Source organism: Benincasa hispida, chromosome 11 (assembly GCF_027475165.1).
Source record: "Benincasa hispida cultivar pf3 chromosome 11, pf3_genome.v1.1, whole genome shotgun sequence".
In the NCBI taxonomy this organism is placed as follows: Eukaryota; Viridiplantae; Streptophyta; class Magnoliopsida; order Cucurbitales; family Cucurbitaceae; genus Benincasa; species Benincasa hispida.
Window position 1 is genome coordinate 53,528,388 of NC_143488.1, and position 72,089 is coordinate 53,600,476.

Below are 72,089 nucleotides of genomic sequence, written 5' to 3' on the forward strand. Positions count from 1 at the left end.
GTAAAAAAATTTGAGATTAAATTGCTACTCCACAAATGTTAGGGTAAAAAAGTTTTTCTATTTTTATTTTTAAATTTTTTTTTCAGTGACTTGTACCAGTCTTTTCACTCTTAGATATGAAAAATAGTCAAGTTTACAGAAATATTCCAAAATAAAAATATGGTGGTTAAATGATTTGAGGTTGATTAAAAGAGATGATAGGAAAGAAAGTTCTTATAGCTTATCAGCACTATAGAATTTTGAACATTTTTTTTTATAAATGTTTAGTGAATAAAAAGATTCTTTTTATTAAAAAAAATAATAAAAAAATAATAAAAAAAGAAGACCTCCGAAAATTATGCTCAACCTCAACTTTTGGTTGGTTTAAACTAATCCAACCATTTACCATTAAATAATGGCTATTTGATTTGATCTGATCTCAATTTTTTTTTTAGGGATTTTGTGTTTTTTTAAAAAAAATTTAAAAAACACTAACAATTTAGTCCATTAACTTTAGTTTATAACGATTTAGTTCGCAAACTTTCAATTTTGTAACAATTTAATCTCTTACATAAATAAATTTATCAAAATTAGGTGTAAATTTTTATTATTTTATGACGTAGACTTTATATTTTATAAAAAAAATAATAAGTTTTCTAATTAGTTGATCAATTTGCTTAGGTAAAAAATCTCATATCTTCACACTAATTTTAATAATAGAGACTACAAATCTTAAAGTATAAGGACTAAATTGTTATATGGTAAAGTTTAGGGATTAAATTGTTACGAAATTGAAAGTTTAAGGACTAAATCATTACAAATCAAAGTTTATAGACTAAATTATTATTTTTATGAAAGTTTAGGGACTAAAAAAAATTTCTCATGGATTTAGAAAAGTCTCAAGTTTTTTTTTTCTTTTAAACATACAAAAGGGGAAAAGGTCAAGTTTTTTAATGGAATATTTTGAATTTAAGATTGTGGTGGTTAAAAGGACTTGAGGTTGACTAAATGAGAAGATGGTGAAATTATGATTTATTATATTTTTCTTCTCATGATATGATTCCATGTATTTGATCATTTTAAGTAATTCATTTTTGTTAAGAAAAGACCCCCAAAAATTATGCTCTACCACACTTTAAAAAAATAATATAATATTTTGAGTCAAATATGTAGTATTAAAATTTTAGTTATTTGTTCAAGTAGATTCCTACAAAAGTATGCTAATTCTCAATTCAATTCTTTTTTCTAAAAAAAAAAATGATATTTCATGGAAAAAATGATATTTAGCTTTTGATAAGAAAAGTTTGTTGAGTGTTTTTTTTAACCAGAATTTCGACTTTAGCAGTTAAGAAGATCGAAGAGTTAGTTAAATAAAACTATCAACTTTATTGTTGAAGAAATAAAAATTTATGGGTCCCAGTTTAGACTTATATTTAATAATGTATAGGTTAAATATTTCATATCATTGATGAAAATGATTTATCGAAATTATTAGATGTAGAAAATGGCTTAGATGTATAGTAAGATATCGTATCAAAATAATTTTTTGTAAAATAAATTATAGAGGGAGAACTGTTCCTAAATAGTAGGATTGATGCATAGAAAGCTTTATATTTATTTTAAAATATAACCTTATTAAAATTCATTATCTTATCAAGTTTTCCATAATTACAAATAAATTTATATCCAATGATTATTGGTAACCAATACTTTGATCAAATTCTAATAAATATTTTTAAAATTATGCTTTGATTTTTTTTTTTAAGAAAAAATAAACTTTATATAAATATATATCTTAAATCGATGTGTTTTAAGCATGAAATTGGATTTATCAAAATAAAAATGAAATTGGAAGTGGTGGAATCTAAATAAGCTTTAGGCGGGCCGAGGTACTAGACATTAGGCCCATTTTTTGTTCCAATGTTACGGTCCAAATAGAGAATCTTGGAAATATTATGGCCTTTTTTTTTCACTTCAATTTAGTATCTATATTTTAAAAGATTTTAATTTAATCTCATAAATTTTCACATTTTTATTTAAGCCATTTCTTTGCTAGTGAGTTGATAGAATTTTAGAGAATGAATTAAACCGTTTGATAGAAGAAAATTTGAAATATCTAGGGGTGTTTCACTCGCCAATATGAGTTTAATTGAGTTGATAAAATTTACCGGCTCAATATTTGGTCCATCAACTTTAAATGTTGTTTGGGTTGAGTTGGTTATTTTTATCAACTCACTCCAACTATCTCTCCTCCATTATTTTCAATGGTTTCACCTATCAGCCACTACTAACGACTACCGCCGTCATACTTTGGCAACATACTTCAATGGCCAACTCTAATGACCACTATCGTACATCCAACTCCAATGACCAACTCTGGGCTACGACAACCACCTACAACTACTCCTATGAAGACTAGTCCATGATCAACTTCGGTGATAACCACTTCTGACCACTAACACTAACATTCACCTCAAGTGTCCAACTCCAATGAAGAACGCCTTCAATGATCAACTTTGACAATAACCTTCTCTAGTGACCAACTCTGAAAATTACCTCAGTGACCCAACTCCAACCACCAATTTCGTCGTTTATTTCCAACAACTAATTCGAATGACCAACTCAACCAATCATATACCAAAAGAAAAAAAAATAATAGTAATAATAAACTCGATTGGAGAAAGTGTTTTAAATACAAATTTGAAATTATTAGTTTATAGTATCTAATAGTCATCTTTTATAACAATTTGATATTGATAGATTGTCTTAGAATGATCAGATCATCCTTATAGACTTATTTTTTTGCAGACATCCAAAGGACCGTCTTCTTCTTAACAGTCCCATCATGGTCTAAAAAGCGGTATTATTTGTATCTGCTTGGTAGTGACTAGCTTGACTATCTTATTGACCAACATCTTTTTGTATGCATGAAATTAGCTAATTCTTGGTTGTCTATATATATTTTTTAACATGCAAATAGATCCCTTATAGCAACCTTTTTGTTGTGTATGTTCAACTCATAAATTCTACGACCACTAAAGTATGTTATAAGGTAGTATTTTGTCTATATTGAATGAAATTGTGAAATATATTAAGTTACAAAAAACTACACCATATATCCATAACTCAACTCTACACCTTAAAAACAGACAATTATTATCAGCTTAACTCAACTATGCACTCGAAACACAAAGAATTATTACCAATTCAACTCAACCCAACTCTACGCGCCAAATGTAACCCTAGTAATTTCTTTTCCCAACATGAGTATAATTCACTCAAAGTTGAAGGTTTAGATCTATATACACTGATATTTGCTATACGAAAAAATATAAGAAATATGGAGGTGAAAGTAGAAGTTTCTAGTAACTTATTAGAAATTTAAAGAATGAATTAAGCCGTTAAAGAGAGAGATGGTTGAAATTTTTGTCAACATTTTAGACCACATTTGGTAATCATTTTATTTTTTGTTTTTGTTTTTGAAAATTAAGTTTGTAGACACTATTTCTACTTCTAAATTTCTTTCTTTGTTATCTACTTTTCATTACTAAAAAACAAAATTAAAATTTGAGAATTAAAAAAAATAAATAAATAATTTTCAAAAACAAAAATAAAAAACTAAATGATTACCCGCCTTAATAATTTTGACAAAGAATTATAAATTTTCCTCACCTTGGTACCTCAATTTCTTCTTTAAGTTTCTACCAATTCACTTTGTATCATGTAATGTAAGCTTGTCATCGACCACGTGTTACATTAATGAATAAAAATGGTATAACTGAAAAATGTTGAAACAAAAGGAAATAATTTGAAACTTTCTTTTGTTTTTTTTTTTTTTTATATCAATTAGAGACTATATGTATTTTTTAAAAAATAATAACAATAATAACATTAAGCACTTAAGCATATAATTATCCATTTAAAAAAACACATTTTATGGATAAAAATATTCACATGAAATTTGGATACCTATATTTTCAGTACATTCAACTTTCAATAAATCTTAGATTTAGTTTTAAATATTACTTTATTGTTGATTTTTTTTAAAAAAAAATTGTTATTTATTAGTTTTTTTACTATAAATATTGAAAACATATTTATATACTATATTTCTTGGCATGAAAAATGGTTACGGTTATTTAACGAGTTTCAGTAAATATTAACTTTGAGTGACTAATAATTTAAGATTTATTAAAATTATATGAACTAAAATTGAATAGTATAGGACCAAAATGGCATTATAATCATCTTTTTACCTTTCCATGTTGATAAAGGGGCAGCACTACCAATGTCAAAAGTTTCAGTATTTCAACAACTTTATTATTATAATGTTCGATTTTTATTTTTCTTATAAAAGAAAACCATACATGAGATATACGACTTAATAAAAAGGCAACATCTAAATGTTCAAATATCATAGAGAACATTTTCTATTTATAATAAATAATATGATCATTTGAATGTAATGACTAAAAAATATATCTGAATATTGTTGGAGTAACCATTTATAGTATGTATGATAATCTCTCTGTGTCTTTTCTCCTAATAAGTTGAAATGCAATGCCCCAAATTTAATCACATTAGTGGAGTTATTAATGAGGATCAATATAGATTTGTTCAAAAGACAAAAGTAATAAAGTTGTGGCTAATATTGTGTATACCTCACAATTAGATTCATGATAGAGGTGGTGTATGTTCTAGAGAAGTGGAGTGTACAGATATTTCAATTTTATTCACTAGGATTAGTTAAAATCATATTTACTCAAATCGTGAATTTATCTGTTTTAATCGTAATTGTAACAACTAAAATAGACATCTTATTAAAGTTAGCATTTTTTTTTTAATTATTCATAGCTTCTAAGAGTGTGTTTGGGATAAAGATTATCTTAGAAATGGCAATGGGATCGGGACGCGATGCACTCCCCATCCCCATTCCCATGGGGATTTTTAATCTTCGTTCCTGCTCCATTCCCCGTTTTGGAGGATTGGGGTTGGAGTCAGGTAATCCTCGTTTGAGAATTCAGGCTCCTGTAAGAAAAAATTCTCGTTGTTTATTTTACTAGATACAAATTCGAGGTATTTCTCTTGTAGTCTAAAATTGTCGACCGTATTATGATGGTCTTACCTAATAAGTTCTCCAATAATTGAAGTTCTTCGAGCTTTATATGATATTTTGTGCACTTTTGATTGAAATTATTTTATAATTTAAAATTAATTAAATTTAGTATTTACATTGAAATTATAAATTTTATATAAGAAATTAATATTAACGTTACATATATTTGTTTAATAATTAAAAAAAAACATCACTTTTTATAATAAATTTAATTTATTATATTAAAAAAAATTAGAATTAGAAAAAAAACACTAAAATAGTAGCTATCCTATATATAATTAAAAACAATTGAGATGGGGGTGAGGTCGAGGACCGTCCCTTCCCCGACAAGGAACTCGATTTAAATTCTATTTTGACCCCATATCTAGTCAAACAGGGAATTCCCCATCCCAGACTATCCTAAGACTATAATAACTACATCTTGCTACATTCAATATTATTTTGTATTCCCCAATTAATTACAATTAACAATATTTTAAGACCTTAACAATTTGCTATAATATTTACTATTTACTGCAATTTTTACTATTTTACATTCATCATTTTTTTTTATTATTTACTAAAGTGTTTACTATTTATTTCTCAAACTAAAATAGTTTATACCTTAAATACATACTATTATAAATCAAACTAAAATAATCTACACACAAACTCCTAAACGTCTCCTAACTGGTTATATAAAGTGACAGTGTGTTCATCTTAAATTTATGTTTATTTGCTCTTGGTTGTTTGTTAAGTAGAAGAGAAATAGTTGCGATTTAGAAAGTAATATGGTATTATTTTTATTTCAAAAAATGGTTTCATCACTCACAAAATCACTCCTATCTCGTTTCTTGCTCACCAGAGTTGGTCGCATCGAAACTGCTCGCATGGACTCATCGTGCAAGAGAAGAAGACGTACAAAGGAGAAGAAGCCGAAGAAGAAGACAATGTGTAGAAGACTTTTCAAACCGAAGAAGAAGAGGAAAAAGAAAAAAGAATGACAATAATTCCACCCATAAGGTAATGGGCTACTCCTACAACACGTCCTTGGACAGTAACTTCACATGGTCATGACATCACCGAGACATTTTTTCAAGAACTGGATCATTTGCCATTTTAAACCTTTAAAATGGTCTTTTGTGCAATTAATCCAAAAAATGTAAGTCTTAAGTTTTGAAGGAAAAAAAAAGAAGAAGAAAGAAATAACTTTTCAAAACTTTTTATATATATAGAATCTGTCTAAAATCGCAATTCTTCTTTTAGAGAAGTGGAAAAAAATGGTGAAAAAGAAACATAATTTTTAAAAACAAAATCATTATAGATTTCTGAGACCTAAATTTGAACCTTCATAGAGTGATATAGCCTAAAAGGAGATAAAAGGAGAATTCTCTCCAAGAATCAAGATTGTTGATCTTTTATTAGAATGAATAATGTGTTTCATACCGGAGGAAAAAAATCCTATTTATAGATTTTTACTACAAGTGGGAGTAAAAAGGGAATTAACCTAGAATATTACCTACTTATCCAATTAATCCCTATTCTTTCTACATCATAGAGTTAGTCATATTTTTTAAATGTAATTAGTTAACTTTAATATTTTAAAATGTTGAATTATGCAGTTGACATTTAACATGTCAACTAAAATTAAAATTAGAGATATCTTATCTCGTTAAAAATAGTCATCTAGTTTGAATTCACCAACTTCCCCCAAAATTTATCTTTTATAAGCCTTCACTATTCTATTTCACACCTAAATAACCCTTTGTCACTTTCCTCTCAACTAAAATTTACTGCCATAAAATTAGAACATGGGAACCAAAGCCATTCCCCTAGAATAAAAATTGACTTGACATAAAATTTACTGCATCAGAAAGAAACAGACGATTGTGTACAAAGATTTGTACAATTCTTCATGCACACTGCAAAGTTGCCATTTATCTATCTATCTAAAGTTTATATCTTTTGTGTATATATAAAAATTTATATATATCGTTTATAGGTTCTAAGTGAAACTTGTTCCCCATGCAAAGCCCCTACTCACCATCTCACATGTTACGTGTCACCATTTTGCCAATCCCACCTCCGTATAAACACCATCCAATATGCCTTTCTTCCTTCATTCAAATTTTCTTTTCTTTTTTTCCCATTCACTCAAAGCAAAAATGGCTGATCGTCCACAACCACACCAACTCCAAGTCCACCCGCAACGCCGCTACGAAGACGTCGGAGCCAAGGGACGAGGAGGCCCTTCAGCCTCCACAATCCTTGCCGTTGTAACCCTCGTCCCCCTCGGCGGCTCGCTACTAGGACTTGCTGGTTTGACGCTGGCGGCCACACTATTTGGCTTGGCTGTGTCTACCCCGGTATTCATCATCTTCAGCCCCATTCTAGTGCCAGCAATCTTGACCATTGGTCTGGCTGTCCTTGCCTTTTTGACCTCGGGGGCATTTGGGCTGACGGCTCTCTCTTCGCTCACATGGGCTTTCAACTACCTACGTCGGGCGACCGGGTTCATGCCGGACCAGATCGACCAAGCGAAGAGGCGCATGCAGGATATGGCTGGTTATGTGGGGCAGAAGACGAAGGACCTGGGGCAGGAGATTCAAAGCAGGACCCAAGAACAAGGGAGGAGGACGTGAATGGAGGAAGATAAAGGGAAATGGCTGAGTTATGTTTGAGTCCTGTAGCCATGTCAATGTCGGAATTGTATGTGTTTCGAGTGTTTTCTTTTGAGTATTCCTAGGATAGTTCACTTTGAGCTACTTCTAGAATGCTAGCTTTGGTTTGCATTTCTACTATTTCAGTGTACTGCTGCTTGCTTCTCTCTCTCTCTCTCTCTCTCTCTCTCTCATTACTTATTAGACATGCATTAGCCGTTAAACCTATTTTCTGTCTCTTCTCTAACATGACACAAATTCCCATATCAAACTAGAAAGCAAAATTTATATTTTAACTTAAAAACAAGTCAAGTACATAAACTGTAGATGACCTACGTAAACTAAGGTTTGTAAGAGTTCAGTTGGTTGTTTGATAATCCAAAGAAGAGAGCGTGTACGAATGGCTTTCATTGAGATATATGTTCGGCTTGAGAATGAGAATTGAATTCCATACCCGACTCGCCTGTAGACTTGGAAGTGTTGGGGATCCAGAACGTAAGTACAGTGGATGCAGCAACAAACATGACTCGGCGAGGAGCCCATTTCAAGCAATAGGCAACGCCTATGTGACTGTTCCAGCTTGCAACCTACAATTACAATTTGATGAAAGCACGACATGAGGACGCTCCTTTCCACAATGAAAACTAGGAAGGCAGTAAACATTGAGATGAATAGGTACCTCAGCACGCTTGTTAATGTTCCACGCATGCAAGGTTCCATCTCCCGAGCCTTCAGCACAAATATGAACACTGTTTAGTAATGAATTTTGGGGGGCGGGGGAATTATAATGGGATTCCGACCCGAATATTACTGTATTTTATTTTTAAACGAAGCCATTGAACAACGACTAATAGGATTTGCTTGTTCAAAAGCCAAAAGTATGAACGAAGTGGGGGATCATTTAGAGGTACGGCAACCGAGTATAATGAAAACAAGAGTATTGGCAGTTGAGAAACGGGATTTTCGGAAGCAAGCCAAGTTTTTATTACCTGATACGACGTACTGACCATCTGGGGTAAAGGTAGCCTCTATGGTTGTGTTGGGCGATGGTTCCAAGCTGAACCCACATTGCTGTACGGGATACAGGGTCGGTACGCAGGGAAGAACATAGAGAACGTTTATTCTACCTCTGTAAATTAGCAAAATAGAAATTCCAAACATGCAGACTAACCTTCTCTCCTCCATATGCATCAAGAACATATATATTGTTATTTGTAGTGGTCAAGAGCATAGATTTGCCATCGTTACTAAATTTGATATCAAAGACCTCAGCCATATCTCCACCAACTAAGAAGGTATCGAAGGGTCCCTGCATATGAATGGTGATCAACTCGTGCTAAAAACGACATCAAGAAACGACGTAATGTTTCTCCAGTATGAACCTTGTCGTAGGAACGTGAATCAAACAACTTAATAGCACCTCCTTCCATTGCCACAGCAAACACAAGGCCTTGTTGGTCATAAGCGACGGTAGGCCTGCCACGTAAGCGAAGAATCCCCTGCAAACTATGAGAAAGTAAGCACAATCATATTCGTGCGAATGATGAAACTGCAATCAAAACGCCATTGAAAATTTCAATTTTGGGTCTTGCCCATTCAACCAGAGCGTCCATTTTCTTCTACTCGCGTGCGTTAGAATAATGCGTGGGTGTAAAATATGTAAAATATAAAATTCCTGGGACCCAATTATTTCAATGTTCTAGCAGAGCTTGATATAAACTACCCATTATACTTGCCAAATCAACACTTGCGAGATGAGGCAAATATTAGAATACTCCACTATGTTTCAACCTCGTTATGAAGCATAGACACAAATACATTACCATATCCATTACCATATCGAGGATAGTCATTTTTAGATATAAATTTTTATGTGCTTTTTAATAAATGTAAATTTAACATAAAGATGCTACAAAAAGCATAAAATGCCAATTTAATAACTTAATATTGAAGACTCAAAGTGAAATAATTGAAGTATAGAAATGAAATGAAATGATGAACTTCATAGTTGAAGTTTGAAGTTCGAAGAAATGGGAAAGAAAGGCGTGAGATTAGGTGTGAGATATTTTGAAATCTTTTATTTATTTTCTTTTGGGCTGGTTTTTTTATGGATTAAAATGGGCTTAAATAAAATGAGCTTAGGCTAGACATTTAAAACCCGGAATCAATTTGAAGGTTTAAAAAAAAGTTTGAAGTATCTAGAGGGAACACACATATCTAAAATTAAAAAAATGAAAAAATACTCAGATACTTCAGATCATGTATCAGACATGTATCCCCTTGGACGTATCAATACCAGATATGTAATGTATCTTATATCAATTCCCTACATAATTTGAAGTATCTATACTTCATATGACCTAACTCAAATCTACCATCCAGTTTCAATCTCATCCGATTGTTGGGTTTGAGACCTAGAAAGCAACGGTTTGTTTTCTTCTAGAGCTCTTTGCAATGCGGAAATGCTCGTGTCTCCTTTATAAGTAAAATATGGAAGGGGAAATATCTAAGAAGATTAAGTTCTTCTTATGGGGGTTTAGTCATCGTTGTATATAACAACGCCCATAGTGGAAAAGGATCTCTTTTTCTCCAAACTGGTGCCTCCTTTGGAAAAAACATAATGAAACGCTACAGCACCTGTTCATTTATTGTCCTTAAGCGGTATCTTTTTTGGAGGATTTTATTGACTGATTTTAAATGGTCCGCTGCATTACAGAGAGATCCACGTTCATTAGTTGAAGCTCTTTTGATCAGTCACCCGTCCAAGAAGGAAGGGAAGTCTTATGGCTTAAGCCGCTTAACCTTACTGGGGTCTTCTTATGGTCTGTATGGAATTATTTTTTCATAAGAGTCTGTATGGAATTATTTCAACGAAACCGACAGCTCATTTTCTTCTTTTCACGTGCATTTGTATACTTCCAGTGTATTATACTTTGAAGGTATTGAGGGGGCTGTTTGGGATATGTAAATATTTATGCTTCTATCTAGGACAGAAGAAATAATCTAGCATTATATGGAGTTCCACCTTCAAAGGAAAATTTTTCTAAAGAAAACTGAAAGTGTAAATACATGATAATCTGAAACCAACCTGGCAAGCATTTACACGAAGATCCCATATCCTGACACTGTGGTCGAGAGAACCTGACATGAAGCTGTCATTGATTGGGGACATGCAGAGAGAAACGACCCTGCAAATCGAAAGGAAAAAGTGGAACAAAGGCTGGTCATTTTTCCTATAGTTTATAAATGGAATTCTGAAAGCCGTTGAGAAGAGTTATTGAAATCTTCTCGGGGTAAGCAGAATAGAGAATTTCAAATTAGTCTATTGCATGCTGCCACAGATTGTGGATATGGACACGCAACTCAAGAAAATCACTTTAAACATCCCCCTGAATAAAATCACATCCAATCTAAGAAATTTAAGGTAAGGTATACGCTAAAGCCTCGAATTGGACAACTTTTTAGAGACTAGGCACATTTTTTTTCTAGTGTAAAACCAAGGAAAAAAATAAAAGAATACATGGAGACATAAAAATATTATAGTCCACAAAAGAGAGACAATCTACGTAAAAGAGAGTAAGAACTAAGAGTGTAATTACAAACAAGACTAGGCACATTAATTTCTTCAATTGAATAGAACATATGCTTTCTTCATATATCGATTAGCCATTAGATTGTACCTCTCTTTGTGTCCTTTGAAGTAGCGAAGACATCGGTTGTCATACATTGATAGGTATCGCAATGACTCTGAAGAGACAAACAGAATAAATGCAGTTAGTATTTTAAAGTCAGTAAGTACCATAGAAATTTCAAGCACCCAAGGAATTTACGTACCTCCAGTAGTATCTAAATTGTATCTTGAGGAGCATATAACAGAGCTTGGGTGGTGGGTAAAGCATATACGATCAGCACCATGCTTTTTATGAAATGTGGTCTTGAGTAACCTAAAAATTTTAGCCAGATGGATTAAACTAAATCCCGTTAATCAGATTATAAACGAGAATATGGAACAAATGGAGAATTCTCAAATTTCCAAAGGTTTAACAACAATGTCATCAAAAGAGTTGAGAGATGTCGATGATTCAATGTATAAACAATTGGAATGCTGAAGTGAAGTCATTAACTAATACATTAAATAACGTAAGCCTATAAAAATCTCACCTGGCATTCGCAATATCGTAGAGTCGGACTGAATCATCCTCGCTCGCCGTTACCAGCAAATCTTCCTTGCGATGAAAATCCAGAGAATTTATCTTCCCAACCTGCAAGCAAACAATACGAACTTATAGATGAAGAAAAACAGTACTAAATCGTAATTCTCCCTATCTGTACTTCTTTTCTCAGTAGGGACACTCTTCGCATGCACTCGGATAGACTAGAAACTACAATTCCAACGCCGCGAAAGTAAATTTTTGCAACCATTTGTTGAATTCCAATGCCAGAATCTTCAAATAACCAGAGATTAACGGAAGAAATAACAGGGACGTAAGATGATGATTGGAGGGTAAGCGAATCTCACGAAGTCAGAGAAGACAGCTCCGATTGACATGCTGCGCACCGTGCCATCGTCGAGCTCGGTGAGCGCCATCTCAACGCGGCGGAATGCTGTGGCTTCGCCGTTCTGAGTTCGAAGACTCTTTGGGGGCCCCCTTTCGACTCCGATTCGGGTTGGGGTTTTACGCCAAACCCTTTATATATATATAATATTTATTTATTTATTTATTAAAAAAATACTGAGATCTCAATTTATGTCAACTTAGTTCCTAAATTTTATTATTCGAGATTGAAGTTTTGTTTTAATTTAGTTTTTATATTTCAAGAGTTTAAATTTATTTTTTTACTAAATATTCCTTTCAGTATTTAGTTACTATTTATTACTTGATTTATTTAAAATACTTATAATTAATTAAATTTCATGATTTTTTTATAACTCAGATTGATTTTTATTATTTATTACTTAATTTAATATAATTAAATAATTGTAATTAATTAAGTTTCACTTTGACTATTAATATTAGTTTTAAAGTTTTATTTCGAAATTATTTTTAATTAATTTATCAGACTTAACGGAATAGGCTAAGGTTAGTTTCAATGACAAAAAATTGAGAATAAAAGTGTTAATATTGAAATATTTGTACGAAATTAAAATAAGACTGGGTATAAATTTATGATGATAAAGGTATTTAAATCAATGCAAGATACTTCATCGATTGCCACATAATATTTCAATATAAATAAAAATCCAAAGTGGAAAATTAAAATCAAGATTTTATTATTTTTCTTTTTGAAAAGAAAAATCAAGATTTTCTATTTTTAAAAAACATATGATAAATATTTTTAACTTTTAACCGTGCAAAATGGCTCTAGACTATATATTGTATAAAAGTTAGAATTAAGTATTAAAACTGTATAATATATAGGGGTCGTTTGAATTAACTTGAAAATAAAATGTTTTTTTTTAAAAATCATTTTTCAAAAATGTTTTTTATAAAGAAAAAACAATTAAAATATATTTGAAAAGTTGTAGTATTAAACACTCCAATTTGTCTTGAATTACTTGTTTTTTAATTTAAAGACAAATCTACTGTAAACATACCAAATATATTGAGTATATTAGTTTTCTGAATATATTATATAAATACGAACCAAGATAAAGGACATAGTTGTCGAAATTAGGGATTGGACGAGTCAATTAGGTCATGAGTCTTTCTTGTTTGTCCTTGTACGTGGCGGGACTACTCATTATGATATGAGGTACTTCTAACTTTATGAGTTGAAATTTGAAGTAATTTTTTTGTTTTTATACGAACGACTCTTTTTTGGGGCCAAATGAAAGAGGGTATCTTTTTTAAATTGAATGAAAAGTGGCATCTTGCTTGTGTCAGCATCCCGTGAATTTACTCGTTCGACTCTAAAACTCGTCCATACTCTGTAATTTATGAGTTTTCTTGATACTCGATCCTCTATACTTTGTGGTCGATGCTTGATGTTTTACGCTTTATACTTTATGCTATATGATCTATGCTATATATTAGTTACATGCCACTCGATCCTCGATACTTTATGCATTACACTATATATGCTCTATGTTGTATGCTTTGTGCTATATACTAGCTACATGCTCCATGCTCCATGCTCAATTCAGAAGTTCACCTGATGCTTGATGTTCTGATGTTATATACTCTGTGTTTGATGTTCAATTCAAAGAAATGCCAAAAAAAAAAAAGCAATGCAAAGAAAGGCAAAAAAAAAAAAAAAGAAGAAGAAGAAATGCACAAAAGAAGAAAAGAAGAAGAAGAAATGCACAAAGAAAAACGACAAAAATAAAAAGAGACATAAAAAAAGAAAAGGGAAGAAGAAACTTAGAAAAAAAAAAAGAAAAAAAAACTACAAAATGAAGAAAATAAAAGAATAATACATTTAGGGTTAAAGTGATAATTTTACACCATTACATAAGCAGAATGTCAAATTTCATTGGTTTTCAAAATTGTATCTATTTTTCATTTGTGTCATTTTATTTTGGATTATCTATGCCATTTTTTCGTAATTTGTTGTGACTTATTGGTAAATCTACCTTTTTAAGGTGGGCTTTTACGGATGTCTAAAAAAAGAAAATATTAAATAAAGTTAGCATTAGATTGGAAGATTTTCTAATTTAAAAAGCTGGTATAAATAACGAAATTGAAAGCTACATATCATGTATAAGATTGATTTCATATAACAATTTCCATCGTAATCAGATTTATAGCCATCCAAGTTCCCGCCAATAAAAATCCCCTTCGCTGGATTCTTTCTCTTTTGCTGGTCATGGACTCGTATGCTCCATTGCTAGAGAAACTCCGGCTTCCCCAACAGTCGCTTCAACGTTTCGCCGTCGCTTCAATCTTCTCCAAACTCCGAACTGCTCCGAAGCATCTCGACTCCGATTCCGACCCGGGAAGAGAAGCCATCTCCCAATGCCTCCTCCATTCCTCTCCCGCCGTCGTCGACCAATCAGTCCGAGAGCTTTGCCGCTTAGTCAAGGACTCTCACATCGATGTCTCTCGCGCCCTAACGGAACTCCAAGCCGCTCTCGAAGGATCCGAATCGCGGTTTGTTGACGTGTTCGTCAAGGGACTGGGCTTTCTCGTTCAATTTGGGTTCCGTAAACACAATGGGTCATGGCAGTTTGGCTCCGCGGAAACTCATCCGTTTGTTAAGGTAAGTGGAGTTGTTCTGTGAAGAGATTGCTTGACGTTCGTTGCGTGGAATCGATATTAATTCTGAAAAGTGTTAAGAATAGACAATCAAAGATAAGTAGGAAACGTAAAGTAAAAGAGATTAACACGAAGATTTACGGGATTCACTAACAGAGTTAGCTATATCTACGAATAGGAAGAGAACAATTTTATTAGAGAAAATTAGATAGATAGAATTGAGCATCTAGGGTTAGAGACTTTATATAGTGCATTCTCTAAACCCTAGGGTCATGAATGTAAAGAACGTAAAGGTGACAAATGCCTAAATAATTTAGGTTTTCCCCCGAACACCAGGGCGTATTGCCCCTAGACCTGTACTTGGATGTTCAAAGCACCACACACTAAATTTAAGGCATTCTAACAATGAGTTATAAGGACAATGTGGCATTATGTATATAATTAGGGGTAGCACATCATGCGTGTAATTAGTAGTTCTGTGATTTTCATTTGAATTGTCAATCATTGGACTTTATTGGTTTAGTTTGGATAGCCGGCTTACATCCTTTGTATAAAGAGGGATCATCTCTTGTACGTTTGAATCACAATAAAATACTCGTGTGGATTGTTGGAGTTCAGACCCATTTGATGTTTGGTTGCATCAGTGCTATTTTGAGTTTGGTGAAACCAATGCTTACTTTTATGGTTTATAAGATACTAATGCTTATTAAATTTGAAAGTCAATCCTCTGGTTCTGTACTTATTTATTGGGCAGTCCAATTCTTGCTGGTTAATGTGAAGTTTAAAGCAGTGGCAGTGTGGGGTGTGTGGCAGGTGTTGTCTTGTCGAGTGGATGTTCAAGCCCAGCTCTTGCACCAAATTCCACTATTTATAGTACAAAACAAGTCACTGGGAATGGAAGCCGTCTGCAAATTCTTAAGCCCATTTGTGAACTATTCAATATTAAGAACACAGTTCTCAGACTCATCATCTTCATTATTTGCACGGAATTTGATGTCATCAATTATGTCGGTTTGTTGCTCATATCCACACGAGGCAATGCCAGTTCTTGCTTTGTTAATTCGAAGCCTCGAGTATGTCCCACACAAAACTCTAGAAGTAAGTTGGCAGGAGGAAGATAATTTTCAATATTATCTTGATTACGTTTTGGATTATAATATTTAAACTTGATATTAATCATTTTAAGATTTTCACATAACAAGCATACTAATCAATATACAAATGATTGCGGTCGATTTATATCAATAAGGTTCATATTTCTTCATCATTTTGTAGGATTTCTGGAATTTCATACATTTGGTGGAATCGTTGGTGGACGCTTGTACTGTGGTGTTAAGAGTGTTAGTCACCAATGGATCGGTATGCAGTCGTTTCATTCTTCACCACAGTGAAATTTTAGATTATATTGTCAGTATGTTTTGTGTATCCTCTTGCTTGCACAGTAGTTTGGAGGTTTAGTTAAACTTTTTGATAGATTTGACCATGGCTTAGTTCAATTACAATAGTATAAATTTCAATCTCTGTTTTGAATTGTCCCTTTTTCCCCACTTAGCATCTCACAATGGAGGCTCAACAACGCAGCATAGAATTGTTGGATACAGTTCTCTCCCTGTATGCATGTCTTGACAGACATGTCTGTGGCTATGAGCGTATTCTTGAACAATCAAGATACTTGTTGTCCGTACAAAAGGACCTTGGGATGCAATATGTACCAAAGCTATCTTCAGTTTTCCCATCATTATTTACAATCCTCATAAAATCAGAGCTAGAACACGAGCAATTGTTGATACTGAAACTTCTTCTCTCCCTCCTACAGTGGAAAGCTGAACGTGGTATGTTTGCTGTTTAGTTGAATGTATCCTACATGTACCTATTATTTATATTCACATTTTCTTCCTTTGGCAGTTGGTTATAAGAAAATTTCTCTCAACATTGTCCACTTTACTGTCATAGTGTTGAATATATAATGATGCATATGGCTTTTCAGAATATGCTAACAGGGCAACAACACTTGTTCCAAGTGAAGAACTTCTATTTGTCTTTCCTGCCATCAGTCTCATGTCATCTCCTTCAAAATCCATTAAAGGAGCAGCAACTGAATTGCTTTCCATGTTAGAAAAGTTGTTGGTGACGCTATTGGTGACAACAAACTCAAAGGACAAAGTTGAGGAGAGGGGGTTCCAGTTTCCATCAATTAGCACACCTGGGTCCATTGTTGTTAGGCTTTTGGAAAAGCTATGGTTCCAGGTCAATCTTGTAATATGTCTTGAGTATTTTTCTTTGTCTAAACTGTAATTGTTGCCTAAAAGTACAGAGATGCTTGAAATGGCGATTGACAATTGATAAGATTCAAATCATTTTACCTCAGGGTCTTTCTTCACCATCCACTGGGTTCTTTTTGGATAGTGCTCTTTATGGCCAGAGTAATGGCAAAGATGATAATGATTTGCCCAAAAAGTGTTGGACATCAAAATTAAGAGAATACACATTATGGATTGTCGGTAGACGAAAATCCCTCTTGCCCCTCACTCAATTTGATGAATTATTTGTTAAAGGTAAAAAAAAATATTCGTTTTTGATGAGTTTCTCACCCTGTCCTAATAAGAGCTTTTATATTTTGGCAATTGGCATCCATGGATTGATGGGATAAGTGATTGATATTCTTTTATCATTTGCTTTTGTAGAAATGCCCTTCCTAGTAAGTGCAATCACTGCCATTATGGTGGCGCATCATTCATTGGCGACTGATGCTGTAGAGTTACTAGCCGCAATTGGAACTTTGGATCCGAAAATTGGATTTCACTTGTTACTTTTAGTCCTTTTTTACTGTAATATATTTTCAAGAAAAGAAGTTCAACGCCAGGATATGGTGGTGAGTTTTCTTTTTTCACTTGGGTCTGACTAGTTTTTCAGCATGTGCCCGAATGTGATATTGTTTGTTTCATTGCATGTTATCTTCAAATCATCTTTTTTTTACCATTTGAGAATATTTTAATGTTCATTTCAGTCAATGATAGTCACTATTAGCTGTAATAGTTACCTCCGGAACATAAACTCGTAACTGTAAAATATTGATATATTTTTGTAGATTATTGATTATATTGTATAGTTGTGAATTTTCTATTATCTTTTACCCTTCCATCATATAACTTAGTGAAAATTAGAAAAAGAAGTTTACAATATCAATAATGACAATATGAGGCGTCTTGTAGTGTTTAGCCCGGACACTGTCCTTTTTGTACTGTTGTCTAATCCTTCCTATGGGCTGCGTATATTGATTTTAGTTTTGTTCGGAAATGACGAGGGTGCTAAGGGGTGTCAGCCTAGTTGATGTGGGTGCACCTCCTGATCCATAGGTCCTTTTGTTTTATGCGTTTTGTATAACATTCTTGTACTTTAAGCATTAGTCTCATTTCATCTTCTTAATGAAGAGCCTCGTTTCCATTTCAAAAAAAAAAAAAAAAAAAAATATCAATACTGGCAATAATATAAATCAGTGGATTTGTTTGGGTCTATCAATCAATGTAAATCATTTGAATAAAATAAAAAACAATGTTAGAAAAGCTTATCCATTCCGTTACGATACTCATATTTATGAGAAAACAGTCAATATTCTGGATGTTGTTAATGTTGTGAACTTAGGGTATTTCCATAAAATACTTCATTATTATTTAATATATATGTGTACCTTGTTTGTTCTTTTATTTTTTTTAAAAACAAAACAAAATTTCATTAATATAATGAAATGTACCAAAAAAAAGGGGAAAAAAAAGAGGAAAGGTAGATGTCAAAAAAAGACCTCCACTTAGCTTGTTTATTGGAAATTGAGTAATTACGAAACATTTTTGATAGTCTACGTCAAGTAACAGCAGTTAAAATAATATGATCTAGTTAGAGAAAAATTTCAATCTAGATTGACAAAAGCACACTGGTTTCATTCTCCAAGTGTTCATACTTTGCTTTTTTCTTTAAAGGATGATCGTACAACAGGGCTGTATTTTGGATGTGGTTTCTATATCAAGAGGTAGAGCTTATTCAAAAGAGGAGAGAAGCAAATGTTAGAAAAATGGTGTGACGAACTGTCAGTGGAAAATAGGTGGTCTTGAATTTCAGCCTTTAGGACACGGTTTATCTTAGTAGAGGGATTCTACCATTTATAAGGAATAAGTATGGTACTTTGAGCATTAGCTTCTTTTCATTAATTCAATGAAAAGTTCGTTTCTGTTTAAAAAAAAAAAAATATCAATCACACATTTATAGATCAATAATGGTAAGTTTTAATTTATACTTCATTTGAATTTAGAGAATCAAAAGCTTCAATTGGATGATGTGGAAGAGGTGATATTGGACTGTCATGCAAAATGGTCAAGATTAATTTTGATAAGGGGTTTTATTTTTTTATTTTTATTGTAAAAAAAAAATTGTGTGGGGCGAGGTTTATTGGACGTGGTATTTTGGGTATAAGTGGAAAACTTGGTTGAGAATTTGTTTAATTTTCCATATTAATTAACGATAAACCAAGGAGAAATATCAATGCTACTATGGGACTAAGACAATAGAATCCTCTTCCCCTGTTTCTTTTGTTGTCGTGGTCGATATTTTTAGTTTACTTGTCTCCAAGGAGATGGAAAGGATTCTCTAGTGGAAGGTTTCAAAGTGGGTAGGTACAAGACTTGCTTCATACATCCTCTCAAATTCCGAGACCATATTAGGACTTAAAATCAATGAGGACAGAAACTCGTGCAGTGGAGTTAATTCAAAATTCATTAGGTGGGAAGATCTAGTGGCATGTAAGGTATTGGGTTGTTCCTATTCATGCTTGAGCACAACCATTCAGTCGCACCCTAGTAATCCTAGCTTTCTAGACCTTTGTAATATACATTATACAGTGAGAAAATATATTATTTAGTACAAATTTATTGTAATTATAGGTTAGAACGAACTTTAATTGTTCACTTTTAGAACAGGGTTTGTTTAGAAAATATAATAGAAGTCGGTGGACATTATCCTCCAACAAAAAATAAGTTTCTTCAGTATACTATTCACACCTTTATATCTGGCATGGATAGTAATACTTTTAATATTTGCCTTTTGTTTCAGGCATCATTTGTCTTTTTATCTAAACATCTGCGTATACTTCTTTCATGTTAATGCAGCTTAAACTTTTGGGATTGCTTCCATGCCTTGCTTCTCACAGTGCAATGGTTCCGTTCATAGTTGAAACTATTTCACCAATGCTTCGTAAAGATTCAAAACCGTAAGTGCCTTAAAATACTTATGGTTTTGTTTTACTTTCATTTATTTGTTCATCTCTCGTTGCCAGTTGCCATTGCCACTTTGCCTCATATATAATCTTTTATGAGATAAGTCAAGTGATTGAAGATGTATGAAATATAAGGTCTTACGGAAAAGGACTTGACATATAGAACTAGAAAGATAATTTGAAGACAAAAGAAATGTGGATCAAAATTTCAACTGTTGATATTCTTGGGGTGTCGCTAAACATTCTGCTGTTTTCTCGACCCATATCTCCCATTGCATGGCTCAAACATCATTCACTCACAAAACTTTGGCTTGGTCCCTCACATCTTCACCGCATAGGAAGAGGATAAGGGATGTGGTCTCTTGAAGAAGCCAATCTCCAAAAAGTATGAGCTTTTCTATGTCAAAGATTGACCACACCTCATATTGAAAAGTATCCTTAGAGATTTGACTTAGAAAAGCTCATACTTTTCAAGAGACCACACCTCATATTGCACGAGGAGAAGGATGTGCTGTTAAGATGGGGGATCAAGAATTTCACTTCAAGGACCTAAATAAGCACCCACATGCCATGTCTCCTTAAGCAAGACCCTCTCCATAGCTAAATTGGAAAAAACCTTGTATATTGTGCTCCTTTAATGGACCACATTCATTCCATTAAATCAACCAAAAAAGAGTAACCTTGTCTTTGATTTCGATAAATTTCTCAAAAGTAGAGAATCTAACTTAAAGATATCAAACCATCGATTGTGAGAACTAGCAATAACTAAAAAATTCAGAACGACAGCCTCTTCTAGAAACATATATACAAGCTATGACTTGTTTCCATAAGGTACCCCTTAAATTACCACTGAGCTAAAAACCTTAAACTAATATATTACGATAAAGTTAATCTCTTTTCAATATTTTTATATTACCTATTGCCAGTGGACTTGAGAAATTGCATGAGGCCCAACAAGTGGTTAGTAGTATTAATTGGGAAGAAAATGACACAGTTTGTATATGGAACATGTTGCTTTGAGACCATGTTAAATCATTAATGAACCCAAAAGCTTAACCTAATAGGTTATGATAGATTTAATCCTTTTATAAATACTCTATAAGTGAAGTGCTAGAATCATTTAGTCAAAAAAGTTGTATTCTTTTTATTGAGTTCCCCAGAACATAGCGTGCAATAGAGACTACACTTAATCTTACTACGTGATTGCCACCAGCTCAAGTTGACGCTCTTGTATGTTGGAGCACTTTTCTAATGAAAAATGTGGTATCCCTTTTTTCTTAAAAGAAAAAAGAAAAGCAGCCCCAAGGGCTCTGATGCTCCAGTTGATTAGAAGTTAGGATTATTTTAATCATCAATTTCCTGTTACATATTCTGGTTGGTTTATAAGTGTCACATTTTTCATACATACAGGATGGATGTATTTAGTATTCTTAGTGGCTTACTATGTATTCAGATAGCTTCTTCTAATCTCTAATTGTTTATTTTATTTCCAGAGTCTTATATGCTACAGCAACTCGATTGCTATGTCAAACCTGGGAAATCAATGATCGTGCATTTGGGAGTCTGCAAGTAAGTTGTGTGAGTGCTTGGGGATGATAGGCTGAGCTTCGATTGAGTTGAGTACCCGACAATTGAAAGAGTTCATGCCAAAAATGTCTAATAAACACCTTATCTCTATCTGACACTATTGATTTAGGATAACCATGTAACTTAACCACCTCCTTAACAAACACATCTGCGATGGACTTGGCAGTAAAAGGGCGCTTTAAAGCAATGAAATGCCCATATTTACTCCGCCTATCCACCGCCACAAATATCACATCACATCCCCCTGCCTTAGGTAACCCTTCAATGAAATCCATTAAAATATCACTCCAAACAGCATCTGAAATTTCCAATTGCAACAACAACCCAACTGGTGACAAGGTCTTATTCCATTGAGAAACAACACACTCCTACACATCTTTCTTCACGTCCCTTTTCATTCCTTCCCAATACAACTCCCCTGTCAATCTCTTATAAGTCCTCAAATAACCAGAATGTCCTCCAAATACTGGATCATGGTATTTATGTAGGGCTGTAGGTTTTGAAGTAGAAGACTTGGATAACACCAATCGACCTTTATACTTCAAGATACCCCGTGGCGATGTAAACTTTGGGACACTGTCAACATCTTTCAATTTAGCAATTCTGTCCATCAATTTGGAATCTTTCTCCACCTCATCTTTGATAATTTGCACATCCAACAACGTAGAAATTGATAAGTGAACCAGATGCACAGTAAGAGGCTTCAGAATAAAGCATCAGCTATTTTGTTTTCAAGTCCCGCCTGATAGACTACTTCAAAATCATAACCTAATAGCTTCACAATCCACTTTTGATGTTGGGGGTTGAATAACCTGCTGCTCCAAAAGAAACTTCAACGCCCTCTGATCAATTTTGACCACAAACCTTCTTCCTAAAAGATGAGGCTGCCATTGCATTGCCATCAACACATAAGCTCCCTTTCATATACCGGCTTAGCACGATCCCGCATAGACAATGTATGACTATAAAATGCAATCGGCCTTCTTTGTTGCACAAACACAACCCCTATTCCATACCCCGAAGCATCATTCTCAACCTCAGAAGGTTGATTAAAATCAGGTAATGCCAACACTAGCAATGTTACCATGGCCTGTTTCAATTTCTCAAATGCCCCATGAGCTTCTTCAAACCACCAAAAGCTCCTCCCTTCAAAAGTTGACTTAATGGAGTTGCAATGCTCCTATAATCCTGAACAAACCACCTACAATAACCTGGCAAATCCAGGAATCCCTTGACTTCTCTGATATTGGTTGGAATAGGCCACTCCAACATTACACGAACCTTTTGAGGATCAACCTCCACAACTTGACCTGGGATTACGTGTCCCAAATATTCCACCCTACTGCGAGCAAACTAACATTTGTTCCGATTGGCATACAACTCATGTTCCCGAAGAACTGATAACAGCAACTTTAAATGCTGCAAATGCTCTTCTAAATTCTTGCTATATATCAAGATATCATCGAAAAATACTAATACAAACCTTTGTAGATAAGGCTTGAAAATGGAGTTCATTAATGCCTGAAAAGTTGATGGAGCATTTGTTAACCCAAATGGTATAACTAAGAAGTCATAGTGCCCTTCATAAGTTCTAAATCTTGTCTTCTCCATGTCACCCGGGTGTATCTTCATCTAATGATACCCTGAGCACCATTCAATTCATCAAATAACCGGAATGGGAAACTTATCAGGAATCGTGACATTATTGAGAGCTCTATAATCTACACAAAACCTCTAAGCCCCATTCTTCTTTCAAACCAACAGGACTGGACTTGAATATGGACTGGTACTCGGCCTTATGATACCTAAAGATAACATTTCATCCACCAGCTTCTCCATTTCCTCCTTTTGATGATAAGCATGGTCTAACATTCACATTATTAGTACCTTTCTTTAAATGTATATGATGTTCAAGTGCTCCTCCTTGGTGTAACTCTTCTGGCCAATCAAAGACATCCTCAAACTTCTCTAACAATGCAGTATGGAATCAGACATTGTATAAACTTCATCCACCCCGTACCATTCAGCCAATGATACTCCCCCTTCCATTGCTCGACACTTGATCAAGAATCCTTGATCCAAACCAGTCCATGATTTCATCATACGCCTAAGACTCACGCGAGCCTTGGTAAAACTAGGATCGCCCTTCAACACAATCACTCGATCCTTTTAACTAAAAGTCAATCAAGTTATGCTAATCAACTTCAGTAACCCCTAGAAAATGTAACCACTACATTCCAAAATTATATCCACGCCTTCTAACTCCAAAGGAAGAAAACTACCTCGCATCACCCATTCTCCAGTTGACAACTCCATCGTTACAAACTCCTTTCCCCCTTACTACAAAACCAGAGCCTAAGATCACACCATAATTGGAGGTTTCAACCATTGGCAATTTCAAAAGATTTACTAACCTTTCTGATATGAAATTATGAGACGCTTCACAATCGATCAAAACTACCACTGGTTCACCTTTCATTTTCCCTTTTAACTTCATCGTATCGGGATTAGTTAACCCTACCACTGAATTAATCAATAATTCCACCACCGGTCTCCATTCGTCCTCCACCTTAAGCGTTTTCAATTCCACTTGTTCCTCTGGCTAACCGACATCATCAATCAATTCTACTTCCTTTTCATTCGCCTGAACCACCAAAATTCGTAACTCCCTCTGTTCACGAACTTTACATCGATGACCCTCGTATATTGTTCATCGCATCTGAAACACAAGTCCTTCTTCTTCCTGGCTTGAAATTCAGCTGAGACAACCTTTTAATCGGTCCTTCTCGCCGATTACTAGTTGCCACCACTCCTCTCAGTGTAATCCTTCTCATTGGCGTAGTTTCAATTTGATTTCCTCCCTCTTTCGCAACAACAGGAATATTAGGTTTAACACTACTAACGACAGACTGAGTCTTACCTTCGGTTTGCTTGCTCGGGCCTGCCTCAAGCTACGTTAATTCACAGTTCTCCACACGTTAGGCCAACTTCATCATTTGTGCAAGCCCAACGGGCTCCCAGCACTCCACTTCAGCCTTGATCCATGGAGTTAGCCCATTCACGAAAGTTTCTTCTAAAACATCATGCGGCAAATGCAGTAACAACGCCACCAGCTTATCGAAAAGGTTTTGATACTATTTTATCGTCGATTCCTATATAATTGCCAAAAATCAACCATAGATCGATCCTTCTCTCATTGATTGAAATCGCACAAGTAATCTCTACTTCAAATCTTTTCGATCCTTGAACGACTCATGTTCTTCTTTCGATCGATACCAATCCAATGTTGCTCCATCAAAGCTGATTACAACCACCATCATCTTCTCCGACTCCATCAATTTATGAATATGAAAGTATCAATCGACTTTAAACAACCACAAATCAGGATCCATTTCATTGAAGATTGGCATTTTTACCTTTTTAAACTTACTTCGATCGTTTATCACTTCTTCTGCTCCCGACTTTGCAACATTCGTTAGTTCATCAACAGCTCTCCAATCACTTCTCTAGATTCTCTTTTGGCTTTTGAACTCGTCGACTGTTCCAGACACCACCGAACGTCCTTTCCTCATCTCCGCAACATACGATAACAACATCTTCTGTTGTTTCTCTGCTTGTACTCCTAGTCGCTCAATGCTTTTGGCTAATGATGCCAAATTTTCTTCAATTATCGGTAACTTCTGAATTTCTATGTGAATGCCAGAAATTTCATGATCGAACACCTCCTATTTCTCTTTGAATCTCTTATGAGCCATCTTCCAACTTTTCCTAGGTTGCTGCTCTGATACCAATCCGATAGGACACCAACTCAAGAAGTTTTATTCAATCAGAAATCAGCCAATGGCTGTTACAAAATCAAGACAACACAGAGAACAATGATCAACCCCTATCTCTCTCTCTCACAACCGAGAGAAGACTCCCTACACCAAAACAACCAGACCCTACTTCCTAAAGTTTCCTTCACATATATTCCTCTCTTCCCCGCCCCCCCGCCCGAAGTAATACTTCCACACACACATGCTTTCCCTTTATTACCCTTTCTACTATATTTCAATATAATTGGTGGCCTAACAGGTTATTGGCTTGTCTTTCCTTTGTTCTACATTTTCCTGATACCTAATTGTGTAATCATGCTCCATTGGCTTCTTCACCTGTAGAGAGTCCTGCTTCCCAAGGGATTTTCAGACTTTAATCATGAAGGAGAGATTTGTCTCAGTTTAGCTGCTTCGGTACGAGATGTTTGCAGAAAAGATGTAGATAGAGGAGTGGACCTTATCTTGTCCGTTTCGGTATGGCTTTCTTGGAAACCATTCTATCTTTGTTTTTTTGTTTCACATTTATTACAGACGGATTTAATTTATCCTCTTGATTAACAGGCATGCATTGAAAGCCCTGATCCTATCAATCAAGCTCTTGGATTTCAAGGTCTTGCACATCTATGTGAAGCTGATGTCATCGGTATACTTACTGTCTATAAGTTATTTTCTCATAATCTATCACTACCTAAATTTTTTGTACATTAAGAACCAAATAGTCTAGACTTATGTAGTTCATAATAAACCTTTCAGATTTTTACACGGCATGGAATGTCATTGCCGAGAATCCGCTGGACTATTCTGCAAATCCAGTTCTTGCAAATAGGTTAGTCACTGCTCCCAATGAACTACCATTGGACTTTATGAAAATCAAAGAAAAAGTAGCTTTAACTTTTACCAATGTGAGATTATTACTATTTTTATATTACATTCACATTGATACTAACTAAACTTATGAATCCTTCTGCTTGCAATTTCTATCACACACACACACACCAAAAAAGAAACATTTTTGCTTGCCACAAAATAGGGACCCAGACCTCCAACCACTTTTATCTAATCAAACTAGTTTATGACAAAGTCTGTCTGAGGGAAAATATTTTTCTTCAATTTGGTTGACATTGAAATTATTAAGCTAAAAATAGTTAACATTAACTTTTAACTTCTTGTATCATTGATCTATTTAAGAGGATGACTTGGCTTTTTGGCAGCCTCTGTAAGCTTCTCAGGTGGGGGGCGATTGATGCTGAAGTCTATCCAGAAGCTTCAAAAAACATAATAGGAATTCTTTTCACTGTTGGCACATCAACTTCTCCTAGTCATGATTTGCTGTGGGCGAAGGCGAAGGCTTCTGCTTTTGATGCCTTGGCACAATTTGAGGTAAACTTTAAGATGAAACCATTTCTCTAGTTATTAGCAATATTTTTCTTCTTTTATAGAAGAACAACTGTACTGAGATGACTAGGGTTGGCCTAAGATAGGCTTGGGGATTACATAAATAGTTTCAACTTGCTGAGATTTTAACAATGGATTGATTGTTCAAAAAGAGGCGACTGGCTGTGATTTTTCTTTGGGGGCTTAGCTAGGTTGCTATCAATACTGCTGATTGTTTGCAGCATCGATTTCCTTATATGTGTATTTCTCCCTTTTGGTGCCTCATGTGTCATCTACATGCTGAATCTTCAATTAATTTGTTTTTGCAATGCCCATTTACTGCAAAATTTTGTGATATTGTTCTGTCTTCTTTTGGGTGGTCTTTCATTTGCCCTAATTCCATCTTGATGTGGCCTAAAGGAGATGAAAGGAGAATTCGTTATAATTCTATAGTTAAGGTTTTCCATTCTTGTAAATATTTTGTGATATTTTCCTTTTCTATGTTTTGTACACTTGTATATATTCATATCTTTGGTGAATGAATAGAGTATTATGATTCTTTCTCAAACTTAAGAGTTCTACATGGTATCAGAGCTCTCTAAACAAACTTAGGGTTTGAGAATTTAGAACCCGTTTGTGATACGTCTAGAGTTTTGTGGAGAGGTGAGTTTACACTTTTGCTCACAGTCGCCGTCTTCGGTTCGTTCGTCATCGTTAGCCGCCGCCGCCGCAGTCATTGTGATACGTCTAGAGTTTTGTGGAGAGGTGAGTTTACACTTTTGCTCACAGTCGCCGTCTTCGGTTCGTTCGTCGTCGTTAGCCGCCGCCGCCACAGTCATCAGCCGCTGTCGGCGGAAAAAAAAATGTTTTTTTTTGACACCGCCTAGTCCAACGAGGAGCCTAGCTGCCGATCTACAAAACCCCAAAGTTCGGTTGCCATCTGACCAGTGCGTGACGCTCACGCGCCGACTGTTCCATCTTGCCGTCCGTCCACGTGCCGGCGCTTGTAGGCGCGTGCGCCGCTGTTTTTTTTTCGTCCGTCTTCTGTGAGTTTCCTCAGTGTTGTTGGCTCTTCTCGGTGGTTTGTTTGTTTGGGATATATAGATATACTCACTGCTTGTAAAGACATCTCTTCGGTAAATTAGGGTTTGATTCTCTGCTGTCCGATGTCTATTTTTTGAGGTAATGGCTGATAAGAAACCAGTAATGTCTGAGATTGTTCCTATGGTGTCAAAAGTAACCGAACACAAGTTGAATGGATCCAACTACTATTCATGGAGATCAAATCCAGGAGGTGTTTTTTACTATCATTGTCATAAACCTGGCCATACGAAGCGTGAATGCAGAAGATTGCTGAATAAGGGTCAGAGGATGCCATCACCCTCTGCACATGTCGCCTCTACTATTGATAATCTTGACAAGTCAATTACGATTTCTGTAGAGGAGTTTGCTAAATTTCAGCAGTATCAAGAGTCATTGAGGGCATCATCTTCTATTCCCATTACGACCATCGCAGAGACAGGTAACATTTCTAAATGCCTTCTTTCCTCCACGTCAAAATGGGTCATTGACTCTGGCGCTACAAACCATATGACAGGTACCCCAGTTTATTCTCTAACCTTTGTACATCTACCTCTTCACCTAATGTCACTATAGCTGATGGAACCTCCACTCCTGTTTTAGGATCAGGAACCGTCCATCTCACTTAATCAATTTCTTTGTCATCAGTTTTAAATTTACCAAATTTCTCGTTTAATTAGATTTCGGTCAGTAAACTCACTCGTGATCTTCATTGTTGTGTCTCCTTTTTTCCTAGTTATTGTTTATTTTAGGATCTTACGACGAAACAGACTATTGGTAAAGGGCGTGAATTTGGAGGTCTTTACATCTTTGAACCACAAACACGTACGACCATCACATGCTCAAGTGTGTCGTCTCCCTTTGAAGATCATTGTCGTTTGGGTCATCCGTCTCTTTGTGTTGAAGAGTCGTCGTCCACAACTTCAACATTTGTCTTCATTAAATTATGAGTCATGCCAGTTTGCTAAATTTCATCGTTTGAGTTTGTATCCTCGAGTCAATAAACGAGTTAGTGCTCCTTTTGAATTAGTCTATTCTGATGTTTGGGGTCCATGTCCTGTTGAGTCCAAAGGAGGGTTTAGGTATTTTGTTACATTTGTCGATGACTATTCTCATGTTATGTGGTTATATTTAATGAAAAGTCATTCCGAGTTACTTTCTCATTTTCGTAACTTCCATGCTGAAATTCAAACTTAGTTTAGTGGTGCTCTTAAAATCCTACAGAGTGATAATGCTAAGGAATATTTCTCTCATACACTCGCCCATGGCATTCTTCATCAATCTTCTTGTGTCGATACTCAATCTCAAAATGGGGTTGCAGAACGAAAGAATCGTCATCTCCTTGAGACAGCCAGAGCTTTGATGTTTCAGATGCATGTTCCAAAATTCTTTTGGGCTGATGCTGTTCCCACAGCTTGTTTCTTAATAAATTGCATGCCTTCTTCTATTCTTAAAGGTGAGATACCTTTTCGTACTTTATGCCCCAAGCAAAATTTATTTCCCATTCCACCCAAAATATTTGGTTGTACTTGCTTTTTTTGGGATGTTCGGCCTCTGCATACCAAGCTGGATCCAAAGTTCTTAAAATGTATTTTCCTTGGTTATTCCAGTGTCCAAAAGGGGTATCAAGGAATTAGAGGATGATTTCCTTGTCTACACAGTTATTTCTCCCTTCGATCCTCTTCCTGATTCATCTCTACCTGTGGCTACCTCTACTCTTCCACTCATCGTTAAGGTCTATACTCGACGACAACCTCCTTCAGTTCCATGCCTTGTACCAGAGTCTTCTTCGTCACTGGATCCAGAAACGAGTGATGTTCTCCCTATTGCTCTTCGTAAGGTAAACGTACATGTGCTCATCCTATTTCCTCTTTTGTTTCATATAACCATTTGCCGCCTTCCACATGTTCATTCATTGCATCCTTAGAGTCTGTATCCATCCCCAAAACTGTTCATGAGACTTTGTCTCATCTTGGTTGGTGTGCCGCAATGGTGGAGGAGATGACTGCCTTAGATGATAATTGTACTTGGGATTTAGTTTCTCTCCCTGCAGGAAAGAAGGCTATCGGTTGCAAATGGGTGTTTGCAGTTAAAGTCAATCCCGATGGTTCTGTTGCTCGGTTAAAAGCGCGCCTTGTAGCGAAAGGCTACGCACAAACTTATGGCGTTGACTATGCTGATACTTTTTCTCCTGTAGCAAAAATGGCATCTGTGCGGTTGTTTATTTCATTAGCTTCAATCAATCATTGGCCTTTACATCAACTTGATATTAAAAATGCATTTCTTCATGGTGATCTTCAAGAAAAGGTGTATATGGAGCAACCACCAGGGTTTGTTGCTGAGGGGGAGAATGGAACGGTGTGTCGCCTTCGTAAATCCTTGTATGGATTAAAGCAGAGCCCACGAGCTTGGTTTGGTAAATTTAGTCAGGTGATTGAAAGCTTCGGGATGCAGAAGAGCATGTCAGATCATTCAGTCCTTTTTAAGAGATCTGAGGGTGGTGTCATCTTGTTAGTCGTATATGTGGATGATATTGTGATTACTGGTGATGATGCTTTAGGTATCCAGTCTCTAAAGACCTTTCTTCATAGTCAATTCTATACAAAAGATTTGGGCATGTTGAAATACTTCTTAGGAATTGAGGTAATTAGAAGCAAGAAAGGAATTTTATTATCACAGAGAAAATATGTACTTGATTTGTTGACTGAAACAGGAAAGATCGGGGCCAAGCCATGTAGTACCCCAATAATGCCCAATTTACAGCTCACAAAAGATGGAGAATTGCTAAAAGATCCTGAAAAATATAGGAGGTTAGTGGAAAACTTAACTACCTTACAGTGACTCGACTCGATATGGCCTATTTGAGTCATTACATGTCATGCCCTACAGTTGATCATTGGGCTGCATTGGAACAGATTCTTTGTTATTTGAAGGCTGCTCCCGGGCGTGGTTTATTATATAAGGATTATGGCCATACTAATATTGAATGTTTCTCAGACGCCGATTGGGCAGGATCTAAAGAAGACAAAAGATCAACCTCAGGGTATTGTGGTTTTGTTGGTGGTAATTTGATTTCTTGGAAGAGTAAGAAGCAAAATGTGGTGTCATGTTCAAGTGCAGAATCAGAATATAGAGCAATGGCACAATTTGTGTGTGAATTGATTTGGATATATGAACTTCTTGTTGAGTTGGGATTTGAAATCACCACACCGACAAAGTTGTGGTGTGATAATCAAGCAGCACTTCATATTGCGTCTAATCTAGTATTTCATGAAAGAATTAAACGTATTGAAGTTGACTGCCATTTTGTACGTGAGAAAATTCAACAAGGGTTGGTAGCTACAGGATATGTGAAGACTGGAAAACAATTAGGAGATATCTTCACGAAAGCATTGGATGGAAGACGTATAGATCATCTATGTAACAAGTTGGACATGATTAACATATATGCTCCAACTTGAGGGGGAGTGTTATAATTCTATAGTTAGGGTTTTCCATTCTTGTAAATATTTTGCGATATTTTCCTTTTCTATGCTTTGTACACTTGTATATATTCATATCGTTGGTGAATGAATAAAGCATTCTGATTCTTTCTCAAACCTAAGAGTTTTACACACCCTTTTAGTCATTTTAGTAATCCTCTTTTGGGGTTTTCCCCAGCTTTCATTTATCAATGAAATGTTTGTTTTACCAAAAAGAGGAGATTGGCCTAAGACCATTACCATATTCTCAATAGTTTTAGAGAGAATAATGATCTTATTGTATTAATCAGGCTGAAGATACATACATACATACATACATATATATATATATATATATATATATATATATACAACTAAGAAACTCTACTCTAGGATATATAAATTACAATAAAGGACAACTAATCATAATTACATTATAAATACATATTATAACACTTCCCCTCAAGCTGGAGCAAATATGTCAATCATGTCCAGCTTGTTGCACAAATAGCTTATTCTTGCTCCGTTTACTGCTTTAATAAGGATATCTCCCAATTGTTCTCTAGTTTTCACATATCCTGTCGATATCAACCCTTGTATTTTCTTGCGAATAAATGACAGTCCACTTCAATATGTTTAGTTCGTTTATGAAATATTGGGTTGGATGCAGTACGGAGAGCAACTTGATTATCACACCATAGTTTAGTTGGCACAGTAACACTGAAGCCCATCTCAGATAAAAGTTGATGTATCTACACTACTTCACACACAAATTGTGTCATAACTCTATATTCTGACTCAGCACTCGAACGGGAAACTACACCAAGTTTCCTCCTAAAAAAACACAAGATTCAGACTATTCTAAACCCTAGCATCATAAGTGATATAGGATTGGGTCCCTAGCTGGATGGATGAAGGAGTTTCCTCCTTTGTTCTTTGATCTTTCAAAAAGTGTAGAGTTACTCTTAGTCTATTCTTAATTGCTCACCTACCCATTACTTCTCTCTTCTCAAAGCCCCGAAAAATGTAACCAAGTCTATGGGAAAGTTGATAAAGAGACTTCATCTGGAATGATGGGTTTACAAGCCAGGTTTCAACTTAGTGAAGTGGGAGTGGACAGCCTTGCTCACGTTGTTTTGGAGGAGCGGTGTGGCCTCATTCAATAACCAAAACCTGTCTATGCTGATGAAGTGACTTTGAAGATTCACGCAAGAAGAAAATCCTCTTAGGGAAAAGGTAAATTCCAGTATTTATGGATGTAGTGACCCTCACAGGTGGATGATGAAAGAGTTAAAGCAGAAAAAATGGAACAAACCATGGTTGGACATTACCAAAAATCTGCCTCTCTCTGTTTGGCTTACTAGATTCATAGTTGGAGCGGGCACTCAATTAAGTCTTTTGGAAGATATTTGGATTCACCAACCCACTTTCCAGTCCTTTCCAGATCTTTTAGCAATAAAAACAGGCGTTTTTATATTTGAGTGTTGGGACAACAAGAAGCAAACTTGGACTTTGGAACTCAGAGATAGCTCTTCGACAGGGAGCTAAATAGTTGGGCAGAAAATTGAGTTAAGCTCACCTTATTGAAGGGCTAGAACAAGTATCTTAGTCCCATGGGGACTTGACTCTAGTTATTCTACAAAGTCTACTTGTTTATGCGTTCTAACAATACTACAAAGGTTAAAATTCCCTGACTAGGTTAATCTAGAGGAGCAAATGTTTGAAGAAATTAAAAATCTTCCTATGAGGAATGTTGTCAGCTTGGGTTTATTCCTTGTTGTCGCTCGAGACTGTCATCTTCTTCCTTGTTGGGGTCTCATCACTCTTAGAATGATGTAGCCTAAGTACCCTCAAGGAGTAATCCTCCAAGAAGGAAGGTTGTGAATCTTTTATTAGAATGATAATGTACAAGAGGGAAAGGTTTCTATTTATAGAGCTTTATTACAAGTGGGGTAAAAAGGAAATTAACCTAGAATATTACCTAATTACCCAATTAACCCCTATTCTCCTTACATCACAGAAGCTTCCTCTTTGGTCTGTGGTTTTGAAAGGTCATCTTCCTCTCCGGTTATAGGTGCAGAACTTTCCCAAGTGCTTGAGCTCCCCCAACATCACCCTCCACGGTACGTAATGGTATATCTTCAGCTATACACCACATATTATAGGAAACACCAAGAGCGATTGTAGGGTTTAGATTTGAATAATTCATGCACATGGGTTATTAGGAGCACCTCAATTGTTTCATGGGCCTCATTTCATCAAGTCTCTCTATGCCCGACTTCAAGCTTCCCATTTCTTTTCAAGCTTCCCTTAGTATATTATAGTAAATTTCCCATTACTTTCTGGGATGAACAAGGAAACTCCAAGAACACACAAAGAAACACAAGAACACTCGAAGATAAAATATAAGAGAATATACAGTATACTGACAGCCTTTCAAGAGGGCTATCTCTCTCCCAAATTCCCTCTATTTATAATTAAAAATCCTAACAAACTCCCTAACTAATTACTAATACGCCCTTACCCATTAACATACTAGTAATCCTAATTTATCCCTAACTGGGGTTCTCACCAATACTTCTGGTAGTGATTTGGGTAGGAATACACATTGAATTTATTTATTCAATATTTGATATTCCTTCCTTTGGTTTTGTTATTCATGCTTTCCCAGGTGTCCCTTCTTGAGAGAAATATTCCAGATTTTAAAGAAAGGAGCATGTCAGTTCTTTTTACTGAGAAAGATGTGGACATCCTCAGTGCCATAAAAGATTTTTTGGTCAAAATTATATTTCACGAGCACAGGTCTGCATTTACTATAATCTACTTCCAGCTTCAGTTGCTCTTGGAAAATAATTGACAAATCATTCCCGATGTGTTCCAGTAACCGAAGACGACTAGTAAAGGAGAAGAGAGTTGCTGGAAGTAAGATTGAGAAGCTACTAGATGTCTTTCCTCGTCTTGTTTTTGCTTCAGGTACTGTTTTTCTTCTTCTTTTTCTTCTTTGTTTCCCAAGATGAGAAGAATTTAATAGTACTTTATATTGCAACCAGTAGAAACCTGTAATAATTAGTTTATGAAACCTTTTTTGGGTGGACGCTTATAACCCCTCATCTGGATCTCCCTTCTCTTCTTTTATGAAATCTTTTGTTTTATTATATTTGCTTGACATCAACGAAATATATTGGTTGTCAATAAATCTATGGTGCATGCAGTATAGAGGTTCCACATTTTGTGGGCACACCACTCATGCACTTCAGTTAATGTTTAAATAGGATCATACTAAAATTTTAATAAAATATTAATATAGAAAAATATATCGAACAATTATTTTCTATAAGAAAAAAATGTTCATTGCATAAATGAAGTCATGTGCTACTATTGGAAATTTGTGACTTTACTTCCATCAAAAATAGCACCCACACTAGGAAAAGTAGTTTTGATTCATTGAAGGCCACAGATAACATTTACTATTTCATGGTTACTAGTTTATGTTGAAGTGAATGAAATATTTATCTTAAACCAACTTAGTTACTAACACCTACACAAGTTCATGGAAAAATGGTTAAATTCAGATCTTAAAACCCATGGTAAGCTTGTAAAGCAAGAATTATTAAATCATATTCGAAAAAACTAATAAAATGAAAAGGAAATATGACGTGCAACCATTCTACTAGAAGATAGGGTGCTTAAGTTAAGGTTGCATCCCATGTCTTTCCATTTCTTCTTCAGGAAGATGGGGGTTGTATTCAATTGAATTAAACTTTGGTGAATTAGTTTAGGCATTCCATATCTTGAGCTGTTTTTTCCTCTGTTTATTTGTGTAATATTGCTAAATTGCTTAAATTTGTTCTCAGGAACCAGAGGTAATGTCAGGGTACTGCCTGCTGCTGCACTGCTATGTCATTCCTTTTCTTCTAGAAAAGGGAATGGTCCAACAAGAGTAAGGCAGTTGTAATTGGTAACCTTCATTTTATTTTATTTTCTTTCCCTTAACTAGACAGTTCTTTATTCAGAGAACACAAGATGAACACACCAGTTATGAGAATGCGATGTGTGAAATTGGTGAATCTCTTCAACTTTCAAGGAATATTGCCATGGCTCTCTTAGCCCTAGAATCATGGAAAGCATTTATGGAACGCTGGTTAAAATCTGAAGTTTTATCCACCGATGATAGAGATACTGCAGTTATCTCAGAGAAAACTTCTAAAGCGGCTAATGAAATTTTGAAGGTTCACATTGCTGTTGCCCTCCTATATAGCACCTTGAATTTCACGTCAGTTATTTACAATAGTACCAAAATTGTTGAAATCTTGATATTAATGTTGTTATTCCTGTCATTCAGAGTATAATACATGCTGCTGAAGAAGCTTTGCCAAGATGTGCTGAAAATATGGCACTAGCTATTGGTGCACTTTGTATGGTAATATTTTGCTTCAGCGACCTTTCTCTTTCACAATTTGGTTATCAAGAAACTTTGAATGTCTGTCAATATCTCAGTGAATTTTTCTGAAGTTTATTGAATATCCATGTTATCATTCTCTGGTATCCAGTACGAAGTAGGTTAATAATTATTAATTCGGACTTTGGAGTATAGATTCATATGGAAATGCTATGTTATCACTACGATGTTAAGGTCAAGAGGCCAGCTTCTTGGCATGGCCTTCAGGAGTAAAGCTGATTTCTTGTTAGCCTTTGTGCAACTTTAGATCAGTGAGCTTACCGCATCCGTCTCATTGTGGATGTAGTAAATATACCATATGAAAATTTGAGGATTATTTTCCTTCTCTTTCTTGGATAAGAAACAAATATTTGATGATATGAAATATTACTAGTGTCATGGTTTTTTCCTTTCTGTTATCAGGTCTTGCCTCAGGCTGCCCATGCTGTGAAATCATCTGCTTCTAAGTTTCTGTTAAATTGGTTGTTCCAACATGAGCATGAACATCGTCAATGGCCATCTGCAATATCCCTTGGAATAATCTCTAGATGCCTACATGTCACCGACCATAAATTGAAATTACAGATCATCTCCGGACTTCTTGAGGTATGCATATCCTTTTTCGGCAGGAGGGCTTTGTCAAAGTAAATTATTATTTTCTTCTGCATGGCATTAGACAAATAAAGGGGTTGCAATGTTCTTAATCAATTATGGTGGTTGTTAACTTTCTATCTTTTCAATTTTGAAAAACATGAAATCTCCTTTTCAGGTTTCAAGTGTTAGCAAGAGTACCCTTGTTAAAGGATCTTGTGGAGTTGGGTTAGGCTATTCTAGCCATAATCTCCTTTCTGGGGTTGAAATTGTTGATAAATCAAACTTGGGTAGAGATAAGCAGACAACCAAGATAGAGGAAGTAGAGTTACTAGGAACTATAGTTAGATCTTTATCTTTGATGATATGTCAGCTCACGGGATCTTCCAAAGATATGTTCGAAGATCTTTTTGCGTTGGTTCCAGCACACTCTTTCGATATCAGTGTAGATTCTCAGCTGTTGCACAAGAATGGTGACTCGGAAGACGACGTCTGGGGTGTTGCTGGACTAGTACTTGGTTTGGCTAATACCGTTTTTGCAATGTACAAAGCTGGAGCATATAATGCTGTCCTGAAGATCAAAAGCTTGATTTCCTCATGGATTCCTCATGGAAATTCTGTACTTCAATGCTCGGGTTCATTCGATGAAGTTTCTATTAGAGTTCTCTCTGTTGGATCCTGTCTTGCACTACCAACCGTGACATTGTTTTGTCATAGACTTGAGTTGATGAATGGCGATGAACTGGATCATTTAATAACTGCCTATAAGGAGATTATTTCTGAATTGTTGCCTGTTAAAAAATCTAGTATATCCCATTGGAATTTATTGATGGCATCATGCATAGGAGTAGGGAACCTCGTTGCCGGCATTCTAAATGATGGGGTGCATGCTATTGAAGTTGGATGTGTCCAAGAGTTGCTGGAGTTATTTAGAAGATGTTATTCTAATCCATATAGTCCTTTGATCCATTTTGGTGGAATGCTTGGAGTAGTAACTGCCATGGGAGTGGGTGTTGGAAGTCTGCTCGATGTGTATCCTACAATATCATCAGTTCAAACTGAACATGACTTAAAGGTAACATGTCTTTCTGTTATGTTTTTATTAACTTTGGCAGGAGACTTCTCATCTTATAAAATACATTTCCTTGACAGGAGACTTCTCATCTTCTGGGTCCACTTCTTTCAAGTCGTGTTTGTGAACCACTGTTGACATCAATTATGCAAGAGATGTATCTTGTTGCACAGAACTCTGATGACAAGAACTTGCAGCAATTTGCTGCATGGGCAGTTTCATTCCTTAGACATAATATTTGGTCAAAGGAATTTCCAAACCTTCAGAACTTAAATGAGACAGATGTATCTGGTTCAAGATCTTTACCTCAAAATTTTCCAGTGGATGGTGTAGGAATGCGGCTATGCAATTGGCTAATGCAGCTGAATCTTTCAGAGGTATGTTTCTTTTGTTTTCCTTTTAGCTTTGGTCTGAATGTATATTGAATGCATACATGTATGTATGTATTGTGCATCATCACCCGTCTCTTTAATTTAAGAAAAACCATACTTTTACAAGCGGACAATTAAAAGAAAAACCAGCCCAGGTTAAAGGGAGCCCAGACAAAAGGGCGCTGTTCAAAATAAGAAATAAGGGATGGTTACAAAAATCTCAGTTACAGATACGCACTCAAAGGAAGGTGGTTGAACCTCATTGAAGACCAAAATGCCCTCTTGAGGCATCTCAATCCCTAGAATTCCTTCAATTTTTCTCAAGTTGAATGTACCAGAAAATAGCTAAGAAGGCAGTTGTTCATAAGACTGAAATACAACTAGGATAATTCCTTTCACTTACCGGGATCTTTATTAAAACTGGAATACACGATTCATTAAGTATTTAAGTTGCATAAAAAAGAGGCCCATCCTCATAATGATACCAAAACCTAAGGTGAAACTTATTTCTTTTCTTCTAATATATAGTTAAATCACCCTATATTGTACTTTGAGCATTAGTCTCTTTTCGTTAATTCAATGAAGAGACTTGTTTCTTTTTCAAAATATATATATGTGTGTGTGTGTGTGTGTATATGCAGGGTTAATGAAATTCTCTTCAAAATTCCTATTGCCCAATAAATTGACCTGCATAGTGACTGAATCGTCTAAGTGTTACATAGTCAATTTCTTGAAGCTTTTCCATTGGGAAATCTAAACAAGCAGTAACAGAGCTGTTTGGGATAAATGTCACATGATCGTACTTCTTAGAGGTGCTAAAACCAAAATGGTGAATAAATTGGCAATTTAAAATTTAAGTAGCTTTCTTTAATCTATCTTATCTTCTTGGGTGACATCTTTAACCTTATCCCCCTTTGGTCTTCTGCATTTAAAATTTTGGGGTTTTTTTCCTCCCTTTAAAGAATTCATAGTTTATTCTTATTATTCTCGTATAAGAAATAAATTCATAACAAAGAAAGTAAGTCATGAAGGGTGAGGATAAAACATTTTCTCCTTACCTAAGGAATTGGATAAAGGAGTTCCAATTGGCTTGTGGCAGAGTAGCAGTATAATTACATAAATTCTTGGTCCTGTGAGGCAAGGAAAAATATATATTTTTAATTAACGATTATAGTGCCGATCCATTTATCTTCAGAGATGTTGCAATTACCAACTTACCCTCTGATCAAATTTGCCAAAGATCCCTATCATTTTGTTCCAATCCACGTTTTTTTTTTAAAAAAAAATTATTATTATTATTTTTTTTTTCCAAACCATAACCTTGATTCAACAAATCAGGAAGCTTTTAGTATTCTCCAAATTTCATTTTTGAGTATCAGTGAAAGTTGCTTCTTATCATTTGAAGAGAGTATCAATGAACCGTGAGTCGAGTACCAAGGATATTGTCCAATCTGATCTCATAAAATCTCTTTTGATAGCATATACTACTCTTATTAACACTTTGTTGAACTGGAGCAATCCCGCTCTCTAGAAATTTGTTGGCTACATGCACAATTTATTTTGTCAAAAAGTTTGATTTGAAAAATCTAATACTTCAAAAGTTCCAGACAGGGAGAGCTACACGTACTGAGACTTTAGTAACCACACTACGGTGCCTTTCTCAAGCTCCCAGACTGCCGTCCTTAGAGTGGGGAGCAATAATCAGGCGCTGCATGAGGTATGAAGACCAAGTTGCTGAGTTTCTGCCACCAAGTTCTGCTCTTAGAAAGGGCATTCTAAGGGAAGAATGCTTGAAGTTCTCATTAGCGCACGCAAACAAATTTGACCAACTACTTATTTTTCTTGATGAGCTCTCCGACATCTCCAGGTTTAGGACACTTGGGCTGAATCTGCAGGCATGGCTGCTTACTCATCTTGCAGGTCTCATGAAAGTATTCTCTAATTCGAGGGTTGAAAAACTTTTCGATGACATGAAAATCTACTTGTCTTCTTTTTACTCGGACCAACTTCTGTACAATTATGAGAAGCATTTACTATGCATCTCGTGCTGGAAGGGCCTCTACCAATGTCTTGAGGAAGCTAATCTTAATTCATTGGAGTGCATATCTCATATTGAAGACTTCATGGTTGCTCTTTTTACTATTTTACCTACATCGTCCTCCAGTACCAACAGAGAAGTAGATGAAGTAAACTCCTCAAAAGAGTGGTCTGAGGCAATAAGATGCCTCAGCAAGGCGCGGCAGACCTGGTTGATGAACTTCCTTCAGGTACACGACTCGACCTCTTCATATTTCCAAGGGTTTTTTCATTGTGTTCATTGAAGGGTACTACAAGTTTATGTGACGACTAGTTGTCTATACTGCTAAAGCCTTTGCAGAACGGTTTTTTCTTTTTTTTTTGTTAATTGCTCCTTAAGATGTAAAGAAGTGGGTTTCCTTTTCTATGGGGAGACAAAAATTCAACTGTGCTTTTAGTCTCGTTTCTGCCTTTCATTTATTTATTTATTTTAAGAACCTAGTTTCATTTCTGACTTGGAAGTGGCATGTGCAGGTTTCATCCGAGGACCTTGTATCAAAAGATCAGAAGTTTTCTGAAGTTCTTAAAAAGATGAAAGCCAAAGGCAAGCTAACCAGGAATGGCTCTCTCCCATTGAGTGAGCTAGGAAAAATGAAAACCCTGATGCTGAACTTGAAATCGCAAGGTTTTACTTCTTTGAACAAATTTTAGGAACGAAATTATATTAGTATTAAGTCTGTCAAATGGAGTAGCGATTTCATGTTTTAGAATGCTCCAAATAGAAAGCTCGCTTGTGATCTTAACACAAAATGGGATTCTTGCTTTCTCATGTCTATATACTTATCTGTTTCTTGTCGATTTCTTGGCATTTGATACCGAGATTTCATATTGCTGTTGACTTACCTGACCTTTAATTTGCAGACGTATGGGATGTACTAGTTGAGGTTGTTGCAGCTCTTCAACTTGCGGAGGGAAATGTCAAAAGACAATGGTTGGTTGATGCAGTAGAAATTAGCTGTGTGTCGGTGCATCCTTCCACGGTACGCAATGAAACAATCACATTTAAATTTAGACAATAAACTTCATTACAACATGCTTCATGAACAAAATAAACTATTGCTTTTTAGTGCTATCTGATTTAGTTTACTTCAGACCACCATATTTTATGATAAAACTATTAGGTGGAAAAATATAGTGATTGTTAGAGTGAGCTGGAAGTAGAAACGCAAAGAATTATACTGCTTAGCTTAGTGATATTTTCTCAAAAACTAGAGAACTTTTTTTCCTCGAAAAATAGAGTGGGCTGGATATGAAAGATTTTATCTAGTGTTCTTGAGTTCATCAATTTCTTAACATAAATATTGCTCAAAACATCCTAAGATACAACTCAGGTTGCCATTTTTAGATTATTTGAATTTGGTGCGCTGTTGAAACCTTTTGATGTTTTCTCCTTCAGGCAATCCAGTTTCTTGGTTTACTATCTGGTAGCTTCAGTAAATATATGCCTCTACTGATTCTGGACCCTCAATGTGTGCTGAACAATCTGCCAGTTACACTTAATTCTCTTCTATCCATATCCGGCTGGAGTTCCATCGCGGAGTCCGTTACTTCCCGTCTCTTTGCCTCTACTGAACGCATCTATCATCAAGCCACCCAGATTCCAAATGTGGATGACATACATAGCTCCCAAACCATTGATGAAAGTGAAATTGATGCAGCTACTTCCCTATTACATGTGATGCATAATGCCTGTGTTTCTTTGAACGACTTCTTGCCATTTGGGGATCAGCTTAGACTCGCAAACATGAATATCATCACTTAGCAAAAAGGCTAACTTTGTATAATTGACCACCAAATATTTTGTAGATTAGTTGCTAACTATAGTCAAATTCACGGCTAATGTTAGGCTAGAAAAATTTAGGTGTACAAAAATGATTTGTCCATGGACCCTTCATGGATTTCTTCTGTAATATCAATTTCTTGTCTAGACAAAATATAGAAGTGTATATCAGTTAAAATTTATTAAAAGAAATAGAATGTTCAGGCTAATTAAGGCTCTAAAATAAATGAGTTCATTATTCTGATTGTAAAATTTTAGATTTGGGTGATATGCTTGAATTATAGAAATTTATATTTATAAATAAGGCTAATATCAATAAGTTGTATCAATTTAACCATAAATTAATAATTGTATCAACTTAAACATTAAACTTTAGGAGTTGTATCAATTTAAACTCGAAACTTTAAGGGATTATCAATTCAAACCCTAATCAGCTTTAACCTTAAACTTTTATGTGTATATTAATTTAAAACTTGAATTTCCATCTCTCCCATATAGTTTTCAATTGCAAATCTCAAATAAATTGGTAAAATTTTAAGCTTAGATTTACACAACGTGATTTGCCAACATATATTCTCTTGGAAGGAAACAGAATTTTATTGATTAAATAAAATTACAAAATGATTCCCTATCCAACAGATTGGGAAGAAATTATGAAACAAAATTTGGGTTCTTAGCTCTAAGCATGGGACGGGAAAATATGGGATAGGAATTGTAATAGTTACAGTTAAAGGACAGTAATCTAAGAAATGAGTGAAATTGATACATATTTATTCTTTGATAAGAACCTAAAAATAATATTTGATTCAATCAACTATTTTTAATCAATTATCCTTGATGGAAGTCTGGAATCAGAGACTCCTTTTCTTTATACATGAATTCAGTAAGGGGGGAGGATGAAAATGGAAAACAAATTTTCACATTTGCTAAACCAGTTTTCCTGAACTAAATATTAAAGAGGGGGAAAAAAAGAAAATCCATTAATTTTACACTTAACTCGGCATGAAAAATGCTCCAAAAAAGAAACGCCTCCTAAACCATAAAAATGCTTCAATCATGTCTCTCTTTCTAGCACTGCCGAAACTTTACCTGTTTCTGAAGGCTCGTCACCGTCGTCTCGTGTTGAATTCTGGGATTCTGTGTCACATGGGGTTACCTTAAAAGGGATAATTTCTGGTTCGCTTTCAGGCTCCATGTCTGCATCTCGAGATGCGTTCGAAGAAGCACCACCAGGGTCTTCGTCACCAGACAGCCATATAAACTTCAAGTCTTGACCTTGCCAGGATTTGCCATCTTCAAATGCCCTTTCAGCTGAATGACGGGTTAAAAAAGTGACATTAGCTGAGCAGTTATTGGATGCATTCGAAATCCGATTACCATCTTCGGAAACTAGCTCCACAGTACAAACATCACCCAACGATGAGAAATGTTTCTTTATCACATCCTCCTACAATACAAATTATAACATGAAATTAGAATTAGGTTTTCTTTTTTAAGAAAAGGAAACAAGATTTCTCATTAATACAATGAGAAGAGACTAAGACTAACGCTAAGACAATACAAGACACTAGAGATAATGAAAGTATTGCAAATGATGACAAAAAACGACAATTAGAATGAGAAAAATAAAAGCAATCCGATTCAAATGTCAGCAAGAAGACGAGTAGAGCCCAAACAATATTCAACTAAAATTAGGTGAAAGATCGCCCAAAAAGATAGTATCGAAAAAGACGTTAATTCAAAAGGTATCCAACTAACGCCAAAGTGCACATAACTCGACTATAATTGGCATGTACTCCAACCCCTACGAGGTCCATATCTCCAATTGGACTGTGAAAAGAAAAGAAAAGAAAAACTAGCAAATTGTTAACATCAAGAATCTGAAAGCTATAAAAATTTAACAGCCCCTTTAAAGGGTTTTTTTTTTCACATATATATATATATATATAATATTAGTGAGTGTTCAGACCAGCTTATGCGCATCTCGAGACAACCTGCCTGACCCTATAACATTTGAGTGTCAAGGGAACTCGTAAGATATTAAATCTTCATTACATGAGGGGAAAAAAAACTCTTTCAAGTGACTTTTCACCCTAGAGGAGTTCAAACTTGAGCTGGAAGATATCATTCCCTATGCCAGCCCCCCATCAATACCGATGGGGGTCATAGAACAACAGTCCCTCACAATTTCCTATAGAGTTTTTCTAAACTTTTTCCAATCATGGAAAGAAATCTCCTTTCTGTAACAATAGAGCTATCCAAGTTGAGACTGATGTTCCCTAGATTCTTTTAAGTGGCTCAACAGAAATCATGCTTGGTATTTAATGTATGGGATGTAGGTTAAAGATGTTAGATAAACTTTTCTTTAACAACACCTCATTGGTAGATGAAAAGAAATAAAATGTTCAAGGATAGACCTTAAAGAGTCTTGAAAGAAGAAATTTCAAGAGAATTAAAGAAGATATTACAGGACGAGAAAGAGAGAGCAGAAACCAGAAATGAGATTCATCAGGTGAACTTCTGGTAGAATCGCAAACAAGACGTCTAATTTGGGCGTATTACGGTGGATAAAGTTCAAAAAGAAGTGTTCCACTATGGATTTTTCCCCAGCAGCTTGTGTACTATATTTCCTAGTAAGAGAAGGTGAAAATCATTCTCAAATGTTCTTTCATCATTGCTACATAACCTTTAAGAAGGTTTTTTTATATATATAAGAAACAGAGAGATATATCATAGACAAACGAGAAGACAGCCCAAGGGCAAGGGACCGAGAGAACCCTTCCCCAACAAAAAAGAAAAACGAGAACCCTTCCCAAGCAAAAAAGGAAACGCTAACACAACAAGGCCTTCCAATTTCTAATAATAATGCTCGGCTCTTGGCTAAATGGATTTGGCATTTCCATCTTGAAAATGGGGTTCTTTGGCATTGGGTTATTGCATCTAAACATGGAAATATATCCATAGACAAGTGGAAACATGTTGTGTATACTCATGCTTCCGTCAAGGTGGGTAACGGCAATAGCACTTTCTTCTGGAAGGATATTTGGATAGGTAATGCAAGCCTCCAACACCTTTTCCCCCGTCCATGCCATCTATCCCTCAAAGAAGGTGCCACCAAAGTCCCATAAGTTCCGCTGCCAAGAACACGCTCATTCTTCAGCTGTAGAGAGACTTTTGAATTGCGAGGTACCATTACGAGCTCAATATATACGAGTGTTATTCCATGAAATAACTCGAATTTCAAATCATTCACTTGCTTTAACTACTCATGCTATGGATGTGGGAGCATCAACTCCTAAATAGCTTATAGCTACCTATTTACCAGCTTTCATTTTTCCTTTTCATGTAAAGCATTTTTTTAGATCCTCTCATTTTCTTGATAAAAGCATGTTTTTTCATTTAGAAACAAATAATAAAGAACAGTTAGAATAAGATCTCGACTAAGAACAAGAGGCTCGGCTCTATGCAACTGCTCAACTAAGCTAACCTTTCCCTTTCAAAGATTTTTTTGTTTCTTTCAAACCAAATACTCCAAAGATTAGCAGAGGGAAATATGCATTGGGAGAGCACATAGGGCAGTGAAGTCTCCTAAGTCTGTGATTCAAACGAAACAGAAGAATCTTTTGAGAAAAGGAACTTACCTAGCCTATCCTAGATTCCTTTTTCTTAAAATTATAGATAATTTGGTGGTGACATGGTGTAGATGCTCCTCTTTTTCATAGCTATAGTTTTTCTTCCCTCCTCTCTAATTGAAGAGGTCTTTTGTAAACCCCCTCACCCATCTTTTGTAATTTCATACCACCAATGATATTCTTTCTTATAAAAGAAGAACCAATAGTCCAATAGTTTTAATCTTCCCACGTGGTCTGCCCGGCGGGAAAAAAAAGGGGGAAAAAACCTAATTTTCTTTTGAGCCCTCACCTTCCACAAAAAAGAAAAATAAAGGCGGGCTTGGGAGGGCAAAGCCACGCAAAAAGGAAAAAGAATGAGTAGTTGGAAAATATCACCAAAGCACTAGGGCTCCATAAACAGACATCCATAGAGCACACACAAATAAGTAAATCAAAGAAGAGATATGATGTAGTAGAATTAGAGTAAATCATGGTATCTTGGTCACATCCTTCATTGATTCATGATTCAGATTAGAATTAGTTTCCTTGATTAATTAGGATTAGGATTAGTTTCCTTGGCTAATTAGGATGAACAGGATCCAGATCAATTGTTATTTAATTCCCTATTGTTGTCTTCTTGTATTGATAACTTTTAATTCATAAAAAAGATTCATGATTTAATTCTTGGAGCGAGTTCAGGCTACATAATTTGGTATAAGAGCCAACATTGGCTGTCATCGGTGGAAGACTAAGAAACTCTTGGCAACACAAATTGTAAGAGGGAGTTTTGTGAGTTGTGCTCGTTGCCAAATAGCGCAAACCTAATAAGGGGTATCAAGGATAATGACCATCCCAGTCAAAATAGTCCAATGAGTGACTCATCACCAAGTGATAGTTGATGTGGAGCTGATCTGGCAAACTCCAAATAATCCTCTAGAAGGCGTTGCCAATTTTCAGGTGGTTAGCACTTGACCAATGCCTGTGCTCCACATAGCATAAATCTGTTGTAATATTCTGATTTATTATTATTTATTCTTTTATCCTTTATTCATTTGAAGTGTATATATTCGCGCCTGTATACCTACTTAAGGTAGGATTTTTGTAATACACAGTAATCAGTTCTGAAATATACTCATCAGAAGAAAATTCCAAAATCTATGTTTATCTTCCCTTTATCTCTTCTTATTTACCAGGGGAAACCTTTAAATTCAAGAAGAGCAAGAAGAATAGACCGGGAATGGAGTTCAATGATGCTAGAAGTTCATTCAAGACCAGAAATTACTCTCTTGGTTATAAAAACGACAAAGAAAGGCAGAATCCTATTCAAGAACACCTGTCACTTATTACTACAGTTATTCTGAACCTAACAAAGTAGTTAGTGTATCCTACATCAATCCTAAAGCACTGAAATAAATTTGAAATGGAGTAGCCAATCTTCATGGTATCTTGAAAATAATGATTCAAAATTTGGAACGGTTTTCAAGAAAATGACAAATTTGAAAAGACTAGAATTGAAAATATCAAGAGTAACACTCGTGAAATTTAAGAACCCAATCGAAGTTGTGAAAACATGGAAGAAACAAATGCAAAAAAAAATCTAGAAAATTCGAGACTTGAGTGTGAAAGAGTGATAAACAAACACGTTGAGATCCAAGTCTCAAGTGTGAAGGACGTTGTAGGCAACAAAGAAGAAAAATCAATTAAACAAACTCAACCTCAAAGTTGCACAACCCATGTATTGATGAAATCGTGAGTAAGAAACAAGATGGGATGATGGCACCTAAAACCCTATATGCAATCCTTTTCGAAGCAAAAGAAGTTGCAAACCAAGGTAGTTTTGTTGTTCTTTGTGAAAGAGACAAGGAGGAAAAATATGACCATTTTCGTCCCAATTTCCATCCCAACCCAACTTGTTTCAGTATTTTTCTCGACCCGCAATCTACACATTCCAACTCAAACTCTCATCCCTTCATTTTGGCCCCACAACTTGCATACCACCCCCCCCCCCCCCCACAAAATCAATCCAACCAAACCCATTCATTTTACACAATTAATTCAGCTCAGTTTCCACTTTGGAGAGATGAGAGCTTCTTTTGTTTAAATCAGCAGTTTTCTCCTAAAAGGCATATTATTATTTGTGTTCAATTGGCTCAAAAGATGAATTTCCAACGTATTTTGATGTCGAAGATGTTTATTTGTTTCTTTTTATAATATTCATTTTCTTTTGAATACAAATTAAGGTATCTTGGTCAATTAGGGTTAGGATTAGGATTAGTTTTCTTGGTTAATTAGGATTAGAATTGTGTTCCTCTAATGTTAATTTTGTATTCATAATAAAGACTTTGATTTAATTCTTAAAGTACTAAGACTACATCAAGATATCATAGGCTTCCAATTCCATAGAGACACATAAAACCAAAGTTCAAAGGACACCAACTACCCAAAAAGGGCCAAAAATGAGAAATCAACAATAATGTTATTTATTTATTTTTATTTTTTTATAAAACCAACAATTTTCATTGAGAAAAAAATGAAAGAATACAAGGGCTTACAAAAAAACCCAGCCCAAAAAACAACCCTTCTACAGAAAGGGTTTCCAACTACATAAGATGTGCCCTAAAGAGTAATTACAGAAAAGCTCTAAATTGAAGCCCACAAAGAAACATGAAAACCTCCCAAGGGGCCAAACTTCACTAGGGTCCCTATCCCTATCCCTAAACACTCTATTATTCCTTTCCCCCTAAATATCCCACACAACACACACTCTAGCAAACCACAAAAAACAACCTTTCTCTCTGAAAGGCGGATGGAGGAGGAACTCCCCAATCGTCGTATAAATATCCCTCTGGCTAGCTATTTGCACCTCAAACTCCTGCAGAAAATAACTCCACACAGATCTCACATACGAACAGTCCCACAAAGTGTGATCCAGGTCTGTCTCTGCCTTCCGACACAGAATACAGCAAAAGGACCCATTAACAAAGTCCTCTTCCTAACAAATCTATTCATAGTGTTCACCTGGGCCAGCAACACTTGCCACGTAAAGAACTTAACTTTCTTAGGACTCTTAAAGCTTCCAAACCGCATTAACAATAATGTTAATTTAATGCATTGCAACCCACGGCTACCCTTAATCTTTTTAGAAAGATTTGAAAGGCTTCCTGTCCAAGGAGAATCAAATTCCTCATAGGGAGCTTCTCATTCATGTCTCTAACACCATCGATAGACTTAAAGAACGCTGCCCATGGATATGTCTATCACCATCATGGTGCTGCCTATAGAAAAGAGAAAATGAGTCTCACAATCACTGGTTTATCAACTGCACCTACGTGGTTGCATATGGGCTGAAATTCTTCATGCTTTCCAATGGGCCATTGCTCAATAACTCTCAACGTTGGATCAACTGGCTGCTACTAAAGAACTCATTTGGGCTAACATCATTATTTTTGTTCTGCGGGAAATATAAAAAGAAAGAAATGCTAGAGTCTTCCCAAGACAAAGCTAAATCTCCCAAAGCAGTCCTTAACTCTGCTATATTTAATGCTTTTTTTGCGTAAAAATTTACCGGCCTTTAAAAGCCATGGTTTCTCTTACCTTATTACAAATTGGAAGCTTCTTTTGTATCCCCATAAACGACTCTCTCTCTCTCTCTCTTTTGAAAAGAACAACTTTCATTGAGAAAAAATGAAAGAATACACAAGTAAACAAAATACCAATCCACGAAAAAGGGAAATCCCATTACAAGAAATATAAAAAGAAAGAAATGCTAGAATCTTCCTAAGACAAAGCAGTCCTTAACTCTGCTATATTTAATGCGCTTTTTTGGATAAAAGTTTACCGGCCTTTAAAAGCCATGGTTTCTCTTACCTTATTACAAATTGGAAGCTTCTTTTGTATCCCCTTAAACGAGTCTCTCTCTTTTTTTTCGTTTTTTTTTTAATAGAACTTTCCTTGAGGAAAAATGAAAAATAGACAGACAAACAAAAAACCAGCCCACAAAAAAAGGGAGATCCCACTACAAGAAGGGACTCCAACTAAACAAGATCATATCAATCGAGTAATTACAAAAATCCTTCAAAATCGAAGCCCAATGAGACACATGAAAGCGAACAAGAGACCAATTCTCCCCAGCTTCCCTCTCATGCCCCTTAAACACCCTACTATTCCTCTCACCCTACAAAACCCAAACAATAGCAAAAACACTAGCAAGCCAAAGAAAATGCCCTCTCTCCCCCAAAACGGCGGATTGAGGAAGAACTTCTCGATCATCTCTCTAAAACCTCTGTGCCAAGCACACATCCAACCAAAAGTCTGGAAAAAGTAGCCCCAAACAAGGCTCACAAAATCACAGCGCCAAAGAATATGATCCAAGTCTTCCTCCGCCTGCCATCAAAGAATACAATAGAAGGGACCAAACCAGCGAAGGCATCATCCCAGCAAGCCTATCCAAAGTACCGATACGCCCGTGAAGAACCTACCAAGTAAAGAATCTAATCTTTCTAGGGATCTTAATCCTCCACAAGAACGAAAAAACCGACTCATTAAAGGATTAGGGCTCCAAACTCTCAAGAAAGACTTGCACGAGAACCCAGCTAAAGGATTAGGGCTCCAAACTCTCACATCTCGCCTCTCAAGACAAAAGGGATGACCCTCGAGGAGAGAGGAGGGGGATCACATCCGTCGTTTTCCTATTGGAAAGAGCACGACGGAACCCAAAGGAAAACGAAAAAAACTCCCTGTCCACACAAGAAAGTTGGCCACAAAATGATTTTTAAACGAGGACAGATGATATAACCTTTGCATATTTCATCAATTAATGAAATAGTTTCTTATAGATTAAAAAAATCACTTTTATTCCCTAAGCTTTCGTGGAAGTAACAATTTAGTCCTTGAACTTTGATTTGTAATGAATTAATCCATATACTTTCAATTATGTTACAATTTAGTCCCCGAACTTTTCTTTTATCAAGTTAGACCTTGCACTTTAAGCTTTGTAATAATTTAGTCCCTATCATAGAAACTAGTGTTAAGATTTAATGAGATTCCTTGCATAAATAAATCAATAAACTAATTAGGTACTCAAATATTTTTATAAAATACAAAGTTTACATCATAAAATAATAAAATCTGACATCTAAATTTGATGAAATTTCCTTAGGGACTAAATTGTTACATACAAAAGTTCAAGAACTAAATTGAAAATTGGAAATAGGGACCTATGAAGCACAGATACAGATACAAGATATGTAGGCTACGACAAAACGTCAATTTCTAAAAAACTAAGATATAGATATTTTGAGGATTCGGTTTAAAAGAAACCTAGGATATATATAAATTGAACATAAAGATACTAAATGCAATCCACTTAAAAACATAAAATGTCAAGTTAATGACAATAATACAATACAAAAGGCAACAACAGAGATATTGAAACATAATAGTTAATAAAATACAATGGAGATTGGTGGCCACCGGAGTCTTACGAAGATAAACAACAGAACTTCTTCACTGAATTATTGAAAATCAAGCAGGTTATTTTTTACGTGACTTTGTGAGCACTCAAGCGTGAAGATGAAGATTACATGATTCCATGGTTAGGTTTTTTATTTCTTTTTCTTTTATTTTTGGATTGTGGTAGTGGGCTTTTTAAATAGTGCCTATTTTTCTCTTTTTTTTTTTCCAACAGATCTTGATAAGATCCACTAAGTTAAAGAAAATTATGGGTTCATGGTTGAACTAGCTACTTAATACAAAGAGCTGGAACTTGGACCACTCAAAAGCCTACGTTTGTAAGTGGTAGATCATTTTTCTCAGTTTGCCTTTTCCAATCATCATTGAAAAGTCTCCTTCGCATCATAATCATCCATTATATTTTCAAGAAAAACCTAGATAACTACATATCCAAACTTGCTTCCACCAAAGCAAAAGAGTTATCAGGGTAAAACAAAACTTCTTTTTCTTTTTTTTTCTTTTTCCCTTTTCTGCTAAGAAAACTAATCTCATTAGGAAGAATGAAACATCAAAATTGTCACTTCTGCGGAAAGGACCACCAAGCTCTAGGGCGGGTAAGAGATTGATGCAAACTATCAAATGATTTTAAAAAATATATAAATGAACTGTGATACACACATAAGGGTTCTTTTTATAAAAGAAAAAGCAAGATCACCTTTGGAGTACACTTGAAACAAAAAGGTATTTGTTATGATTTAACTTTTAAAAAAAAAGGAATCGAAAACTTTATTATATATAACCAATGTTAAAGGGTATTTTGTATAAAGACCTTGATCAAATTCTTCGAAGCCATGACTTTGCTAATCAATTTCGAGTTGTTTCTTTGAGGTATTTGGTTTTTGGTTTGCTAAGCACATTGGATGCAGAGAGATGATCTAGGGATCCTCCCTCCCGATAAAAGGGTAGGTTTCTATGACAAGTCAATGTTTGTGCAGTTTTGTGAAGACTCTTGGGAGGGAAGAATAATAAGAACCCTAGAACAGATGACAGGAACTTGAGTGATGTTTGGTCCTTCATGAGGTCCTATCTTTCTCACCGGGTTTTGGTGACGAAATCTTTTGGAAATTATCCTTTAGATTTTATTTTCCTGGATTGGAGACTCTTTCTTTAGTCCTGTTGGTCCCATCTTTCTCTTAGGGTTTTGGTGACGAAAACTTTTTGGTAATTATCCACTGGATCTTGTTTTCTTGATTGAAGACTCTTTCTTTAGTTTGGCTCTCTTTCCATGGACTTGGTTTATTAGTTTTCCCTTGTATATATATATATATATTGCATTTTTTTCTCAGATTTTCATTAAAAATAAAAATAAAAAATAAAAAATACTAAACAAAACTATTTATGGATTTGATTGAATATCAATCATAGTCCCTTACCTTTTTTTTTGGGGTGTCCTTGGTGAACATCCTTAAAGGGAAAACCAATTTACTAATAATACCATCCTATGATAAAATATTAGTAGACACCTCAAATTGTCAAGCTACCCAAAAAAAGAAGATATAATCCAATGAGTCTATAGCATCATCTAAGAGGCTCCAAAAACTTACTAATGAAACTATCTTTTTTTTTTTTTTTTGGAAACAAAAACAAGATATTTCATTGAATTAAACAATCACAAACGGAACTAACGACATTATCACAAATGGTCTTGATATAGAGGAGGGATGGTAAGACATACATTGGCAAAGTCGACCGATAAAGGAGGAAGAATCTTAAATCCAGTCAAACAGCTACCCAATTTCTCTCCATCAATATCAAAAGGTGCTTCAGTTGCCAATGGATGAACAGGCTCAAACTTTGAGGATTCCTGTTGTACGATAGATGTGGTTGCCTCAGGGCAAGGGTACTCAACATGCTCCCGATTCACCTCAGTATGTGGTGATGCCAAAGCAATACCAGAATCACTGGCCTTTGGAGTAACAAGTTTACTAGCGTCAGCTTCTATTCCCACTTTAAGTCGCTTTGCAGAGGACCCAGTGACTGCTTCGGCTTTATTTCCTGTGGCCTGCATTGAGAAAAAAATAAAAATAAAATAAAACAAATGGCAGATTGGCTTGCAGTATATGATACACGAGACTAGTATTGCACTTTTACAGCAGGGTGTCTATACATGGAGATAAAAGCCAATAGTTAAGGGGTAATTAAAAAAGTTGTCATGATATAAAGCTCTAAATGCTATTTTCCTGGCAGGGATTTTCTTTCTCAACTTGTATTTATTTTCTCCCCTTGTTCCTCCAGCAGTAGAGGCAATGTCTTAATAAGAATGGTCTCCTGATCAAACATGTATGGTAACTAACTTATAGGGGCTGAAAGTTTACCTGTTTTTCAAGTTTATCTAACTGGCGTCTAAAATCATTCCGCTTCATGTCTAGCATTTCTTGCTTCTTCCGGAGTTCCTCTTTTAACTGTTCCAAATTCTCTAATTTCTTTTGCAAAGGAGAAGAAACCTTGGGGCTACTGAAAGCATGAGAGTGATCTGGGGCAGCTGAAGAAGATTCCAATGGATGGGAAATACTGCCTTTTGAAGTGGAAACCTGGACACTGTTCTTTCCTTTGACAGCAAGAGAAGGCAGTGAAGCGGCCGCAATATGACGTGGAGGAACATGAATACCATTATTACTGCTTACACCATCATCAGGGATGCTGTCACGATTAGCCCACCAAAGTTTGATAAAACGATTGCCCATAACAGCATCAGGTGACTTTAGAGCAGCTTCTGCCTCTTCCCTTTTTGAGAACTGAACAAAAGCGCGTTGACTATTTGCTGGAATATAGATGTCAATGACCTCACCATATTTGTTAAAATGAGATAGAAGTGTCTCTGTTTTGTTGCTCTGTAGTGGAATCCCATTGACAAACAGAGTACGCATTGCTTTCTGAGATGGTTTGCGCATAGTACGCATCGCATTGGCATCACTCTGTGCCTTGATAGATAAATCTCCTGCTTTAGTGTGGGCGTCATTCTGAGCCATGTGCTTTTGTTGATGAGGATTTCCTGGAACACTAGCCAGTACCTCAGTGTGTTCCTTCGTTTCATTATCAAGACAACCAGAGGCATTTACTGGATCAGGTTTCCCTTTCACATCTTGTCTATTCCTCGACCCAACTCTACCCCAGACAGACGAACTAGTGACCTGTGCACCACTAGTTGCAGCAACTCTGCTAGTGCATCCATTATCACCAGCATCACATTTCCTAACCTGATTCCTATCAGAGGGATCGTCTCCCATCAAGGATTCAACTTCATCAATCTTTGATGAATGCATGCCTGAGAGTGCATTTGGTTTCTCAGGACAATTGTTGTTCCATAGAGGTTGATCGGGATCATACAAGTCAGCTTCAGCTGCACTAGCAGAACCTGAATATACACCATGAAAAGGCAATGAGTCATCTCCTACAGCAGGCTTGATATTTTTTCCAAGCAATCCTTTGCCACTCATTACTGACGTGGAAGATGTGCTAACTGCAGGCAGAGATCCCGTAGTTTTCCCCATTAGGTGTGCATTTGGAAGCGACAAAGGAAGGTTAAATTGAGAAAGACTCTGCAAATGTAAAAGCATACAATTCGTTAGAAATTGATATATGGTTATTAGTTATACATCAAAACCATAAAGAAATTCCTTTTCAAGTAATATATAGACCAGAAACAACCCATAAGGAATTATTGCTTATACACTATACAATAAGGTTCGGCTGAATAAAAAATGTAAATGGAAAGGAAATTATATTGTTCTGAAAATTTTTGTCCGATATCTAGCAATTTATGAATATAACTTAAAGTTTGGCTAGTTTTAACAAAAATTACTTACGCAAGGAACTAAACCACTTCCTTTTAAAAATATATATATTAAATGAAATTATTTATGGAATTTCAAATTTTATGGGGAAACGAATAATTAGTGGGACATTTAAATTTATGGGAAATAATTATACAAGTTCTTTATATTATTAAAATGAAAATGATAATACTAATTAACAGAATGAACAGTATAATGAACAAAATGAACAATGAAGTGAAGCAAGCAGAGGTAAATCCCTCTCCTACTTGAACACAGAAGAAGAGGAAAAATGGGGAGAGAGAGAGGGGGGGGGAAACAAACAAACAAACAAACTAGAATGGCTAATGGTTTTCTACACATGCAAAGCACACACTAAATTTTCATGAAGAAATGATAACTTGAATTTCTAAAGCAAATACAAATAACAGTCATGCCAATAGTTTTAACATATACTTTAATGTGGGATTTAAAAAGAAAATTATACAGAGACTAGAGCAAACAGAAACACAAGTTTCCAAAAATTAATCCCGAAAACAATTCACTTTACATTTTTTTTAAAAAAAAAGCTACACATCAAGAAAATCCCCACAGTTTGGGTGGGGTAATCCCAAGGTAAATTTGGATTAAGAATTTAATCTCTGAAGTTCAGACCAAAGATAACAATATCATTCTAATGAAGAAAACTTGGAATCTAAAAACACTAAGATCGATGCTTCTGGTAACTGGAAGTACCATGGAGAGATATAGCCAGAACTCTATAAGTTATGCTCTATAGAATTTAAGGGGGGAATTGACAAGTATACAATCAAAATGGTGTTAAAAAGTTTCCTTAAAAGATGCAATGTGACCTGAATGGCCCTTGTGTAGGAGTCCAAACAGATTACAGATTCATTCTATACAAAGGTCAAGCTCAGTCAAATACAATAAACTGGGTGATAAACATACCTGAACATCTTCAACTACAATGCGGTTAATACCATGCTCCATAGGGCACATGTCTCCTCTGAGGCAGAATCCTCGTTCCTCAAAATCTCTACATCTCTGGCGAGGCATGCCTATGTTTAGAGGAGGGTTGATTGGAGGTCTAAGTGTGCCCTGCAAACCAATGGGGTGTATCGATTCTAGCCCACTATTTGGAATTCCTGGTATTAACCCAAATGCATTCCATGGTGTTGTTTGTGCAGTGGAAACACTTGGTAAACCCCTTCCAGCAAATAGACTAGGAGGAAAAGACCCATGGTGAACAATCTGGGAAGCAATATCAACAGGACTAAACCTTGAATCAAACTGGTTCCAAGTGCCAGACTCCCTTCCTCTTCCCCTACCGGAACTAAGGTCACCTAAAAATGTCTGGTTTGCCCTAATCCTTTGATTGAAATCCCCAGCCACTCGAGGACCTGGCACTGCACCCAAGCGTCTTTTATCAAATTTCCCAGGGGTGTCTTTCTCGAGAGTGGGAGTATTGAAGGATTTCCAAGCTTCATTGGCTTGAGAATCATTGTCCCTAAAACTACGTCCGTTTTCAAATGGTTTACTACGCTTTCCATATGGCCTCAAAACATGTTCATGCGTATCTCTTTCCAAAGACTGAGAGCGTGTTTCCCGCCTCCTATGCTTATGGTTGCGATCATCATCTTCGTCATCACTAATATCCTTCTCCTCCGGATCACTAACATAATCAGATGAAGAAATTCCTGGCTTAGAATATGAAACTTTAAGTTCCATTTGACTCCCAGAAACAAAACCCGAATGATCCCTTATTGCTTAAAAGAGCCTCTTGTATCCAGAACTGGAATCACTATAATGAGTAAAACCTAACGGAGCAAAGAAAGAAAGAAATCAAATTAGCCTCGAACTACGAGAACAATATACAAGTATACACAGCTAGACTAAAAACCCTCCCACCAAATACAAAAAGAATCAATTCAGCCGCATTCATTGATCATTTATTCCCTAATGAAACACGAAGTACACTAGTAAACAGCTGAATATCATACTTCAAATAATCCAGCATCGAATTGGTCCCGTAAATCCCAATAATCCATCACTTCAATGGCGAACTAATTATACCAGAACCACAACAGTTCAAAATTCTCCAAGTACGAGACAAAAACAAAGTCGCAGAAACTAAAAAAAACAAACAAAAGAGATAATGATAATAACAAACAAACACAAGGCAGTAAAGAAACAACAAACGAATAAGTTACCGAATATTCTCAGAGGAATTGATCAAAAAGCGCCTCCAAATGCTTGAATTCAGTCAGAGCATGGAAACTCGTCTATGCAATTAGCGGAGAGCAAAGCAAGAAGAGGAAATGAAGGGCATTAGAAGAGGAACAGAGCCGAGGGGAGAAACAAGATCGTTGTATGAAAAAACCGCCGGCGTTAAGCGATTCAACGGAGGTCCGGCGAGATAGAGAGAGAAATAGAGGGCTTGAGGGTTTCCTTCGCAACCCTGACTTCGTATATGGCCCCTTCGGAGTTGTGAACAGCAAACGGGATTCTAGACCGAGAGGAAGAAAGAGAGAGAGAAGAGACGACGATTGTACCATACCAAATAATTTTAGGAAAAATTACAAAAAGAGAATTTGAGATTGCTAAATTACATTTTTCTCCCATTGTAATTTGTTATTTATGTATTCGCCCCATTTTGCCGGCTGGCCCTGGTTTTTGTAGTTAAATGGGCCGGGAACATGGACCGTTTGGGAGATTAAGAAAGGCCCAAAGTCTTAGGAATGTGGGGTTCTTAGTCGTCAATTGGGGCTAATGAAATGGGAAATTTTCGAGAAAAATTGGGGCGACTATACCGAACATAGTTTAATTGAGGGTTTCTAGCCATATAACTTTAATTATAATCTAATATTACACTTATGTCTGTAATTTTCCATTTTTTCAGAAATATGGTGAGCTTCATATTTTCAAAAAAGTAAGTTACTTAAAAAATATAAAAGAGGAAAAAAACTTCATATCCTGCACACGCTTCATTAATGATTTCTTTTTAATAATTTCATTTTTCTCTTTCATCTTTTCATATCTAACTAACACTTCATCTTCTTCGATTTCTCTCTGAAACTCTCTCTCTCATCTTTCCGTCGTCGCCTCCCTCCCTCCGTCCACCTTCCCCCGATCGACGACGCGCTTGCCAAGATCCAGTCGCCGCCTCCCTCCTTTTGCGCCACTAACCAGTTGTTGTCGCCTTCTTCCTCAAATCCAACACGTGGAGCGAATCTTTCGACGCGGGGCAAGCAGATCTGGTGCATCTTCCAATGTGTGGCGAGCAGATCTGGCACAAGATGTTTTTTTCTAGCGTCGAGCTAAGAGATCCGACATGGGGTGGTTTTTCTGACGTAGGCAAGCAGATCCGACGCGGGGTTATTTTTCCAGCGTAGGGCGAGCAGATCCAACGCAGGATGAACTGTCTACGTGGGGTTTTGGATGATGAGAGTCGACGGTGATATATATTGTGTTTTTTATATATATATATATACTATGATATATACTATCATATGAGGATTTTTTTTTATATGTATTGTCGTATGTTGATTTTTCATATTCGATGTATATGTGATTTTTCGATATATACTATGATATACATCTTCTGTTTTTTATTGAGACTTTATTTATTATGGTATATACACTAATATATATTAAACACTAAGTTCATTTGTGATTTTTATATATTCGTTTCCAATCTTACTAGTATACTTCATATATTGTTTATAATATTTGCAAACATCTAAGGAAAATGTTCTAACGTATATTTAAAAATAACCATGAATCTAAACTATGGTATATATATATATAAATCATTTTACTAGTATATTTAAAATTACGTTGGAATATTTAAAAATGTTTTACCATTTTACCAATATATTTTATATATTGGTTTGAATACTTGCAAACATCTAAACATGTTCCAAGGTATAGAGACATACATATCAGAGCAACATAATATCGATACTTAATTAGAAATACATATATATCACAATACTTGGGATATATACATCAAATAAACAATTAAATATATTGACATACATATCAGAACATATTTGAGTTCTAAGGTATATTTAAAAATAACCATGAATATCTTGATAGATATCAAATATATTTACCAGTATGTGTCATATATTTTTTAGAATGTTTCCAAATAAACAATGAAATATATTACATGCACAAGTGAACAATCAATGAAATATTTCGCATAATATCAAAAATCAACATGAAAAACAAAATGGTGATTTATGTAAATAATTAATCAATCTCTAATTTATATATTATGATATATTTCATATATTTGTTCTAGGGTATATTGTAAATAATCATGAATCTCGAAAAAAAAAATATGTGAAACCAATGAAAATAGAAAATAGAATTTCATTAAATACATTTTCTCTCTCCGATTAAATTAAATAAAGGACAAAATCTCATTTTCTCTCTCCATTTGAAAATGTTTAAAAAATCATATTAAATTAATTTATCTCTCCATAATAAATACAGTTTTTCTCTCCATTATTAAGAAAACTTTGTAGGAAAATAAAAATAATAAAAAATGATAAATTTGTCCAAAAAAAAAAAGACACTAAAAGCCTTTATTGAAAAATTCAAACTTAAAGACATTTTTTTAAAAAAGTATGGCCTAAAAGATGATGTTTTATGTAAAATTCTTGAATTTCTTTTTTAAATACTGTTTTTTTAATAAATAATGACAAAAATAGGGTTGGGGGAAAGTATTCCCAAAAATTGGTGTTTAAATCGTGTACCGGGTACACGATTACACTTAAATCATGTATCGGGTACACGATAAGGCCTAAATCGTGTATCTGGTACATGATTCCCTGGCCACCTGGCACGCCCAGTCTGGCGTGGCAGTCGTGCAAGTTTGACTGAAGAAATCGTGTACCGGGTACACGATTACCCTAAGTTGTGTACCGAGTACACGATTACCCTAAGTTGTGTACCGAGTACACGATTCCCTCACATTAAAACCTCCACCCAACCTTTCTTCTTCCTCATTGAAACGACCATTCTTATTCCTTACTGCTGTTTTCCCTCACCGAAGCCTCTATTTCACCGAAATCTTCCAAAATTTTGATTTTGCTCAACTTTCAGTCCTCCATTTGATCTTCACTGAATCTAGCGATCGTGTTGCTTGGTTTTCCTACATTTTTTTGCTGTCGAATTTTGCTTGGTATATTTCTTTCTCTAGTTGGGCTTATATGTATTTATATGTATGTTTTTGCATGTTTTTAGGCTGAATTTTGCTTGGTATATTCCTACATTTTTGTATAGTTTATGTATAGTTTATGTATGTATAATTTATGTATAGTGTATTATATAGTTTATGTTGTATAGTTTTGTGTACGATTTAGTTTATATATAGTTTGTGTGTGATTTAGTTTATGTATAGTTTATGTATGATTTAGTTTATGTATTATTTAGTTTATGTATGATTTAGCTTATGTATGATTTAGTTTATGTATGTTTTTGGGCTGATATTATATTTTTTTATTTGTTTGGATTGATTTAAACTTATAAATCTTATATGTATAGCTTATGTATGATTTAGTTTATGTATGATTGATTTAAACTTAGAAAACTTAGAAATTAGAGCTTGTTGGGTTGACATATTAACATATTTTTTTTTGTCAACTATAACAGTTGAAAAAAACATAATAAATATGTCGATGCGTCCTAAAGATTTAATAATTCTTGAACCTGGAAATGACGAAGATAGTGACATCGATGTTGAAGTTGATGAATTATTTGGAAATGATGGTAGTAGTGAACAAGATCTTGAGTTGGTACCGTAAAAAATGTTCAATCAAATAGATTGGGAAATGACAAATTCAACGTTTGAACTAGGGTCTAATTTGGAAGAAAAGAATGTAGGAGTAGATAATTGTAGTTTAATACATAAGGGAATGTTATTTAATACCAAATAAGATATATAGCTTGCTGTAAAAAAATATGTGTGACGAAACACTACAAAATTGTCGTAGTGGAATCAAATCAGGACCTTTGGTATGTTAAATGTAAATCCTGGAGTGAGGGGTGTGCTTGGAGGCTACGGGCATGTCGACGCAAAACTCATGGGATGTTTGAAATCACGAAACTTCAAGGAGAACACTCGTGTTTGTTTTCAGAGTTGACACGGGATCATTCACAGCTGGATTCAAATTTCATGAGTATCGAAATTCAGAATTTGGTTAGAGTTGATCTTGGAGTACTTGTGGCCTTACTTCAAGAAGCCATTAAAAGACAATATAGCTATAATGTCAATTATAAACGAGTGTGGCAAGCCAAGAGAAAAGTGTTAATTGTTGTTTTTGGCGACTGGGAGAAATCATATTCGGAGCTTCCATAGTGGCTGAGTGTTGTTGTTCATTACAACCCAGGAACATGAACAAACTAGTTTTTCCTTCCCTCTGATGTGTCGGGTATGACTATTTTTGGACGAGTTTTTTGGTCATTTGGTCCTGCAAGAAAAGGGTTCAACCATTGTGGGCCATTAATCCAGATTGATGGAACTCATCTATATGGAAAGTATAAGGGGAAATTATTGACAGCCTTATCTGTTGATGCAAACGGACATATATTTCCCCTTTCTTTTGCTATCGTAGAAGGTGAGAATTCGTCTAGTTGGTCATGGTTTTTGTGGGCATTGCGTGAATATGTTACCCAAAGAGAGGGATTTGCTTGATTTCTGACAGACATAAGGGCATTTTTGCTGCAATTAATAATGAAGAAATTGGTTGGAGTGAACCCAGAGCATACCACCGATATTGTCTTCGCTATGTTGCCAGTAATTTTAATACAAAATACAAATCGAAACAACTAAAAAATTTGGTGTTTAAGGTTGGAAATCAACATCAAAGGCGTAAGTTCATTCGGTGCATGAAAGAATTGAAACAATTGCACCCTGAATGTCTTGAATTTTTTTCAGACATTGACTTAAAAAAAATGGACACAGTCACATGACGGTGGGTACCGCTATGGATGGATAACCAGCAATGCAGTTGAATGCATGAATGATGTTTTTAAAGGTTCTAGAAATTACGTTGGAATATTTAAAAATACCTATTGTATTTTGAACGTCAGATACAAGAAATCAGTGAAGCACTCGATCGTGGGGATATATATACAGAATATGCCTTAAAGAAACTGAAGAGGTGGGAAAAACGAGTATCGGCACATGTGGTGACATCCATTGACAGGGAAAGTTAAACTTTTGAAGTATAAACTGGCATAATTATGATTTCTCCCTACAAAGGACAACACACCCAAGTTTTAAGCTTGAAAGAAGGGACATGTTCGTGCAAAGTGGCAATCATTAAAGATTCCATGCTCTCATGTAATTGCAGTTTGTAATTGCATGCGTATGACATACCTACCATTTATTGATGAATGCTACAAATTGTCCAATTTCAATCGTTGTTACGAAGGCCACTTCCATCCAATTCAACACCCAGATTATTGGCCAGAATTATCATTTACAGAAGTTTGTCCAAATGCGGACTCACTCAAAGAACAAGGTCGACCAAAAAGTACACGAATTCATAATGAAATGGATTGGAGAGAAGCAAGTCAAAAAGTGTGATGTATAATTTGTAAAAGAGAAGGACATAACAGACGCACTTGTCCACACCGCACACTGGGTGTTTCGTCGTCTTTGGGTCATTAGGTTATACGTACTCGTGGGGTGGTGCATGTCTTGTATGGTTGTACAGAGAATTTGTCGGGCTTCCAATGTACAAACGTTGGAAATAGCGGGCCACTGCTACTATTACAAGTGTGGACTTATAGTCGATTTCTAATTGTAGCACCACAAGTCCAACTACAGGCCCCAGATCATCGGCCACTTAGTGCCAGGTATTATTCTATTTATATATTTATTTTTTTTTACCATTTTATGTAAGAATATAAATTAATCGTATTTTTTATAATTTTAGATGGAGTGGTGTATTAGTTGCCCCTGAACAGTCAGCAAATATGTTGCTTATGTACAAAAAAACATTCGACATGCTGACGCCCAACCAGGTAGTAAATATGTATATAAATGAATATTTAAAAATTTTTATATGTATACTTATTATTATTTTTTTGTCAGGTTATTTGGACGTCATACTCACAAATTTGGTCATCCTTACCTGAATATTGTCATGATGGTGAAGACATCTGGTTGACTGTTAGCCCTCTTATATGCTTCCATATAGTAGAGTGGCATCATCCGGATCATGTGCTGAGACAGTTCGGGATGCGAAAAACGATATCTTCGTTGTCCTATACACTCCTAGAACTACACCAGATCGATTTAAGAGGTAAGCACAATCAAGACTGGCGTCAAATCCATGCGGAGTATTTATCCTACTGGTATGGACGATGTGATCGTTGTGCATGGGGAGAATTAATAGATGGGCCAGCTGTATCAGACGACTACTTTTCCTGGTACAATTCGATCACGAGACGATTATCTCATCAGACGGCGCTTACTATTACTGTTTGGTAAGAGATTTCAAATCATACATTTTTCATATATATAATATGAATATTGTTTAATATTTTTTTTATTCTACAGAATAATTTTGTCGGTGATGTTCAACAATATTCAGTGCAAAACAACCTACCAGAATTGGGTTCAATGTGTTAGCAAACATTGATGAACGTAGAAAATATTATTCAACAAACAATACGACTCAATGTTGTTGACACCGATCGAAGACATATTCGTCGTAGACGACAACAACAACGGGGTGAATCTAATTTAGAGAGACACGAAGACAGCCCCATAAGGAGTAAGGGTCAGGAAGGGTCGTTTTTAAAGCCCACACTGTATCATTTTCAAATTGCAAATCTCAAAATAACTAATTGTAAATATTATTTAATATCATGGTATTTTTTTTTAATATGAGTGCAAGATGTTTTTATTGTAGATTAAATATATAACTAAATTTAATAATGAAAGAATTAAGTTTAATAATTAAGTTTAACAATTAAAAAAAGTTATACAAATTTGGCATCAACAGAGTCAAAAGTACAAATTTTATGTCCGTTGAGTTATACTAATTTTAGCATTGTTTGTCCAACACATAAATTAGAACGTTAGGATTACATATTTTTCATTCATGAATTTTAGTTTTGTAAGCCAAATATAATTTTGTGTTTTACTTAAACTAGTAATTTGAAATAATAGAAGTACAAAATGATTCAAAACTCATCTCAAAGATTTGTACATTCAAATATTTACAAATGTCAAGCTTGTAAATTATGCAAACCTTCTAAAACTCATTCTTCTAAATAATACAAACATAAATCATAAGAATCTAAGGGCTTCCCAATTCCAAAATAATTTTTAGACTTTAAACCAAAAAAATTTATAGACTTTAAACAAAAAAAATTTATAAGCAAACTCGTGTACCGGGTCCAGGAGTTCGCTTGACCGATCAACCAGTCAGCTGACGTGGTCAGCTGGATTAAATGGTACTCGTGTACCCGGTACACGAGTTGCCACATGGAAATCGTGTACCGGGTACACGATTTCACTACCCTAAATCTGTCAATACTTTCTCAAAACACCTATTTTTTAAAATACCCCCAACCCTATTTTTGTCATTATTTATTAAAAAAATATTTTTTTAAAAAAAATTCAAAATTCCTTTAATTGATATTTGTATATGTTTACGAACATGAAATGCGTGGTTTGAATTTCCCTCGTTCTTATCATATTTAAGAAAAAAAATATCTACACCTTCATCTATATTTATATAGAGATATTTTATCTTTTCATTTTTCATTTTCATTTTAAAATTTCTAAATGATATCTTTCTACTTTTCATTTATCATTCTAATTTTCTTAAATTTACTTAAATTGTTCTTATATCATTTTCAACATACCCTTACCTATGATGGACAAACATAAATTCCTTTTCTATTGTTTACTTCAAAGTGTTACAAAATTAAATTGAATATATTCTGATAAGTAAAAGGAATCTGAAAAAGGTGAATACTGATAGTTATCTTGTTTATTAATAATTGTGGGTTTATTAAATTAAAACATATAACATGAAATTTAAGAATGACTACTAGTGATCAAGTCTATCAATGACTATCATTAATAGTCTCTCTCATCACGAATGAACTTTAATAGTAGCGGTTTATAACCAACAATCACTAATAAATGATCAAAATAATATGATTTTATCATTGATGGACTTCATATTATATTAATGTGTCTATAAAAGTCTATCAAAGTCTACAAGTGATAGACTTATATCACAATGCAAGTATCATTTCTCTTAAACAAATATATTAATTATAGCAGTTTATTATCGATAAAATACATCTTTTATGATAGAAATTAAGTGGTGGATTCCTATCACCGTTAGATTTCTATCTCAATCCAAGTATATTATTTCTTATACATGCTTATTAATGACAACAGTCTATCATTAATAAACTACATATTTTGTGATAAGTTTATTGAAGATAAACTAAACAACAACCTATCACGTGTTTGCATTAACGAGTAATAAGAGAGAGAAAAAAGAAACAAGTATTTGTGTTATATGTACATAAGTAGTGATTGAAGTCTATCGGTGCCACAAGTATTGTGTGTTTGTATTGTCAATTACAAAAATGAAAAGAAAAAAACAACCTGACATAATATGTTTTTCACGTTACAATTGAAAATTGACCGAGTATACGAAATCAAACGAGATAGTAATATATAGGGATAACTTCTGTCACTTAGGTTTTAGCAAAACTATTATTTTTTTTAAACGCAACAGCAAAACTATCATTAAACTACCATAAAAGTAAAATAAATAAATTATAGTAAATAAATAATATTAATTTTAACTAAAAAATAATAGGGATAGTTTATTGAGTTGAATCGTGATGCTTATAAATTAGCAAACTAAATTGAACAAATTAGGAAGTGTGGATTTGTAGAACATTTGGCCCGTGATCACGCAAAAAGAGGATGGACTAATTTCGTGGAAATCAACGTACATGGGCTACACCTCCACCATTGGGCCAGCCCAGGTCTAAAAAGTGAAGGCCCAAGTTTGACCCAGGCCTAAGTCTATAGGCCAAAAATATTGTTTTGACTTGAGTCGGGCCGGCCCAGCTTCAATAACCAAGTCCATGTCTCAATCTTAGGTTTGACTCTTTAGTTCAAAGTTTGGACCAGACTTGGGTTGAGGTTGGGTCAACCCATTGTATTAGTCCATTAAATGTTAATTATTTAACAATATATATCTATATTTTAGATTTTCATAAGGAAATGTTATTAAAATTTATCAAATTTATATTTTGTTTAATGTATGTTATATTTTTTATTACTTTTTCTAGAAAAAATTATTGATATTATAGGATTTTATATGGTGTTTAATTGTCTTAGAAAAGTTTTATTAGTTTCCAGCACATTATAAAAATTATTTTAACTAAATACGGGGATAAATTTAAGTATATTTAGAAAAGACTTTTGAAAATTTTACATTTTAATATATAAAAATAAAATATATTATATGAAGAACTATATATATGCATACATATTTGGGTTGGTTTAATGGTAAGTTCATTGGACTAGTCAATGGATCGATCCAAATATGCCTCAAACGGATCGGCTCATGGCCAATCCAATTATCAAAATGGTAATTCATATCCAATCCAATGAACAAATGAGTTGGGTTGGGCCAGTTAAACGTTAACTTTTGGCTGAGTTTGGATCGAGCCTAGGTTGGACTTGAGTTGGGCTTTGGGCCCTTTGATGAGGCGTATGGGCTATATTGACTTTGTGTCATGATTGCAAAATGCATTATAATATAATTGTCATTATTTTGAGCTTGATTGTCATTTGTGCAACCCCTTAAAAAAATAAGGTAATGTTTAAGTGATCAAAATTCGTTCAGTCATAACGAATCTCATTAGTGCGCCAATCATAATGGGTCTCAATCACAAAGTAATAAATCTCGCACAATTATCAAAGTAATTGGATAGACCACTCTCTCATTTGTCATTGAATTACAAACAGAGATTATGGTTTTTGTTGTGAGGTGCATCGTTCACTAAAATTACATATTATTGGTAAACACCGAAAAGTGTAATTATTTTGGCTTAATTTTTCATATTACAAATGATTTATTGTGTTTACCCATAAGTAAATGTAGCCTAATTATTAAATTGAAAAAGTTGAGCAATGAGATTAGACATTGTTGTGGTACTGATTGGTAATAATAAGCTCGAGTAAAACGTGACTTGTATATGTAACTTTCAATAGAGTTCGTCAAATTTTAGCTTTAAGAACAATGACATCTTGCTTGCTTGTGAAGAATGAAAGGCAACGTACTCAACCACTTCCTTGGTTGCCTAAATACAAAGGGTGGGAAAAAATGTAAACGTCAATTGAAATGTGGAGGTTTCAATTTTATAAAAATTTTACTAAAATATGTATTCAATAGCATTTTCTTATTGGTCTTTTAATCAATGTTATAAGAGTGACAAAAGCCTCCATTTCTATATATATTATCTCTAAAATTTATTGTTGAATGAGAAGTTTTGGATTCATTCACTAAATTAATAAGAAAATTCCAAACCATCAAATTTGGGACCAATTAGGAGTTTACACGTGTCCCAAATTGAAGTTGAAGACAAATTCTGATGACGTCACATGGCTTCATCATGACCGTTGAATCCAATAAGATTAATTTGACCCAATTTAATATTATTATTTGGATTAAAGTTCAACTGAGCCCAAAATGGGTGGAATTTAACCCAAATATCAAATAATGCCTAAATCCAACTAATTAGGCCCAAGGGCCACACCTATGAACCAACCAAGCTCAAGCCCACGAAGCCCAACTCTATAAATAAAGAAGTTCTCTTCATTTGTGGGTCAAAGGTCGATAATCGAAGAGGATCAAGATCAAAGGTTGATAATCTAAGACGATCAAGATCAACAAGCTTAAAGGTCACTCATCCAAGAGGATCAACAAGCTCAAAGGCCGATGATCAATAAGTCGGAATGACCAATCATCCAAGAAAATCAACCACCTAAAAAATAATATTTTATTTTGAAAGCATCAAAAGGTTATGTATTAGAGATTGTACTTGCTATACATAAATCAATACAAATATAGCGTTCAAATTCCACGAATTAAGTTTTTTCGGAAGTCTAGTACGAACACTTATGAAATATTAATGTTGATGTATATTTCTGAAATAATTATAAAATAAAAAAAAGTATATTTATATTACTAAATAAATATTGTATGTTTTTTTAAACAATGTAACATGTTTATGATTTATATTATATTACATTAGCAATATTTTGTTACTTATATAATAGAAATCTTTCTTCATCTCTCATGTTAACGTCCAATTTGAGAAATATATATTATATATAAAATGAGCTATAGGGAGAAACTCTCCCCAATTTGTCTCTCTCATTTTAATTATTCAAATTATTAGATTAGTGCTAATTTTTTCAATTTAATTAAAAAAAAAAACTCAAAAGAAAACGTAGAAGTCTTATGTTTGGGCATTTCCTTCATTGGTCTATAAGGCCAATCACTTATAAATGCAAATTAAAAAAATCACGTTAAATTTCATTTTTTATTTATATATTTTTTTAATTATTTAAAGAGTATATTGTGAATAAATTAAAATATAATATACATTAAAAATTAAAATTTGATATTATTTACATAGAATACAAGAGATTGAGATGACTATCTTATACTCTATAAAATTAAATTAAACTATAATGCATAGGAATTATCAGTCATAGAAGTAAGATCTAAGATGGGTGTAAGCTTCAGGCTTCCAATGATTAGGGTGACTCCACAAGGCATGACTCGTTTGTATCGGGCTTTCTTGAAGTTGCGTTTCAACCAACAGTCGAACAGAAGAAACGAGATCACCGAGCATATTTATGAGTTTAGAAATTTGCCTGATTCATTATGTTCGACTGTTAGCTGAAAGGAAACTTCAAGGGAGCTCGATGTCAATAGGTTATGTCTGGTAAAGTCACCCTAGTCATCGGGAGCCCGAGCACCTTACACCCAACCTGGATGGACTGCTTACTCCTATGACTATGATAATTTCTATACACAATCGATAGTACATACTGTATGGTCCATTTGCTAGAGAAAAAAAATCAAAAGCAAAAGAATACCGACTTCTACGACAATGATACCAATTTGGTTTTGATGCATGTGATTCGTATTAGCATAGAAATGTTGACACATCTCCCCAAATTTAATGTAAAATTTTATAAGAAAACGACGTCGTTGTTCCTAGAAAAACGCAAATAACCCCATTGGCCTTCTTCATCTCTTTGCATGCGACGTCCCCTTTGAACTTCTCTGATAGCTATCATCGTTTGATTTTGGTGTCGGTTAACCGATTTCCACCGCACCGACGTCAGAATTTTGATCGGACTTTGCATTTCCCAATAATAATGGGTTTTAAACCAGATAATGTGCCATTCTATTTTCATCTTTTGGTCTAAAAAAAAGCCCTAGGAACTCGCTACCACCCTCCCCTTCTTCGGTTGCCCCACTTGCTCCCTCGTCGTTCCTAAAGGGAATCAGACATAAGGATTTTCATGAGCAGCGGAATCATCGTTCCAAATTCCATTCGTATTTGAACATAAACAATTATAGCACACAAACAGAAACTAACTGGTCATGCAACATACAAAATTACAGCATACTTTAAGAATATCCCAGGATAGAATAAATATACCTTTGAAGACTCTTCTTTAATCTCCTTTGATCATGAACGCTCGTTCAACTAGTAAGATAGCAATCACGAACGCTCGAATACTTCGACTGCACCATAGCACGATCACAATGACCACGAACTCAGTGATCTCCAAGATCACAAACACAACAAACGACCTCCAAAAATCTCGACTTAATCGAATTGAGTATGACAGCACCACAATGGCTACCTTGGTATTCTCGATGTGAGAATCCAGAAGTGTGGGCTCTGTGTGGACTTGGTTAGAGGAAGAGACTGGAGGAACAATTGTGTAAACAATTGAGCAAGTGGGAGATGACAAGATCTGTCGTATAGACGATGCCCAATCGTTTAATAAATGTTGTGCAATCATTTAGCTAATGGTCGACTGAGTGAACTATCGTATAGTATCACTCCACGATCATTTAGTCTCTCTTCAACTATCGTTTAGTGAATCTAATCCACTTGACAGCCAACTGTAAGAACTTCCGAGAGTAGAAACTCTCAATTTAACTACATCTAAATTTAGGAAAATATTTTTTCTTTTATCTCACGGTTACCATGAAACCACCAGTAACCTCCCACTCAATTAGTTATTAGAGAAAAAGATATAATTATCCAGTAATTAATATTATTACAAATATATATGATAACTAACTTACCATATTATATTTATAATTCATAGTTTTAATATTTCATCTCGTGAAACATATAAACCATAATTTTTTTTTCTATTTCATGGTACTTAATGTAAATCTCATTTACATTAATCCTCCATTTGATGTATCTCATACATCACACCGATCATATCAAATATAATTGAATTTTCTCTTGTCAATTTGAACATTTCAAATCAACACAAAGAACTGATTCTCAACTTGAATTCATTGAGCTACCAAGGGGACCTTATGGACCTGTAGCTCGAAGCTCTAACGATACGTGAATAACTGACTAAACTCTTTAGTCACGGGATCCACCATCCATTAATTGTCAGGTACTCCACTAAAGACCGACAACTGAACTCTCCTTACTATGGATATATTATGTGTCCATATTAACCAATCAACAGTGCGATAACCCTTCACAAATAGCTCGTAAGTACAGCTGGGCCAATAACCGTTATGCCCTTATAGTTACATCTAACTCCTTAATACCACTAATCCCTCTAATGAACATAAGTCATAGTCCTACTATGACTGAGTTTTCTCTTCCAAAGAGAAGCTATGACCACTATGTTCAAGACCCGGAATCAGGTCTTAAGGGAGCAATCTATCTACTTACCCCTAATTTGGGGAAGGATTGAATTCCATCTTGTGTAACTGAGTTCCTAGCTCTCAAATTAGACAAGTCCTTAAAAAGGTAGGCATGTTGAGTTGGCAATCTGGCCATTCTCACCCATACTAATCAAAGGATCGTCCTCAAAGGCAAGAGTTCCCAAAACACTCAAGATTGAGGCCATGCACCTATGGTCGTTTAGGCGAGATGTAAAGTATCAACGACGTTATATATAAAGACTAGTCATCTCGTGGTCCGGTCTTATACAAACTCTTTGTATAGGATACCTTCGCTCACATGTCTCCACATAAATCGTCAGGATCTGCCATCTGTAGTTGTTCACAACACTTGCAAACCTCTACAAAGCGGGTCATATCCGTAGTGTCACTAGGATCAAGTATCCCTCCTTAAACCTTATACGACAGACCTATTTAGGTTATTACTTAAGGCATGATCCACTTGTATATCTCATATACATGCTTAAGTTTACATATAATAACCATGAAGCTTTATTTATTGGTTATGAGTAAATTACAAACAAAATAACTCTTATTTTATTCATAACAATGTGTATAGATTACAAACTATGAGACTCTAGGAGAATTAGGACACCAATCCCAATAGTTTCTACTGCTACTCACCACCCAGAAAAATCGCTGGCGTCCTTCGATATTGGTAATTTCTGAAGCTTTAATCGTTGCATTTTTATTTCCCTAGATTAAGATGCTCAAATATTCAGTCCTGTTGTTTTCTTGTTTATTTTCTCGACTGTTCCTCAGCCCTAACACCTCTCTCTTCCCTCTTCACTGGTTACTCCTCTGACCGTCAACCACCATTTCTGCCGTCATTTTTTACCTTAAGAAGTCGCCGACATTCTTTTTCTTTGACTTTTGATTTCAGTTTTGGTCAAATCCCATGTAGTCTTGAAAATCGATTTTGAAATCATATTTGGATTCTCCGACTTCAAGATATGGTTTGATTACACCGCATAAAAACATTCCTCCTAGAGTAGTTGTTAATACGAATAACAGAAACTCTATTATAGCCATTTCTCCCACCCACATGTTGTCAAAATGAAAGAAATTCTCTGTTTTTTTTTCCCTCAACCATTTATTTAAACTTAAAAATTAGTTTGTTTTTGCAAACCAAGGCAAAATTTTGTTTTTCTGAGACCTCTCATCTTAAATTATTTCTTAAGATATTCTATTGCCTTTAAAAGCTCTTAAGGAGTTCCAATTTTATTTAAATCATCAACATATACAATTATAATAGAAAATCCTAACTGTGACTTCTTTATAAAAACACACAGACATATTGGATTATTTTGATATCCTTC

At 35.1% G+C, this 72,089-nt stretch overlaps 4 protein-coding genes and 1 pseudogene across 5 annotated transcripts; 2 read left to right on the forward strand and 3 right to left on the reverse strand.

The window, feature by feature from the left end:
• The first annotated feature begins 6,166 nt into the window (after nt 1–6,166).
• Nucleotides 6,167–8,276, forward strand: LOC120090117 (oleosin Cor a 12-like). The gene has a single exon (XM_039047629.2). The coding sequence runs from the start codon at nt 7,180–7,182 to the stop codon at nt 7,714–7,716; it is 537 nt and encodes a 178-aa protein (XP_038903557.1). The 5' UTR covers nt 6,167–7,179; the 3' UTR covers nt 7,717–8,276.
• On the reverse strand, nt 7,999–12,424 carry LOC120090116 (Transducin/WD40 repeat-like superfamily protein). Its single transcript, XM_039047627.2, has 10 exons — nt 12,254–12,424; nt 11,896–11,996; nt 11,569–11,678; nt 11,415–11,481; nt 10,823–10,922; nt 9,117–9,233; nt 8,906–9,043; nt 8,724–8,805; nt 8,414–8,463; nt 7,999–8,321 (listed from the first exon to the last, which is right to left on the reverse strand). The coding sequence occupies exons 1-10, from the start codon at nt 12,320–12,322 to the stop codon at nt 8,142–8,144; spliced, it is 1,014 nt and encodes a 337-aa protein (XP_038903555.1). The 5' UTR covers nt 12,323–12,424; the 3' UTR covers nt 7,999–8,141.
• A 2,007-nt stretch (nt 12,425–14,431) lies between these two features.
• Nucleotides 14,432–42,090, forward strand: RST1 (ARM repeat superfamily protein). Of its 2 annotated transcripts, none has more exons than XM_039049013.2 (25): nt 14,432–14,934; nt 15,744–16,028; nt 16,206–16,289; nt 16,483–16,762; nt 16,918–17,177; nt 17,299–17,485; nt 17,615–17,802; nt 20,087–20,187; nt 21,687–21,762; nt 25,938–26,069; nt 26,157–26,238; nt 26,349–26,421; nt 26,807–26,975; nt 34,182–34,312; nt 34,392–34,483; nt 35,365–35,450; nt 35,524–35,739; nt 35,853–35,930; nt 36,372–36,554; nt 36,718–37,614; nt 37,692–37,988; nt 39,590–40,249; nt 40,533–40,683; nt 40,920–41,038; nt 41,455–42,090. In XM_039049013.2, the coding sequence occupies exons 1-25, from the start codon at nt 14,542–14,544 to the stop codon at nt 41,818–41,820; spliced, it is 5,586 nt and encodes a 1,861-aa protein (XP_038904941.2). In that variant the 5' UTR covers nt 14,432–14,541; the 3' UTR covers nt 41,821–42,090. The 2 variants fall into 2 exon arrangements, with proteins under 2 accessions (XP_038904941.2, XP_038904942.2); XM_039049014.2 differs by having other exon boundaries at nt 14,807–14,934; nt 15,727–16,028.
• LOC150032727 (uncharacterized) lies at nt 24,059–25,075 on the reverse strand (annotated as a pseudogene).
• Nucleotides 42,091–42,607: 517 nt separating the features above from the next.
• Nucleotides 42,608–57,342, reverse strand: LOC120090315 (zinc finger (CCCH-type) family protein / RNA recognition motif (RRM)-containing protein). The gene is made up of 5 exons (XM_039047889.2): nt 56,944–57,342; nt 55,682–56,550; nt 53,276–54,499; nt 52,636–52,962; nt 42,608–43,285 (listed from the first exon to the last, which is right to left on the reverse strand). The coding sequence occupies exons 2-5, from the start codon at nt 56,459–56,461 to the stop codon at nt 42,893–42,895; spliced, it is 2,724 nt and encodes a 907-aa protein (XP_038903817.1). The 5' UTR covers nt 56,462–56,550; nt 56,944–57,342; the 3' UTR covers nt 42,608–42,892.
• Nucleotides 57,343–72,089: the final 14,747 nt, after the last annotated feature.

Coding starts and splice junctions, on each gene's coding strand:
- LOC120090117 (XM_039047629.2), top strand. CDS start 7,180: ATGCCTTTCTTCCTTCATTCAAATTTTCTTTTCTTTTTTTCCCATTCA.
- LOC120090116 (XM_039047627.2), bottom strand. CDS start 12,322: ATGGCGCTCACCGAGCTCGACGATGGCACGGTGCGCAGCATGTCAATC. Junction 11,679..11,895: donor TACGATATTGCGAATGCCAG/GTGAGATTTTTA, acceptor TAAAATTTTTAG/GTTACTCAAGACCACATTTC. Junction 8,464..8,723: donor TGGTCAGTACGTCGTATCAG/GTAATAAAAACT, acceptor TTTGTGCTGAAG/GCTCGGGAGATGGAACCTTG.
- RST1 (XM_039049013.2), top strand. CDS start 14,542: ATGGACTCGTATGCTCCATTGCTAGAGAAACTCCGGCTTCCCCAACAG. Junction 17,178..17,298: donor TGGAAAAGCTATGGTTCCAG/GTCAATCTTGTA, acceptor ATTTTACCTCAG/GGTCTTTCTTCACCATCCAC. Junction 26,976..34,181: donor ATGCCTTGGCACAATTTGAG/GTAAACTTTAAG, acceptor ATGCTTTCCCAG/GTGTCCCTTCTTGAGAGAAA.
- LOC120090315 (XM_039047889.2), bottom strand. CDS start 56,461: ATGGAACTTAAAGTTTCATATTCTAAGCCAGGAATTTCTTCATCTGAT. Junction 54,500..55,681: donor TTGTAGTTGAAGATGTTCAG/GTATGTTTATCA, acceptor TTACATTTGCAG/AGTCTTTCTCAATTTAACCT. Junction 52,963..53,275: donor TAGATAAACTTGAAAAACAG/GTAAACTTTCAG, acceptor TTCTCAATGCAG/GCCACAGGAAATAAAGCCGA.